General features: G+C 35.5%; 1 long non-coding RNA gene across 1 annotated transcript; it reads right to left on the bottom strand.

Annotated features, from left to right (window-relative positions):
* Positions 1-29,838: 29,838 nt before the first annotated feature.
* Positions 29,839-70,051, bottom strand: LOC146443137 (uncharacterized). The gene is made up of 4 exons (XR_014855942.1): positions 69,921-70,051; positions 36,804-36,910; positions 35,217-35,340; positions 29,839-30,063 (listed from the first exon to the last, which is right to left on the bottom strand). It is a non-coding gene; the product is annotated as an uncharacterized LOC146443137 (long non-coding RNA).
* Positions 70,052-72,089: the final 2,038 nt, after the last annotated feature.

Raw genomic sequence — 72,089 nt, 5'->3', positions numbered from 1 at the left:
ATGTCTTCTCATACTATAAGTAGTTACCACTCACATGTTGATATTACCACCAGTGCCTACTGCCTCTGGGATTGTTATTAAATGGCAAAGGTTTCCATTTAAAATGCCATCCCAACAATGCCTCACATCTCTATTATTCACTCTGCAGCCCAAACAGTCCTCCAGAGCAGGGCTGCTTTCCACAGATCACCTGCTGATGTGAACTGAGGAGCTGCCTGCTTGTTTGGCCATGACTGATAGCTCTACACCACCCTGAACAACACAGTAATTGTTTCACAGAGTTGCTTAATGACACATATAGGAATCAGCAAATTTCATTAAACCCGCACAAGTTATGTGTGTCTCCAGGGAGAAGAGGAAGGAAGAATTAATTCCAACCCTCTTTCTCCCAGGAGATCTTAAAGAATTTTAGCTTTCTTGATAACAACAGGGTCATAAGGAGTTTCAAGAGTTTTCCAGCTATTATATGCAATCAGATAAAAGCCAGGATGACAAGCTTATTGAACAACACCTTTTATTGCAATTTACAGAGAAAATCTGGAAAGGATGAGGATGTTGACTATCTTATAGAAGACAAAGTATAAGACTCATCTTTGAGCATGCCTTCCCAGTATTTCTGAACAAATTGTTTTCTTTCAGTTACCAAAGAAAAATTTTTTTTAAACTTCCAGCTGCAATGAAATACGTCTGTTTCACTGGGTGAGTACACCCTTGCATGGGTGTTTCAGAGACTTCCCGTGACACAGTGTGCTGGCATTACAGCATCAGGAATTGTGGGAGGCAATGCCTTTGAACTTCCTTCTCTCGTTTGACCCTGAACACCTGCATCCTGGATGGTATCTCTCCAAGTTCGTCATGACAGTTCAATAGGAAATGGTGATCATAACAGATTCACTGAAGTCCTGCACACCAAAAGGAAATAAGGGCAGGTCTCACATGAGCAATAGCTCTTTATGCTGTGCTCTTCAAAAAAGAATAATGTACTTCTGTGAGTAAAAGAACTTATATAATCGGTGTGAGTTTAACACAAAGCAGCGTACCATCTCTGTTAGCTTTTCTTTTGGCAAACACTGGCAGTTTGCTTTAAGAATAAAGCTACATGTAACTATAGATTTCACTTTTATATATATTATATATAACTATTCACTTTTTTTGAATTAAGGCATATATAACTTTAAAGGTAAAGTCCTTTATGCTTCATGTGAAACATGCCATTAACTGCAGAATTATTTATCATCTAGATCTGATTCTAGTTTCTTTTTTTCTGAATTTGGAAAGTGCATGTAAGATTTCTAAGGCTGATAAAAGGAAATTGCACAGGTAGTTAAACTATCCCATTGGAGCAGGAAGTGAGCATGAAGAGGTCAAGGAGAAAATACAGGACAGATGGATAATAGCACCGACTTTCGCCCAAGGGGGCAAATATAAATTTGGATGTATGCGCTGAGTGAGCTGGAGAGACAGAACATTTGTCTACCCTGGCAGTCTGAAATTTGCTAGTAAAGTAACCACATGTCTGGCCAGGGAAACTTCAAGGTGAATGAGACAGTAAATGACACCTGCCAAGATCTTCAATCATCCTCCTGAGGTTCAAAGTTCCACCGCAGTGGTTTGATACTTTGCTTTCAGGGACTGGGCTGCACTGATCAGGGCTGCCCTTGTATGTTACAAATGTCTAATGCTTTTTGAATATTATAGGATACTTTTGGTTCATGAAACAATAATTCACTCTACAAATGTTATAAAATGATCAAAACTTTAAAACAAGATAAAAACAATTTCAGGATGTTTTCTGATAAAGGACATTAGAAAAAGCATGAATAGTTGTTTCATAAATAATGAACTAAGAAACAGAAAATGTCCCTACTTCTTCTTAACTGCAAGTTACCTATCTTGTACTCAATCTCTTAAATTTTAACATTATTAAAAATATTAATATTGGCAAAACACCCCAAGAAAACCAGTGTCCTTTTGAACTTGTTATTAAAAAGCTCACTATTTTAAAAAGTGTAAATACCTTGCTTGAAGACAATAAAATAATAATGAGCAGTTGTATTTCTTTTGTTCTGACCAGAATCTTCAGTTATATAAATACAGAAATTATAGAAATGCCTGAAGCTTCTCAGGCATGGAGCTCTGTTTTAATTTTATTTCCAGTCCAACCTTAGCTCACTGAGAAAAGTCTTTGCAGACCTTTGTGTGTTAATCATAACCCTCTAGAAGCATTACCTGTGTCCAGGGCAGTCTAAGCACAAAAGAAATACAATAGAAAAGTGGATGTCAATGTTAAATTAGATTATATGGCTGAATTAATCCTTTGTTTTCTTGTTGCCAAATGGGCAAGATTCTACTTTCCCCACCTTTCCAATGTTTCCATACTTAAACTATTCATATTTCTATATTCTTAATAATGGATATGCACTGCACTCAAAACACTGAAATTTGTCTTAGTAACTTATATTTTATTGTTATGGTTATTCCTTGCATTTAATGGATTTACAATAAAATGAGCCAAAAGCACTTTTCAAAGTTCCAGCCAAAGGATTACATAGCTTCAGTCTCATGCACACTCTGAGAAGAGATTAAAAAGGGATGTTCATAAGATGAGGTAATTCCCCCCACAATGGTAACCCTTAATTAAGAAAGGGGTAACAATGAACTTGCTAGTTTGCACAGAATAGTCCAAAGGAAGTTTGAGATATTCCCCAGGTCTAAAGGAAGTTGAGATATTACTGAGGAAATTGAAAAGTTACTGTGCTTGCTCCTGCTCTGCAGGGTGTGCATGGATCTCCCAAGGGTTACTCAGAATTCACACAGAAGGCTGGGCTGTTACACTGGATTAAGTACTGGGACATGGCCTGACTGAAAACTGGATGGAATTTAGGTGTTCAGATCAAGGGAGGCAAATATCTCAGAGGTCTGAGTAGGATAAGGGAGGATTTTTCTGAACTACTCCCCTGAATACTGCTTTCTTCAATTCCTTGCTGAGAGTCTCTCCTATGAAAGTCATTGAAAACAATTTGAATATAAGCTGGTTTGCTTTCTTAATTATTTTAGTCATTCTTTTATTGAATTTACCTAATTTTAGGATTATTTTTGAAAAACTGTAGCCATTGGGAAAAATATTGTTTAAAGATATTTTCTGCTTCTCTCTTTACAGAGCTTCAATCCAGCTTCCCTCAGGTTTCTTCCTCTGCAGTTCATGGCATTCTAAACACCTGGTTCTGGAAGGGAAAAACCTAACTGAGAGAAAAAAACCCTGCAGGGAAGCCATGGAAAGCTGAAAAGTCCTTGACCTATTGTAAGCTCTGCTCAGCAACAGCCAAAACATCAGTGTGGTATCAGCATTGTTCTCATCCTAAATCCAAACCACAGCACTGTGTCAGACACTATGAATAAAATTAACTCTGTCTCAGACGAAAACAGGACACTTCAACTCTCTGTGATGAATCAGGGAAGGTCTCAGAAATTCAACCAATGTGCTCCTGGAGTTTTACCTGTGACAAATTTCTTTGGCCTCCCAATCCCTATGAATCTCTCTGAGCAAGTAAACCAGCAATCTTTAGTCAAGGAATTTATCTTTTTCTTTTATACCACAGATATATTATCATTTATTTACATCACCAGTATTAATAGGAGTTTTGTCGCTACCTTGCAGATATTATTTTTTTAATTTATTGTTTCTTTCAGACTGTGATTTCCAAGCACTTCTCAGAGAAGAGTGCTTCTACAAGCTCTCTATGAACTCTCCCATTCTTTCTCCAGTTTTATAAGGTCTTATATTTTCCACATATATTGATGTATTTCATTAACACTGCTTGGTTTATATCCCACAAATTAAAAATTACCAAAAAATGTTCAGGATAGACCTTTGAATAATAGAGTGGAAAAATTTGCATAATCTCAATAGCCAGACTCTTCAAATATTCTCAAAAATTCCACATTCTGTGATAAATTCAAATGCAGATAGTCACTATGAACCATTATTAAAAAGCCTGCTCTGATTAAAAAAATACATCTATAGTCTGTGGCACATTCTTATTGTATTACAGTAATTAAAATAGTAATGGAATACTGATTAAACTTGCAAAAATGAAAGACTGCCATAACACAGAAGCTGAAGTGAAAGGCTAGTCACGAAGAGCATAAAGCTAATAGAAGTTATATTGCAATTACAAGTGGAAAATAAATTCCAAAAGAATTATCAATGTGATTTACATCTAATTAGCAGCAGAGGTCATCTTGCTGCTCGAACTGGCAAGATAAAAGGCAAGTATGCCTCTATACTATGGGAGTTAAACCAAGTAAAATGCTTTTTAAAAACTAGAGGTTTTCAAGGATTATAATTTATGTCTTTTATTTGTGAACTTCCAAACATGGCAGGTGTTTCCTGGAAACACACACCAGCTACAGGCACCAGACGTAGAAGAATAAACATAAAAATGTAATGTGTTCAAAGTTTCATTGTTTGTAAACACTGAGAAATTACTACCAGGGTTTGCAGGGGTTTTGGCCATTTTATAGCCAAACATGGACTGTCAAGTGTGATTTGTCCATTAAATGTTTTAAGTGTTAAGAAATTTGCAAAGAACCCATCTGGAATCAATAACTACACCTCTTGAACAAAAAAGAATTATTTTTTTTTTCTGTTATCAACAGTTAATGCATTGCTAAGATTTGAAATTACTACTTGTTTTTACACTTTTTTATTATTATCTTTAGAGAAAATTCCACCCAATATGAACATGATGCTTCCAACAATTAATATCTTGCTGTCTGTAAGTCTACATCAGTCTATCTATCTATGTTTCCATCCACATGCTTTCAGACACCAAGGGAGAGAAATTATAGAAATAAAGATTTTTGCTTTGGGATATTACCTCACAGAGCCCTGGAACCACAGCAGGAACTGGGGCTGAGGAAGCCTGGAAGTCATCAACTCTGGGCTCTCCAGTAGGATCCCAGTAGGATCAGGTGACTCCCACCCTCATCCAGTTGAGTTTAGAATTTCTCTTAGGAGACACATGCACACATGACTTTCTGCTGACCAAATCCAACTGGACTTTTGATGTTGCTTGAACCAAATAAATCCATCCTACCTTAGCCTTCTCTCCCCTGGTAGCTCACTCATTCCCTCCTGCTCTGTGTTTACAGCCCTCCAACATTCACCACCTCTGCTCCAGCAGAGCAATCTCTGCTCTGGCACCTGGAGCACCTCCTCGCCCTCCTTCTGCACAGAGCCAGGTCTGCAGGGCTGTTTCTCTCATATATCCTATCTCCTCTCTCTGGTTCTAACTGCTGTGTTGCTATTTGGGTTTTGGTTTTTTTCCTCCTTATGTTGTCCCAGAGGTTCTGTCTCCATTGCTGATGGGCTCAGCCTTGGCCAGCAGCAGATCTGCCTTGAGCCCTCTGGCACTGACTCCCTCAAACAGGGGGAAAGCTTCTGGCAGCTTCTCACAGAAGCCATCCCTGTAGCCCCCCATCCTGCCCTGCTAAACCTTGCCATACAAACCCAATGCAAATGGATTTGTCACATGAATCTCAAAATATTCTTGTTTGTCAAAACACTTGATTACATTTTTCAATTAAAAAAACCACAGCTACTTTCTATTCTCTAGATTCATAAAAGAGGTCAAGCAATATATAAAAATTATCTTTTAGAGTATTTGAGAAAAAAAGCTTTAAAAAAGCCCCATGAGAAACACTGAAATCCTAATTCTCTTAAGGGTGTTCTCTAAATCCTAAATTCTGCAGTAACATTTCCCCCAAAAACTCAGTTAAATTGTTTGCATGTTAATATCAAATGCATTTGACCTTAGCCATCGGTACTCTTTAGTGTACAAACCTGCATACTGCTTCTCTCTATTCAGTATAAGCAGCCTCACTAAAACTTTTGGGGCACTGCCTAATATGTAGCTGGAAGAGCAAAATGTGGGAAATAAGTTCTGTACAACAACACAGACAAGAGAACATATGCTTACTTTGTTGCTGCATGTCTAATAGAGGGAATCCTGTCAGATACACATAAAATACTTTGAGGTATGAGAGACATCTAATTGTAATTAGTCTGAAATTTCATGGAGTATGGTAAATGACAGGTATGAAGATTGAGGTACCTAAGTCAAGACTTAAAGAGCTTGTGTGTTAAAATTAGAGCAAAAAGTAAAGTATATCAATACACCATAATTTTGGTTTTACTGTTTTACCTCTTGATTTTCACTGCTTCTCAATAGTCACAGTTTCCCTACAAATATTCAGTATAATATATTTAATCAGTAGCTATTTTGCCACTTTAAATGTAAAAGGCTAATGTGTTTTCTTGAATTTCTTGTTTCTCATACATTTTTTTCACATGCACATACAATTCATGAAATATTCATACTGTATCTGACACATCCACAAGAAGAACAGAATCCTACCATATGTTTAAAATACATTATAATACTAAAGGTCATGAAAAGTTGTCAGTTTTTTAATACTGTCACTTTTTTAAATGTGTGCAGTACATTTCACCAGACATATAACATATGTGGTATATGGAAAATTTACATTGTTTCCTTATGGGTATCTCTGCACTCAACAATCTTCAAAAAGATGACTCAAACGACTTAAATGTAATAGATTAGGATCATTTTACAGACTGGCTGGTAGCATTAGGAACTGGAGCAGACGCAAATGGACTGCTCCATAAAGTGGCTGAAATTACAGCTGCTATAACTTATAATGGGACCCCAGGAATCTCAGTGAACCATTTCGTCCATGAAGGCCAAACGCTGCAAGTCATTTTGTATCTTTATCTTTTTAGACAAGCAGGAAGAGAAACAAGATAAGGACTAATGTGGTATGGAAGCCAAAATCTCACCGCATTTCAAAGTGTCACCCCTCAAAAATAAAAATATATCAAAGACAAAAAGCTGAAATATTTTCGGTTCTGTGCTAGAGGAGATCCTTGCACCTCCATGAGAACCAAGGTTCAAATGTGACTCTGCAGTCCTGACTTCAGTCCTATGGAGGCAAGTTCTTGTTTGGGAAGGGCACCAGACCAGAGCCACTAACACCCTTGGCCACCATCATTTTATGGTTTCTCTGGAGCACCACTGCCCTCTTCTGGGACTCACCCACTGCAGGGCTGTGCAGCATTGAGGGTATTGGCCCCATAAATTGACTTCATTCCATATTCTCCTTTAGAGACTATTACTTGGAAATGTCTTGCTCCTTTTGGATTCCAGTGTAAGTAACTGTCTGATTAGAACCAGCTATTTCTATAGTCTCTAGCTCTATTTTCCCTAAATTGCCTCATTATCAACTGCTTAATTGTGTAATTGATTTCAAATACTTCAAATTACCACTCTTGCTTGTTTAATGTTTAATTACCTTACTTGTTGCAGAGCTGATTGCCCTCACAGTTAGTCATTTATTCCCTAATAAATTTCTTAGTTGCCTATTTTCTTCAACCTGCTGTATTCTATCTTCTAATGCCAAGTCCCTGTCCTCCTTCTGTACTTAACAACTTCCTCTACTGCATTCCCAAGTGTTATTTTTTACCTTTTTTGTTTTTTCACCACTGTAATTCTCATCTTTGCTTGCTCCACTGAAAATATTTTGCTAGCTCTCAAATTTACTTTTTCGCTGTCTGAGAATAATTTGTTGTGACCTCTGTAGCATTCTTTAAGCAACTCTTTCATTGTTAACTCATTATTGACTTTGATGACCTTCCCAGAACCTCCCTACTCTCATTATACAGTCTCAAGAGATTATGCTCTTGGCAAATTTTCTTCTTGTCTCCATTAGATTAGGTGCTTCTATCTCTTTTCCAGGATCTAATGATCAGGGGATTTCTGAATGCCAGACTATAAGAAAGGTTTGACAACTAAAAAAATTTGTTATACAATTTTTTTATGAGCTGACAAAGTTTGGCCAAATTTTACATTTCCTTGGCAATAATGAGTTGCAACAGCAAAACCTATTTGCTTTGTGTGTTACATGGATTTTAGAAATCTACAAAAAAAAAAAAAAGCATTTCAACAAAGTTTTTACAGGAAGCTAAAAGCCAAAATAATCTAAAATGGAAGATTCTCTCATAGCTCTATAATTACTAAAATACAAACCAGAGTCAATGATCAGTTTTCTTCAAAAATGGATAAAAATTTCTGCATGGAAGTTCGCATCTTTCCTTGTGTTTTGCATATATTCAGAATGTAACTGTAGAAAGAAGCAACTGCTGAGATGGTAAAGTTTACTGATTATACTAAATTATTCAAGGCAGTAAAGACAAAAGTCTGTGGAGCAGAACTGCATGAGACCCTTACTAGAGAAAGTGACTGAACATTAGAATGGCAGACAAAATTCATTGCAGATGGATGCACCAATTCATTAGTGGTGCACATGAGAAAAACAATTCTGACCTTGCTAATAAAGTAATGGTCTCTTTTCCCCCCCAGAGGCAATATCTTAGAAGTATGATATGTATTTTCATGAAAATAAGTTCTCTATGATCAGAAGTAGGTAAAAAATATTGAAGTTGTTAGGGAAGAGAGAGAGAATAGCCAATGCTCAGTGTAAAGTTCCCTCCTTCTGGAAAGACAGAAAAACTAGAAAGGTTAGGAGAAGGTTTGATAGAAAGAAGAATTAAATAAAATTAAATATAAGATGTAAGACAAAACCCAGCATGATAGAAGTCTATAGAAAAAGGGATGAGGAATTCTGGAGTCACTCACCATTGCGTTAAAATATACATAAAATGTCTTTTGATGTAAGACAATTTCTGGCTAAAGAAGTCCCTCATATAAAACTTGCTTAAAGCTGTGTGACTATTCTGGAGAAATATTGTATTTTTTCTATGTTACTGTGTTCTTCTGTAGGCACCTCTGAATTAACTATTACTGAAGATAGGTACTGGCCTAGAGGGATTTAATCTAACATGATTTTACTTCTACTTACATTTTGATATGCTTCCTCATCCTATATTATAATTAGAGTTGTAATTTTTGAATTTAAATTTCATAGATTCATTAGTAATATATTCCCATTTTTTTCCGATCTTTTTTTTTTTCCTTCTTTTCATTTTCTGTTTAGGTTAGGAACACAATTTGCAAGAAAAAGCATAAAAATACTTCATACTTTTATATTTGGCTACATTTTGTGATCACTTCCTTTTGTGAGGCTAATCAAGGGCAGGATTCAGTAAATACCAGACAAAAGTAGCTCTGCAGAATGTTTCTTTTTTCTTTGAGATACCTAGGTTGAATTTTAGGACGTAGCTCCAGCCCTAAGGTGTTTGTGCTCTTGATTTTGAAAGAGTGTGTAGAACCCACAGCTACTACTGAAGTCAATCACTGCAGTGGGAACTTAGGACTTCTCCAAGTATGTCACTGGGTATTACTGATTTAGCAGGGAGAGGCTGGTCTGAGATACCAGTTCTAATAATTTTCTCTGGAGTTAATCTTCACTATTCAGCCATTTTTTAAAATGTTCACTTTTCAGAGTTTCTTTGCAAAACATACACTAAATATTTAATTCTGCTCAGCAGTTCATTGGCATTTTCTTTAAACAAAGAATTCTGAGCTCCAGCTAAATTGTATAAATAATCATCAAAATGCAAAAGTAATTTTCAAGATTCTTTCATTATTACCTGATGATGCCAATACAGTTTAGGAAAAAAGAACCAAAAGAGATTAGAATAAACTCTGTCCTTTACAATACAAGCCTGCAGTATTTCTGCTGGTCTCAACTTGGATGTAAAACAGACCAAAATTTTGCCAATTAATTTAATGATAATACTATAGCAAAGAATTCAGAAAAGCTTCACATTTCAGCACAGCTCGGTACAAATGGATGGATAAGGTTTATGTTGATTATGAAAGAAATGGTTTTAAGAACCATACCTTAGACCACGTTTCTGAGTACATGGGAACTCTACCTCCCATTTCCCTCCTCCTCAAATCACTTACAAGTTTGTATTTCACCTCCTTTTTAATGGAAAAATGCTTTAAATAAACCTGAGTTTAAAAACCCAGTAAGATTTATATACCAGGACATTAAAAAGAGACATATTTATTCTATTTAAAATTGTAATTACTAGCAAATTGTCTGGAAACATAAAAACAAATATGAATAATTATGCAGGTACAATAATTCATTTTAGTTTCCCTGTCCAAGGAAACTCTGAGAATATGTAGCCATTTTTTCTACCCATTTATCCAGTCAGCAGCCAGAAGATGCTCTGTCCTGTGTGACATTGCTCTCCCCAGCTGTAGACTCAGCAAAGTTCACTGTAATGACTTTGGCTTTCTAAGACACATACTATTTCTGATTAGTGAATCTATTTCTGAGCTGGTCTGGAGCCAGCTGAGAGATAAGGACAATCTTTAAGCCTGATCCATAATGGGAGTTATGGTTTAAAATTTGCCTGTTAGGTGAGTTTCCTCCATTGTTCCCAGGGGAAGAAGCAGTCACAGATGGTGGTTCCAATCAGAAGACTTGTCCCTACCAAGGTCCCATGGATATCTTGTCACCCAGGAAGAATTGGTTGTGTATTAAAATCATCTCAAAATAAAAAAGCTTCAGAGAAGTATCTTAAAAATATTTTAGCTTACAGATGCATTCTCTGAGGCATGTTCTGATACTGAGATAATCAAAATTATCCTACTTCAAGCACTCTTATTCCTCTATGAGGGAGGAAGGTAATTTCTAGAATAAACTGTGTGCAAAAATCAAGTGCTGGCACACATATTAAAAGACAGAAGGAACCATTTTGACATCACTCAGGAAGATTTAAGAAATCTTTATGCTCAATAGTTAAACACCCCACCCTGATCATTGCAATTATTATCTGGAATCCCTTAGGGGAAATAATTTAACAGTAGAAGATTTCATTCAGTTAATATGTATTTGTGAACACAAATTGGAACCAGGAGAAAATCAGTACTTTAGTTTTGACAATATATATGAAATTAAAAGGGTTCTCAGTTTAGGATCTCTTTGAACTGAAATGTGCATTTTGTTTTGCAAAGTCCATTCTGTCTTCATCGGAGTAAAAAGATGAAAACAAACCTAGTAACACAAATGTGTAAAATGTAATTTCCTCTGCACCTGTAGATGAAACTGGTGTGGAATTATGGCAACAGTTTTAGGCCCTGTCTGATACACCTGGTCACAGGTAAGACAGCTGCCTGATCTGCCCCAGGTCCCCAGGTGGAGACAATCACTGCTTCCCCATGGGGAGCCTGAATTACTGATGTCCTGCTTTGTGACTTCACTAGTTGCTCATTTTAGGGAGGATTGAATCAGGCTGTGATGTCTTTCATATACAGAAATAATTAACTTATATGTAGGAGGTGAGAACTATTTCACAAATTCCCCTGTCTCATGTACCATGTCAGGAAGTCCATTGTAATGATAATTTTGACTGTTTCTAGTGGTAAAAATACTTAGCTAGTATAGTGTTTAACTACCCCACATACTTAAATGGATCTTTATTTTAGTTAGAAGTTTCTTACTGTGTTTCCTTGATTTTGTACTTTCAAGAAAAGGAAATTGGATTTTTGAAAGTACTTATATGCTTTACTCATCTCAATATCTGACACTCAAAAATCAAAATAATAAAAGAATTTCTATTTTTTCCCATCCTGTTCAAGGGATTATTCTTTTCTTTCACTTTCCAGGCACAAGCCAAAGTCATCTCAAAGAAAGTGGCTATGAACAAAGCCACTGGATGATGAAAAGTAATTTTCCACAGTAAATGCTGAATCATCACATAGCTCTGTTGAAGTTCAGAATTAATTGGCAAAGTATGCCTAAGTGCATGAAACTTGGGGAAAGCATCTATGCAATTATATCTATTTAGTACTACAAATACATATTTAGTTACTTTGAAAAGTAAATCAATTTAATCTAATCAGCGCAACTAATAATAATATTAATCTAAATTTGAGATGATGAGTAGAGTAGCACTTTTTTGGTTTGGTTTTGGGATTTTTTTATGCACTGGAAATGTTTAAAGAGTTATGCAAGCGTGGTTTTTTTGCCTCTGCACAAATCTTTATACTGGGATAAATACCATGGGTTCATTGTGACTGCTCATGCACAAAATGACATTTTGTAAGATGAAGACTTGGCAAAGAATGTTTTCAGCCTTTCCTTACCTGCATGGGTTTACTAAGTGATTTACAAAAATCCTTCACCATTGCTGCCAGCCAGTGTCCTTTTGTTTGTGATGATAAGTGAGGCTTTTTTTCAAGATCAAATAAAAAAGAAACATGTTACTTAATAAGAAAAGTCAAAGTTTTCTGAAAGCCATTGGGCAATACACAAAAAGCATTTCCATCTGGGAAAAAGATAATTTCAGCTGATTATTAAGAGATTAACTCAATCTTGGAATTAAGGTTAAATTAATTTTAAATGCTAATTGTCTTTAATGTAGCATCATTTTGCTTCTCTTCATGAATTTTCATTGGTAAATGGTAAGTTATGTACTTGGTATCATTTAATAATGAAAAGCTTATGTGCTTTTCAGAAAAACCTCTGTCTCTCATGCTCATTATAAGTAAACTAAAATATTTAGAATGTGGCATCAGCCTTTTCCAATTAATTCTGGATCTTCATGCTCTGGCAAATTTTATCCCTTTACTATTCTGTATAATATGTATTTATTTTTTCTTTAATTTTCTGATTATAATATCCTATATATTTTCTTTCCTTCTTTCTTTTTTATGCATCTCTTTTTTTCTTATCCTTATACACTGCTTCCTCCTAGCTTACAGGGAGCCTAAAGTTTCATACCTTGTGCACCTGAAAAACACTGCCTGTAGTTGAGATCAATCTCCTTTTTATTCAGGTTCCATCTCAGCTTCCTCTACACCTACATTTTCTGTGTCCTTCCACAGAGCCCACAATGTTCCCTTCTCCCCTTCACTCATTCCACGCTTTTTCCTCTTCTTGCATCCTTACAGGTTGGGAATAGATGAATCTCTCTGATGATGTGTGCAGATAAATCTTGGCAGACAGTTGGTGAAACAATAGATGGTCATCTCAGCATTTTCTTGCAACCAAGAGCCCTGCATGGGGCAGTGGGATGTTTGTCTCCATGACTGGTGTTCTCTGAGGTTTTGTGGAATGGTCTTATCACACAGCATCTCCACAGGTGTGGCTTCCAGAGACCTAAAAGAAACAGGGAAAAGAACACCAAAACTTTGTGTGTTGTAAATTTTGTGTGTTACTTCTGGTTAAGAGTCACCATTTGGTCTCTTTCAAAGCCTTCCCAGTCTCTTCCTTTCCTACCATGCCATCCTAATTAATGGTGAGAAGGCCTGAGTTAAAGTAAGGAGGTGGATCTGGGTGTCTGTAAGAGGAGAGGAATCATGGAGCTCATGAGCCTGAAGAGGAAGGGTGATAAAAGCTGACAGATTAGCACCCCTTGTCACTCGTTAGGAAGATATTAAAAAGCAAGGCAAGTGCTTTCCTCTCTTGCTGTTCCTTATCTCTAGGAGCCCTCCCTGGAAATAATTAGAAGGCTCCTGCACTGCTCTCCTTAACAGTGTCCTTTAAAAATACAAATTATTCTCAAATTATACTAGATTCTCAGGGGGCTCCTACCCTTGGTAAGGAATTTGGTGTCATTCATTTTTTGCACTTCATTGTTTTCTCCCTCACGTCTCTCATCTTTTGCTTTTCATCTATAAGTTCTTGGCTTTGGGTTTACAGGACAGCAAGCACACTTGGGTCCTCATCTCTGAGTAGCAACAAAGCCTAAAATAAGAGTTTACTCTTTCGGTACCAGAGAATTTAGAAATGGCAATAGAAATATGTAAAGTGCTAAAAATATAATAAATCTAAAACAAACTTGGTGGTTGAAAATAACAGTATCATATAAAAACAATACATACAAGTAGAAGATAATAATGGGCTTTATGGAAATGCAGTTTTGCAAATAGAAATAGTGTAGTTATGCCACTGTTAAGATAGAAACCAGCTGGAGCTTCCTGAAAAGCAGTTCAACACATTTCTAGGCATAATGTTGTTTCATAAAGCTCTTAGTATTCCTCAACATGTCAGTAGCTCCAGAAACACAATAAAATGGAATACACTCAGAGGTAATGCACCCAGCACAAAATTACATTCCCAAGCTTCAAGTAGTTCTGTATATACATAAAGTGAGCTACAAATGAAACATTGGTTCAGCTTTATAAGAGTACATAAAAAAAATTGTTACTTAAAAGGCAAAATGGTCTAGAAAGCTTTACTGCCACCATAATTTATTATAGAATTAATCTATTATGTGTTTGCACCAGGTCAGGCCACTAAAGGAAACCTGTGTCTTATCGAAATCAGATTGAGAAGTACAAATCGAGAATCCCTAATGGAGCACTAAGCACACTTCAAACAGCCAGCCATATGGACTGTGTTACAGCCTGGGGATGGTTTCTTTTGAGCCATAAACTTCGGCAGCACAGTGTGGAAGACTCTTTATTTGATATAGGGTCTTCAAGAACAATGATGCATTTGAAAAAATAAGTTAATGCTTGGCTCTGAAGTCAAGGATTCAGACCTCCTCCTGAAGACACCTCCTTCCTATTTCCTTCCTAAAACCTATCCTTTTAAATTAGGTCTATTTCAAAATAGCTCTTGCAGATAATGCACTAAGCTTCTGAAGTTAAAGTGCTTAAAGAGGAAAGCCTGTCTAATCATAGCATGTGTGACCAGAGATATCATATTATCAGTCAATACCCACAAGAAATTCGTGAGGGGGCAGGTTCATTCCCTGCATGTGCACAAGGAGCACTGCTTGAAGGTCTGATTCCATGATTAATATGCTTATGGACTGTTTTGACTTTTATCCATCCACAAAACTTAACCTTCATTGTAAACCAGAGTGTTCAGAGCAGAGAAATCATTTTTCTGTGGAATCATGTCAGAGCAGTGTGTACTTGTCCTAGTAAGCCACCAGCATCACATTCTGGTAGCTAGAAAAAAAATTCCTACCTCTGACATAGATTTCTGTAGGAAGTTAAGCAAATTGCTTTCATTTATAGATATACTGTCACTGAAAGGTCACGTGGGGTTTGACAAATTACCTGGATAAATGCAGTTCCCTATTGATTTCCTATCTTGTGTTCTGTGTATGCACCTGGAAATCTTGCACTCAGTTTTTATTTTTCCTTGTGCTATGTCTAGAAACTGAAGACAGTATTTTCTTTCTTCAGCCTCTTGACTACATAATTTATAAATTTTTCAACACAGCAATTGTCTCCAGCTAAGATAGAAAAATAGATCCTATTATTATATTATATATATTTCTAGATGTATTTCTATATATAATGCATTTTATTATTTTCATTATATTATTCTATTTTTCCCTGTCACATAAAATTTTACAAAGTAATTTTTACAGATAATTTTTTTTCATATCATTGAAACTTATCTTTTGAAATTTTTATAATTTTCTTTAAGTAATAACTTTGTAATAGTTTTTCTTTCTGTACAAGCAACTAGTTGGCAAAATTATTTTTGACATTATATTGAGATTAGAAATTGTTTATTGTATTTATTCTGTATTTATATTATAAAGTAAACTAAGAGGCATACAAAATTTGAAGTTTTTCTAATGCTCAAGCTCATGACCTCCATAGTTTTAGCCACAGTTTTTATACTGAATGAGATAAAGAACAGGTATGTTTTAATATGAAATTCACTGTCATAAACTAATTACTTGGCCAACATATGTCTTTATTTAAAATATTATCCAAAAATTCAACCAGGAAGGTCATCTTTGAAAAAAATAAAAAAGGACTTTAGCACTACATTAATTTCTCTTCATCATGTTGTTATCTTGCACTCAGTTTTTAAGAGAAGCGTTTACAATATGGTCACTGATAGTTTTGATTTGCACTGGTTAAACAGATTTCTCCAGAAATTTCACTATTTAAAGAATATAATGTATACTAGTTAAGCAGTGGGATAGGGTGGTGAAAATTACATTTGAGTTATGTGCACTCATTACAAAGACTGATGCAGCTGCACTACTCACTCAGTAGTGCAGCTGAGAGGAAAACCCACTGCCACTTGGAATTCTCAGCCCAATGCCTTTCTGTAAAGAAAAGGAACCAAGTGAGGTGTCTTAAACAGTCATAAAAATCCCACTTGGACCCTCTGTGTTTAGAAGACCTTCTAGAATAATAACACATAATTAAAAGCATTTTACTTATAGCTGGTGTATCATATACTGCATCCCTCTGTTATACTTGTTCTCAGAAAAGTTTAAAAAATCTGCATGTTGGTACAATGATAGTGCCTTCCAGCATTTTCTTGAAGTCTAAATCAAAAGATAATGAATATAAAAATGTACTCACACTGTATGAAACTGTCATTAATTTTCATCCAGTATATTTTAATCAATATGTTCAAGCTGACATTTAAATTTATTTTCTACTTTTTAAAATATTGGCTTTCCCAGTAAAGAAAAGAGTTTTGTCTTGGGGAGTAGAACAAAGAGGGAAAAAAAGAAAAAGAGACACACATTGTAAAATTGTCAGGTGGCAGACAAACAACAATTAATATTTCCTGCTGTTTTCTACTCTTGAATTTCTTGAATTTCTACTATTTGTACAATGAGCAGTTAAGAAGAGGAAAGCAAAAAAAAAACCCAAATCTGAGTGAAAGAGTTTATTCCCATTATAGTCAGTCTATTGTTTGAGACTAAACTCTGGGTACAAATGCAGTTCTACTAATTTTTTAAAATATTCTTATAGAACAATATTATTTAGATTATGTCTAAAGTGTTTTCTCTGATATGTGCATTCCTCTGTTTATGTTTATGTTATGGTAAAACTATTCTATACAAAGAGACAAGGATATTTTAGAAAGCAAGCAACACAATTTCATGCACCTTCTATATTGAGATAAAGTACATGACAAATAGTTGAAAAATTATGTATGCTGAAATAGGGACTAGACTAATGTGAACCTCCTGTGTCATTTCATTAGTGCCTTAACATCTGACCCACCCCACTGCAGCTCTCATCAAGCCATCAGCGACTCAGTGGACCATAGTAAGTGGTTTTGTAAGGAGTCAAAAGTTGTGCTGGCATGGCATGTGAACATCCATGGTTCAGAGTTTTAAATCCAGCAAGTTGCCCATTTCCATGAGGTGCTGAACACAGATCCCTGCTATCGATTGCACAGTGACTACAGAGCCTCAGCTTAGACCATCTGCAACCAAATGAGACAGAGACTAAGTTTCACTGGAAATCTGTCTCTGATTAGTGTCCATCTACAAAAATATCACTCTTTCGTGTTTTTAACCCCTTTTTTTTTTTTGGTGACTGATTGGTTTGATTTAAAAACTAACATGTCACTGCTGTTACAGTAACAATGAGAAATCACTGACAAAATTTTCCCTATGATTAACCTGAACTCAAGTATAGTTTGTTGCAAAGTTAGAATTTCATTCTGGCATAATGAGATGGCAAGAAGTGGCATATCCATAGCATCATAATGGATTTAAATTCAACATAGCATTAGTCTGCATGTTGAGATCATGGAACAGTTTACACAGTGTTTACAGGTTTGGATTCCATCCTCTAAATTGGTGCTGCAATGGTGCCAAAGCTTTTGGAATATACCAAATCAAAACAGGGATTGCAGATTTTTTCTTTCCAAGGCACATTTTTTGAGAAGCTATTTCATCACATAATCCAGAGTGGGAATTACTCTGCCAATGAAGGGGAGTAACAACATAAAAGAAACTAGGCTAACACTATTAAGGAATGGAAAATGTCCAGGGTACAGCAGGTATTTTTCTAGAAAGCTTAACACTCCCAGGATAAGCTATATGCACCCCCTCATTGCTATGAAAATGCTTGCTGTTCTTTGTTCCTACCTGGCACCCTACAGAGTAAAGGATATCAACATTCTCTGTATTTTGCCCATTTGTTAAATATTTAGGGTAAACCCAGTTGTTAAAATACATACATATTCATATACATGTACATGTACATATACATATGCATATTTGTTGATTGAAGGTTTTACAAACTCAATAAACTCATATCTTTACAGGATGGATCTTCCCAGAGAAAACTGTCCTATTATACAAGAGTATTAAACTTGGGGAAGACAAAGGCCTAAGTAGGATGATGGGTTTCCTTTCCTCCCTCCCTTTCCTCTAGTCAGCCAGGCAATGCATTTTCCAAAGACACCAGTGCCTCAGGAATGTTATGTTTTTTCATTTCAGTGGGGATGAGGGGTTTTCACCTTTATTTATAGTTGTCATTTTTATGCTTTAAACCTCACAAGCTTTCTCTGACTGTGGAGTCATTCATATATCCTGAAAGAATTTCAGATAATTTACTGTTGTTGGACAGAGTTTTCCCCACAATGGCGTGAAGAATTACATGCTCTACTCCTCTTTTATTGCTTGTGGGCCAAATCCTGCCCTCATTTACACCACTGGAATAATAAATAACCTCCTTTGAGAGCATTAATGTGTGGTTTTTTCATTGTTTGAGGAGAAAGAATGAGTTTCCCAATGTCAGTTTAAAGGCTTTGAAAGGTTACTGCTCTGCTAACCTGTGAGTGCAGAACATCAAGTGGTTTTAACGTAAAGAATAAAAGATGTCTATTGAGAGAACACTAACAAAAACAATGTCTCACATTGAAACTAGCATTTCCTTAAGGTTATCTTTCAATTTTGGAGAAAAACAGACAAAAATTATAACAGGAGAAAAAAAAGGTTTTAGAGTGGTTAGCAGTACCAGCTGCTGCTCTGTGATTTTGCATCGTAACAAACAACACCTCAATTAAGGCCATTAACCCATATTGTGAATCCTCCCTAAACAATCTGCAAGTGATGACAACCTCAAAACCTCATGTCTCAGAGACAGCTTAGAGCTATGGGCTGCAAGGGAGGTGTTCTCTGCCCACCACTGTGGGTTTAGGTATCCCTCTGCCTCTATCACCCCAGCTGTATCAGGCCAAGGGATGTCCCAGCAGCAGCTCCTGGTGCTTCTGCAAGGAAGAAGGCAAGGGAGAGAGATGTGGGCATAGATAGTGTGGAGCTCCCAAGTGCTCCCAGAGCCTTTTTCTCGGTGGAAGTTAAGTCATGTCTCAATGCAAGGGTGAAAAGGCAACTCTGACTTACTAAAGAAGAGGGAAAATGTATGGAAATGGGGAAAAAGGAAGTACCCTTGAAAGCTGAAGGGATTTTACAGTGGCCTATAGTTCAAAATGGAAAGGGAGTTGAGGGGAAGTGATACAAGGAGTCTCTGATTTATGCAGTGAAGTGAACCTACAGCTCTAGAATAGATGACACTTCAATAGAAAAATTGGTTTGTGGACCACAGGGCTGTGTTCCCTCCCAGTCACAGCTACATGAATCAATTCCCTGTCCCATTCATCATCCTGAAGTACTACAGTTGCAATGACAGCAGTAGTTCATGCTGAAAAATAGCTTTACAGGAGATTCTACTTTACTTTTGCATAAAATGTGATTTAACAGGTGTAAAGAGTAAGAAAATTACCATTCTCTAGGCAATCTTCATTGTAAAATATAACTTTGAGGGCCAGAAATCCTCATTTCAGCTCCCACCAAGTAAAAGTCACTTTCACAGGAAGGTACTTAAGGCTCAGCTGGTATAAGTAGCAATAAGCCTTATTGGCAGGTGAGGATTCCTTATCCCCTGGGTCACAGATGTGATTAATCCTTAAGCAAAGTTCTTTTGCGCAGCTCTATTAACTTTTAATGCACTAAGTATGCAGCAAGTAGCAATAATATTATAGTGTCTTATTTGAAAGAAATGGTGTCTAAATATAAATAGCAACTACTAGCTATTAATGCACAAGTACCTATCTTTGGGTATGAGGACAGCCTGGACAGAGCATGAGGAGAAGCCACTCCATAGTCTAAGAAATAAATGGAACCATGAGATATAAACAAGTATGGGAAACAAGCTGCCAAGCTAAGTTGTTTTGACAGCATTTTGGGTATAAATACTAGGGAAATATGATGCATAAATACTTTATAAAAGCACATGTTGAAAACAAAACCCTTTTTCTAAATGAGTTTATTTTCACAAATGCTTTCACCAAGCAGGAAAGGTTTTCCATTGCAAATTAGGATCCACAATACTTAAGAAAGAAGGAAAAAATAACATTTTCAGATCTATGTGGCTAACCTTTCAAATCTGATGCACCAAAGAGTGGGTCTGCATGCAGTGAATATGAAACAAAGCATCTGGATGACATTCCTTCATAGCGCCAGCCTCTACTCAAACTTAATCCTTTAAAAACCTTAGCTCACTGTCTTGGGGGTTTAAAAACATTCACTACACTTTTATTCAAGGCTGTGCCAGAAGCTTAAAACAGAGGGTCAGGATTTTAATTTTTTTTTAATACTTTGAAAGGGACTTTTTTTTCCTTTTCCCTGAAAACAACTTAGAAAAAGGAAATAATCTCTGACTTACTAAATTTTCATTACTGTAAATAGTTGAATACATTTCATCTGCAATTTAAATTGGTTTGTGTAAAAACAAAGGCATTTTATTCTTTAAAAAGATACTATTTTGATTCACCTGTGAAGACTGCATATGGTGCAAACTGGCCAAAAGATCTATGGAATCTTCCCCTTCGGAGATACTCAGAATTCTGCTGGATGAAGGCCTGAGTGACCTCTTTAACTGGACCTTAACCCTGCTTTGAGTAGGGGCTTGGATTATATGACCTTCAGCCCAAGTTATTCTGTTTTATAACCACCTCTCCTGCTAAAATAGAAGGAAGAGAATTGGCAAGGAAAAAACCTGTGTCTATCTGAAGAAAAAGTACCTGCAGTCTGAATTTACAGGAATCTGTGTGACTTCGAGTCACACACCTTTTATGGAATGACAATAAATGTGAAATTGGGCTCCCAGGTAATCTTGTCATGCAGCAGGGAAGAAGTGTTTAGGGGGTGTTTCAGGCTGTGGTATGAACTCATACAGAACATGAGGGGCTTAGCAGTTCAGCACCTTCCATGGTTTTCCTCTTCTGCCTCTTGTTCACAGCTTTCACTCCTATGGGTAAAATTAATTTCTCAAATCTGCTTTCAACAACATAAATATTAACTCTATCTATCTATCTATCTATCTATCTATCTAAGCAAAGTAATATATTGTATTCCTAAGCTTCTCCAGGAAGAGTATGAAAATTCTTCACATTACATAGGCACTTTTTAATACATTTACTCTTGGCAAGGAGTTTGCTTAACTCTGGTAAATTATGAATCCACTCACATATACAAAGAAAGAGCAGCAAGAGAGGAAAAGGGAGCTGGATACCACCCCTCTAACTACATCTTTTCTTCTGCCACAAAGGTATGTGTAAGTGAATGCTTCACCTCAGACTCACAGCTGGCACTCACTAGCACCATATTCTCCATTTGCTGAAAGACCCTTGTAAGACCAGAGAGTAGGACTGAAGAAGCACTAAGCTTCAAAATTGCAATGTAAATTGAGGAGATTTAAATTTTTTAATTCCTTGCTGTCATGTATTTGGGAAAATTAGGCCATATACATCTCAAATTCTTCATTATATGTTAGCAAATTTTTTGACCTTTAATCTCTCCATCCTTACCCTTCTCATCTAAAACATACGCAAAACATCATTCTCTTGGCTCATAGATTGTCAAAGAAAATTAATGTTTGTGAAGCATTAAAAAGTGACAGGAATAACTATCCTACATGAATCCCTGGAAAAAGCTGTGTGCCTTTGCTAGGGAGAAGTGAAGATAATGAAGCAAAAATAGTTACAGTGCAGCTTTTAATTAAAGATCACTGCTCAGAGTTATATGGAAAAATAGTAGGTAACCATTTGGTCAAAGACTGTAACACTGCCTATGCAAAACAGGGACCCAATCAAAGTTGCAAAGACATCCTATTCTGCTTTGCATCTGCTTGGCTTTACATAGTTTTCCTTTCATAGTGTTTCTGAGTACACAGAAGAGAAAATCCCAAGTTTCAGTAGCAGTAGACCACACCAGGAATAGAGCCCACCTGAAGAAATTACAAGTAGAGCAGACCTGTGAAAAAACAAACCTCTGCAATAAGATGTAAACTATACTCTCAATATCCCTTCTTTAGAAGATCTGAGCAGCACAAAAGAATTAATGCTGCATGGAGACTTTTTAAAAAGAAATTAGACTGATGCAAAGTTTCTCATTAATGCTCTATTTTCAAGAGTAGCTTCTTTAACTTTCTTAGAATCTCAATGGCAACTAAATGTCCAAGTCCATACAGCAAGGAAAGGAATATTTAAATATTTTCAAATTAAACTGGGTAATTCCAATCTGATACCTGAGTCCCATTCTTAAGTTTTCAATAAGAATGGAAAATGAGAGGGGTGGCTTCTTGAGACAAGGGAAGAGGAGTTAATGCTGCAAAAATAACCTGTTTTGATCCAAATTTGAAGTTTATAATTTTATTGCCCTCAGTATTAACTCCGAATGGCCCAAAAGTATCTGATAGATATCAAATGCAGAGATGCACCTGATCAAATCTTTAACATCTTGATATTTACATAACATATAACTGATGGAAATTATATGATGGTACACCAGAAGAAAGAGAGAAGCTATTTCTTTGTATTACTTGATTTTTATGTCTTTTATTTCCTAAATTGAGTCACTGAAAAAAACTATGCAAATTATTTAGTAGGACAAAGTCAAGAATTTTATTCCGGCCCTACAGTGACAGAACAAAGAGCAACTATTTTAAACTGAGGAAGGTACATTTGGATGTGATATAAAGAAGAAATTTTTTTTACATTGAGGGGGCTGAGACACTGGAACAGGCTTCCCAAAGAAGTTGTGGATATTCAATCCCTGGAAGTGTTCAAGGTCAGGTTGGATGGGGCTTTGAACAGCCTGATCTAAGGAATGATGCCCTCACCCATGGCAAAGGAGTTGGACTATGTGATCATTGAAGGTCCCTTTTAACCCAAAGCACTTTATGATTCTACAAGTTTGTGAAATTGGCACTTTAAAACTGATTAAATAATGGCAAATAGTAAGCTAAACAATTTGAAAATTTAGGCCACACACTATCATACATGATAATGTAGATTCATTACATTGATTCATTTTTGGTGCTTCCTCTGTTGGTGTAGAAGTATCTGAGTGCAACCTTGATGCTTAAGGATTTTGAGAATTAGTGACGAAAAGAATCTGTGGTTTTCTAGGTGCTTGAAAGATTTTACAATCCCTGAAAAGACAGGCTTTTGTTTTAGATCTCTCTGTACATTTACAACTGTAACAGAAGAGTACTACAGGTTTGGGGAGTTAATTTTCTACTCATTTAACAAAAACTTTGGTAAGGTTAACCATGAAGCTCACAAGACTGTCCTGCATCTCATGTCTGATCCCAGCTTGTGTCTCTGTCTTTGGGTCCAGCCCAGGAGCACTGTGTAACACTGTTTCTGAAAAACACCAAAGTCTTAGTCCTAGTTCTATCCCTAAGCTTTTTCTAGCTTTAGAAAATGGAAAAGAGCAACAAGTAGGGTCTCTCTTCAGGACTTTCTGTAACAAGTTTCCAAGGACCTATAGCTTGTGGTTTTTAATTTCAAAAAATATCACTGTTTATAGAGAATTAATAAGCAAAAATTATACTTTTAATCAGATCAAGAACAATGGCAAAGACCTGCTATGGTGGTTCTGTAAAGACAGTTAAATAGTTAAGTAGTGTAAGAATAAAGTTTTAAAACAGAAATAAATTAAGTACAATAAAAGTTAAAAAAGTGAGATGGCAAAGGTCTTACTCCTTTTTTTAATACTATGAAATATGATTTATGGCAGCTTATATGTGTTTCATCTCATGAAAAAAGTGAAATAATAGAAAAGGATTTATCCAGTCAAAAAGTCTGCCCACACCATCTCCCACAGAAACTTTTGATTACAACGTACTGCCTTACCATTAATGCATACCATATAATACATTGAATGAAATGCCAGATTTCATTCCCTGTTTTTTTTCTTTAAAAACCACAAATGTTTAAAGTAAAATGTGCATAATGATTTGAGAATTCATTTCTGAGTGACAGATAAATGCTAGGAGGAAGTCTGACTTACAGTAATCAATCTTGTAACAGAAATATATTCAAACTGAAAGGGTATAACTAAGTGAGAAACTTGAGTCCATCTGAACACTCCATGAATTCCAAAGAGCACAGTCCTACTCATCTTATTATTTTTCTTCTTCTTAACCATTAGGCTGTACCAATTACTATTTGATAGGTTCCAGTAAAGCTTCAGCAATGAGTGGAAGTGTCACTTTTTAAAGTAAGTGTTTAGTCATATAATGTAGTAGAGTATTTAATGACTTAAGGAGCCTCAATTTCCCAAATATTCAAGGTTCAGCACGAACTTCATTGTCTAAGGGAAGTGCTGAATGTGGACCATCACTGAACACTAGAAAGGACTTTGATTTACGTCCCAACTTTGAAAATATTCTTCTAAAAGTGGAGCACCTAGATTGCCACATACCTAAAAACAGGATTAGACTATCACATCTTGAACATATTTTTGTTTTATAAAAGAGGCAATTCATCAAACTGCGGAACAATATACTCTGTGCAATGAAAGTGCTATTGAAACTCTTCCAAGTGAGAAAGCAAATATTTTATAGCAGAGGGGAACATTTTCAAAAGTGACTTTGCAGCTTGAATCAGGCGAATCACTTCAAGAACTTTTAGGCATCTTTGTGTTTGGTAGCATTTGAAATTGTTTCAGGCTCCTGAATCAGGAAAGGTCAGATTTATAAACACCAGTAGAGAGGCTGTTAATATATATTTAAACACTTGTGATATAGACATGTAGGTTTGAGATAGTCATTCCAGCTTGCCTTCAAATTAGCAGAGAACTGATAGGATGATGTTAGTACAGCACATACCTCCACATGACATTGACATCAAAATAGATCACATGAATTCCAGATTAACTCCTGCATATTTCTTTGCCTACACTGACTATAAGAAAACCTATTTATACGGCAAATTAAATTATCTGAAACCTGTTCTAGATTGCTAAAGGTGAAAATAAGGGTGTTAGTGGCATTTACAAAAGAAGCTAAGTACTTCATTCAAACTCACCTCCTTTACACCCAAAGAATTAAAGTACTATCAAAGTCAACTTGTCTTTGTCTGAAATGAATGGAATTTCAGTTACTCAGTAGCTTTCCAAAAGCTTACAGAACTTGTGAAGTCTGAAAACTTAGTCTTACCCCTATGCATAATCCCTTAGGTACATTTGAGAATATTCCACTTTCATGCTTGGCTTTAAATTTTCTAACTCCATCTCAGTGTAATAAGTAATATTAATATATCTTCTTCAATATGTTTTAGTCATCATGATAAGAGCCAATTTACTCAAATTTTGCAGGTTTCAAGCACATAAATTTTAAGTGAGTTACTCATTGCAATGCCTAAATTCTTTTAGTCAGGGAAAAACATAAAGTGTTTTTGAAAGCCTTTAGAGCTACATCATGTTCACCTAATTTATTGACCTAAACTGAGATAGGCAATTTTATGAAAACATTGAAATACCACTGCTTTCTAGAATTTAATAGCAGATATTATGAAAACATTGAAATACCACTGCTTTCTAGCATTTGCTTTACAAAGAATGGCAGTATGTTATTAAAAAAAAAAGAGCAGTTCTTTAGGTACCTAAAATGAGGGTGAAATTTATTCTCAGAGGGACTGCATCAAGCCTAAATAGGTTTGTTTTTCTACTCAAATTCTTTAAAAGAATGCTCCACCACACATATTTACAGAGATATTAAAGATGATGCATTGAAAAACATAGTGCTTTTAGAATAACAAAAACATCTCAGCAAAGTGCATCGCAAAACCTGGGATATGGCAAAACAGTACCAATTAACTAAAGGGAAATTGGACAAGACTAAGCATTTACAAAAATTTCATCTTGGAGTTTTAGGTGTTTGATTTTCTGTTTCAATTCAACTTCCATATTTGACTAGGACTTTCTGAAGGTAGAGTTTGAAAAAATATTTTGAAGTTCTCAGATGAATTGTACAACATGAATGAAGAGCATTGTTCTATCACCCATGATGTTGGGCAGCTGTATCACAGCTAATTATCATTGCCCAGCAATTTGGTATTTACCAAGGCAGCTGAATGATCCTGGGATCTTTCAACTCCTCTGTCTTATTCAGTAAAACAGCCCAGAATGTCAAAGGAAGAGCAAATTGCACTTTGACTTGAGGAAGCATGCCTTTCACCATAGCGTTAAATTCCAACCTGTCTTTAAAGGCAAAAGAAAAAAAAGTTGATGGAACATTCTTTAAAAGTAATATTCCCAGTAGAAATTTGGTAATAAATGCCTCTCCTTTCAGTATGGAAAGGGATGTATTCCACTCTTTGTTGGATGCCGTGCATCACAGCAGGAACAGCACATGGTAACAGAGCTGCAATGAGAGTCTTCTGCACATATGGAACCAGCAAATTAGGCCAACTTTTTTAATTGTAAAAAATGATTGAATCCCTTCCATTCCAATCTAATAGTCATTTTCCCTAACAGCAACCATTAATGACTTCCCTGACTAATGAAAATTAATTGCTAGCCCGCCTTGACAATTACATTGTGATCGATCAAGTTTAAAGGAGCTGCAAGGGTCATTTGCTGTAATTCTAATGCAATCCATTAAATCTGCAGCAGATGATAACCTTTAACTTTGTTGCGTATTAGGGAATACTAATGGCAACTCTAGATGTCACTGTTTATACAAGAGGAAATACATCATATTGTCTATTTTTCCTAATGTTCTTGAGGTGTTGCTGTTTCTCAGCTGACACAAAAATTCCTTTTGACATCAAAGTACAGCATCTCTATAATCTTATCAAGGTGCCATAAAGGCAGAGTTGCACAAATCCAAAAAGTACTCTGAGGATGCTCTTCCCCTTTCAGGGCAAGGTCCTGTGTGTTACACAAACTCTGAGCTGTAAAACTACTGACAAATTCGCTAAATCCTGAAGGAATGGGCTGTCAGAGAAGTACATCTAAAGCACTCGTGTTTTATTGGTCCTGCAGCAGCCATCAGCTGTGCTACAGCCCTGAATGAGATCCAGTGTCTCTTAGACAAAATGGAGTTGTAAAATAAGGTTCAAATTTGTGAAGAGTTATTGAAGGGGTTCATACTGAACAACAAATACAAATGGTACTAAAATACCGGAACTGCACTGTGCATTCTTGAATGCCTTTCCAGGCACATCATCCAAATATTTGCAGCACCTGCATGCTGAATTCGATTTTTTTGAAACAGGAATTCAAGGCAAATCACATTGGAACTAAAAGGAAAACATAGCAACAAAACCACCACAACAAAACCAACAAACAAAAAAAGCAAGATCTTTAAACAGAAGCTTTTATAGTTTTCTCAACTGATATGAGCTATCCTGTACAGGCATTTTTGTGAAAATTTTGATAAGTTTTCACAAGGTGAGAAAATAGTGATTAAAAAAGTGAATGGAAGAATTTTAATCTAATTTTAATCTGCTGCCTGTTTTTAATAATGAATTTAAGCTTCTATCAAGACCTGCCTTTTTATCATAAACACAGAGACACACACATGCAATCTCATCTCAACATCTCATTTCAGAAGTTGTGGAGGTGTTTTCAATAAAAAGCTTTTCATGGCAGGATCCAGTACATGTTTTTGCACAAATAGAAATGAGTATTTTTTAGGTTAATACATCAATCTGTGAGGAGGTTACTGAAAGGAATCATGAACTTAATATTTAATTCTTTAAATAAAATAGTCCAGGGTTATTTTATCTTTTGGGAGAGTTTATTCCACCATCTACTATTAGGAAGACTGATTGCTAACAAAAAGTCCATATTTTGAAACTGACAAAAGATTCACCCTTCTGCTTCTCTTCTTTACATCTAAGGTAATGACCCTACAATATGCACTGCAGAGATTCTCTATAGAGGATCTCACAGAACTCTACCAAAAATAAGCACAAGAATATGAAAGGATATACAGACTGACAAAAAAATTAAAGTCACAAATGATTCCACCTTGAAAGGTTAAACAAGTACTCTAAATACACACTATATTATGATATTATCTCTCAGGTTTTTTCTCAGTTTCTTCTAGGAAAGGAAGCAAACTTATTTCTCTGTAGAAATATTATTTCTCAAAGAAGCAAGACATATTTGTATAAAATTCTTACTCAGAATCCAGAAGAAAATTTCATATATTTTCTATACTGATGCAGCATCACACTAAGAGCCAGTGACCAGAAAGGAGTAGAACTTTTAAAGTGTACCTAAAAAGCTGTATTTAAAGCCTTTCCCATCCTACAAGAGGAGTTTTTAGATTTGCTGTGAGTGTGGCCAAAAGCATGCACTGAGACCAATATAAACCAGCAAGAATTCCATGAAAACCAATTAAGTTATTGTGAATTTATGGAGGTATAACCAAGATCAGATGTTAGTCTATGGAAATTATTTGAAACAATGCAGAGACATGAGCTCCTTCAGACTAGAGTAGTTTTAGTGTTTGGACAATGGACTGTGATCACTGGATTATGTTTGGGTGCAATAGGCTGTGCTGGACTACCAATGGTCTATAAAATTTTCCCCAAAGTGTCATCAAGGAAAAAACATACTCCAAAAGACAGAAGAAAGCTACACCATTGCCTGATCCAGCATGGCTAGATTAAGCACTGATAAAATATTTGACAGCCTCTCCAGACATTTCTGCTCCACTCACGCACTGTTTGGAGTGCAAAATATTTGGAAAATTTTCATGTCGTCTTCAATCTTTTTGGCAAATCTATCATTAGAAATAAGATGCATTTCATCTTAGCCATGTTTTTCCTGAGATTATTATAGCCAAAAGCTACTGCTGCACACTCATTATGGGAACTGTTCTGAAAATCTTCTTCCATTCAAAATTTTCATATTCACAATTACAATGTAAGAGTCAAAGCTTGCTGAAATCAATGAAATAGTTCTACAGGTCTTATTGACTTTTACCAAGACTAAGATATGAATAGAAGTTTAATATTTAGCCATGAAGGTATGTTATCATACATATGTATGATATATGTACCCCAAGCTTATGTGTGAAAGCATTTCCACTGATGTCAAAGGCTTTCATATTACCCAGATTATGACTGTGCTAATCTACTACATTGAATCAAAGACTTTCATGTCTACTCCTCAGACAAAACTTTCGCCTTTCAGTTAAATCTCAGCTCAAGTATATTTATGGATTCTGACATTTCCAACAGACCAGCACTCAAAAATTCAACCTCTGACTAGTTACGGTTCTGAAGCACTTTTAAAAACCATGGCATGTAAAGAAAATAGTCTCGTCTCATTCAGGAAAGGTGAAAAACATACCATTATCAAGTGTGACACTGCTGATGTGGAAAAAAATTAAGTATTGCAACAGGTTATTAAATTGTTAATGGCTACATTCTATTCTCAGGTTTGTGGTTTGATGCAGTCTGGGCAAAATGTCAAACTGTATCAACATTAACAGCTTCTGACAAGCTCAAGAGGGAAAAAAGAGCTGAATGAATAAGCTGTTCTGTAAATAAAGAGACATTGTAACCTTTAAAGTGAGACAGAATTTAATTAAGAAAATTAACACAGACTTCTGAGAGACTGCAATTTTCTGAATCTCATTCAGTTCTGTCAAGCAAAAGTTGTATTCCTTTATAATAAGAAACAGTAAGTGCCTACTTTCTCATCAAAAGTTAGTGATACCATCAAGAGGTAAAGGAAGAGGAATGAAGTTTGTGAATTTGACTTTTTACAATTATCCATTTTTAATTTATATAGCACTAGAGTCAGATTTGAGAAATGTGAGAAAAGATTAAATTTTGGAACTTTATTTTTTTAATCTTGGAAACAGCAATAGTAAACACATCAAAAAAATACTCGTTCCAATTAAAATTGGAAACCATGGGGTGAGAGGGTTTCACTATCTCCATTTCAAAGGTGAGGAAAATTAAATGCAGTCAGGAGTGTGAATCAATTGCCAGGGTAAAAACCTCTTTCAAGCGCTGCACCTGAAAAAAAAAAGAATTCTGATTTTAGATTCTGAACTTTATTAGCTTCTTAATCTCCATCTTAGAAAAACAAATGTGAATTTATGCATTTTAAAATTTTACTACTGAACCATTCTGCTCCTGATACATTTTGGGTGCTGAATAGGGGAGAAATGTTGACAATAAGGGTAGAAACTGGATTTTCACAGCCTTCAGTCTTTTAGTTCATCAATGAGGCTGCACTGACTACAGAGTGAACTTAGCCACATGTGGAGACACCCCTGAGAAATATGAGATGTCTCCAGTTAAGTGTCTAAATCAAGAACCGAATTCCACTCCAAATGATTATATGCACAATTTATAGGGTTTTTTGTGCACCATAGAAAAATTTAATCTTTTGTGCATTTCCATGTAGACTTCTAATTCATGTGGACAAGGACATAATCTCATTTTGAGAAGAACAGCTCAGCTGCCTCTGTCTCAGGAAGCTGACACTGTTCTCTGCTTCTAATTAATCTTATTCCGTCAGTTCATCCCAGCAGCTGGAAAGGGTTTTCCTTCCGAAGACTGAAGCAGCAAGGCTTCCCTAATGTGACAATACTGGATCCTTGCAGCTGGTAGGCAGTGATGGCACGTGTCACCCACACTCCAGCATCTCATTGACCCATCCAGCCTTGCCATGCAAGTATCTCCTCCTTCTCTTGAGAGCACCAAGCAGAAAAACTCTATTCCACACTTGGAGAACTGCTTCACCCCACAAAGCAGAAAAGGGTTACTGTAGGAACTACTTGTATCATTTATTCCTTGTGAGTCCATCTGCAGTTAATTTTAGTTCCTATTGAGCATCTTCTCATTATAGTGCAATATAAACATTAAGGAACAATGGGAATTTTGGCTCTGCAACTGCATTTCTGCAGAGACACTGAGACTGTTACATTTTTCATCTCCATAAGGCTGAGGCTGTTATTTCCAACACTGAATGCTTTGTTTGATAACATCTTAAAAATGTTATTGATCCTGAAGCTTTAATGTGGAACATTTGTTAGCTTAATGCTCTGCCATTCTCTCTGCTGTTCACAGAGATGTAACTGTTAAGGAGGGTCTCTATTACAGGTTTATCACAGTAATTTATTTGAAGACTGATGTTTCAAGAATGTGAGCAAGTCCTGTAGAATATACTAACCATGCTTCATTTGCTTTGATTGTTGACTCCTTTGTCCCATCACAGGATCAGAGCACAAATATGCAGCTGTTCTTTGAACTTTTCTATGTTCTGCACCACCATATTTATGGCAGCAGTAAAACACTGAGAATCAGCTGAGGGCTGGGCCAGCACACCCTTTTAAGAAGCAGGGTTTTTCCAATAGGCCCAAAGTATCATTTTCATAAGGGCACCATTGACCATTTGTCTTCTTTTTGGGGACAGTGTTGAGAACTTAGAGTTAGTTCTTCAATATAAAACAAATATATATTTTGGTGTTAGGATTTCTGCGAATGTAAACTTCAGACCCCATGTTGATTTCAGCTAAATTCTGAATGAGCAGTAATACTTCTTTCCAAAGTTTCACTGAATTTTCAATGCCAATCGTCAGTTCCAGTTGCTGGCAGGTAGAAACATAGACATGCCTACCAAGATTTTAACAGGAAATAAAGGGAAAGGGAATATCATTTTTTGTGTGTCTTCTTTTCTTTTCTGTTAGATTATTGGGTAGCTAATTTCAACTCTGATGATTAAAGAAGTTCACTAATATTCCTCTCCTCTTTTTTCATGACTCAAGAGTTTGTTTATCCAGCTGCTTTGAGTAAGAGTGCAGCCTGAAAAGGAAAATTTTCTGAGAGTGGTCCTGATCCACAGGGGGATGAAAGAAAATGCTTCAAAGCTGTTCTTTTTCCCCCCTCTTCTTTTCTTTCTTTCTTTTATCCTTTTTTTTCTCTCTCTCTTTTGAATGTTTGCTTGTTTCTCCACGTTGCTCTGACTTGCACTTACAAGGAAAAGCAGCATGAGATCCTGGATCTACAATACTTAATAGACCTCTTTGACCTCTTGGCCAAAGTTCTAAATGGGGATATGATGTGCTGAGACTGAATTTCTACCCTGAATTGGTAACAGTGTCACCTGTTTGCCATATATACACCACAACTTATTTTCTATGAAAAATTTGTTTTATGAGAGAGATATAATGACTTTTTTCTTGAAAATTAAATAGACTTTTCACAATATGTTGGGACTAAATACATCTTTATTAATGACTGCTCTGCAAATTCCTAAAGCTATTTTGAATCAAAAGAACTTCTCTGAATATTTCACCTTAAAATTATATTTTAACACGTGTTTTGTCCTAACTAGTTCAGCATTTTTCTTCAATACTGTTAATTTGTTTACAAATGTATTATTTCCTTCTCTTTCATAGATTGCTGCAAGTTGAAGTATCTATAAATTCTGTAGACTGTTGGCAGCCAGATTCTCCTTCTTTTTACTGAGTTGCAAATAAACAGAATTTATGATTAAATTGGGAAATATTTTCCAATGCAGATGAATAAGACAAAATCTCAAGTAATCCTCAATAATTTTGGACTTCAATAGACCATTGTACTGCTATGTCCATCTGTTCAGAATATTTTACACTTTATGGTCTAAAGCAAGATGCTCATACCCGTGAAAGCAAAAGAGCTTGTCAGGCATTAAGAGGTCAGCAATCTGCTGAGAAAGAAAAGCAGGATGTCAACGTCTTTAATAATGATCTTGAAGACCGTAGCATATTTGAAATGTGCTTTGTTAAATAAAAGGATGGCTTTCTAAATCATGACAACTACCAGCTGAAGAGTTCAGTAAGAAACCCACTGAAGTATGAGCCATGGCTGGTGCAAACTAGACACACACAGAGGGAAGAGTGGAATAACTTTTCCATCTTAGAAATTTTTCAAGTGATTTATTTGCTTCAAATGCAGGTACTGAAAAGCCATGATACAAGGTACCCTTGAGAAAATTAATAGGCATGGTCCTAGAGTGATATACATCTTTCTCTTCACTTTATATACAAAGGCACTGTTTTCTTCTGGTATTGAAATTTGTCTTTTTTATAAATTGTACACCAAAAAAAATCATGTTGTCAATAAATATTTTCTCTGACTATAATGGGTTTTATGAGTAGAAAAGCTTAAAAACACATTTACTATAATTCATTCTGTTTCTCTAGGAGTTACTTCACAGACCAAATAACTTGGTAATCAATTCTTCAGACTGTGTCTACTGCTCTCATTTAGATTCCTGAAAGATGCCTGTAAGAAACCTTGTTAATAAGGTTAATTGACAGAATGTTCAAAAGAGAAGCTATTTCACCATTCTCAATTGCTCAAAAGGCACCTAGAAGTCAAACTTTTCAGAGATTCCCTAACAGGAATGTACAAAGCAGACTTTTTTTCTGACGCAAAAACCTCAAACTAAGTTTCAGCCCAAGAATCTTTATAACTCCAGAAGATATGAGAATAAGAGAGACCCCAAGTTGACTTTTCCATCACAGATCATGCTGGCAGAGCAGAGAGTTTAAAATACAACCCACAAAACCCCTCAGCCTGTCCTTTAACATGTAATCTGAGCAAGCTTGACCAGGAGCCACCAAGAAACAGAGAACATGGGACATCATTTCATTGACTGAGGAGCCATTTCTGGCCTTGTGTAGTTTCCTTTGTGCTTCCTGAAGCATGTCAAGGCAGCAGATATTAGCTATAAATCCATTCAGATTGCTAATAGTTCAGATTCTGCAACAGGCATAGATCTGACAGAAGCAGCCCCTGAGCAGGTTTTATTTCTTAATGTCTCTAGCCACAGTCCAGGCTGGCTGAGCTCAGCTGGCATCCTGCATGCTGCAGGTTCTTGCCAAATGATCCACAGCTTTACTGCTTCTGGTGTTGGATCTTGGGCACAGAAATGGGGAACTGACAGCTCCACTGAGCATCAGAGAAATGACAGGCTGGAATGTGTTTACTTCTGTTAATAACAAAATATCCTGGATGTGTAAGTCCAAATGGACTTTTCAACACCCAGGCAGATGCCAAAATACTGATTCATAGATGGTAAGTGGATGCTAAATTATCATATCTCTGCTTAGAAATAGAACTTACAATTTGGCAACAAAAAGAAAAAAAGAAATCATCTATTTGGATAAATGCTGCCAGTGGAGCTCAGCTAAATTTCAAAATGCAAGATCATAGGATTTACAACTAACCATTGCAACTGCACCATTCCAAATTTTAAATAGCATTAATTCAATGTTTTGGTTATTACCTTGATTGGAAATGAAAGTCTATATTGTTGAAGAAAAAGTACAATAATGGAAAATTAAACTAATGTTCCCATTGGGGCAATATCTGTTGACTACTAATTCAGACCCAGTTTGGCTCCAGGCATCAGTGTTTGGACAGCACTGCCTGCATAGTGTCAGTCACACATTCAAAACAGAAAAGAAAGAAGAAAATTGGGTATGAAAATTGGCATGTTTAAGCCAGTGACTTGGAATGCTGAATTTTGGGTTGATGCAACACCAAATTGACTATTTTCAAGCCCAGAGAACACCTAACCAACAGACAGCTGTGAATGATTTGCTCTACCCTTAACCATTAAGTTCAACGTGGTGTGCCAAGAATCTGAATTATGAGGCAAAGGGAACAGGCTTCCAGTAATGATGTGTCACACACAAAAGAGAAGAAAAATAATGGCAAATCAATGATTATCTCCAGTCAAGGAGTTTTCAGTAACATAGGATGACAATTATTGGTGCATGAATTCAATCCAAACCCATGTGTTGGCCTTGCTTCAGCCTGCAAACTACAACCTACTTTATGGTAGAAGGCATCCTGCTGGAACAGAATATTTTACAATTTCTCAACTTCCATTTCCCATAAATTGTCTTTTCTAATTGATGCAATAATATACTTCACTTGCTGGCATGATTAGCTCAGCTACAGAGATGCTACTTACCCTTGCAAAAAAATCTGAAACAGTCATGAATGAATTAGGGTAAGATATTCTGATTTAAGAAGAATCAGAGGAAGCAGAGAGGTAATATTTAAGCTTATTTAAGTCTAAATTTTTAAAATATATTTTTCTTTCTGTGCTCTCCTGTCCTTTTAGCATGGCACTTTGACAATACTGTAATGAAATATTCTGGTCTTACCTGCAGCATTAAGCAAACCAAGAGCCATTTTCTGACCAATTGACTTTATTGTCTCTACACAGATTTCATAGTGTTGCTTGGGTAACGGAGCAGAAGAAAGATGCTGGGAAAGAACAGCAGGTATCTAGATAGAAAAGAATAAAAATTAACTGAATTATGCCTCTGTGGGGCATCAGACCTCAGTTGATACCAACCTACAGAACTGCACAATGGTTACTTGCCAGGAAGAAATGAACAATTTAATCAAGTAACAACTGAATTACAATTACAAAAACTACATTGTTGGTTCTGATGTAAAATCATGAGATTCTAGGAGACAATCTTGATTTTAAAAAATTTGTATGCTCAGAAAACTATTTAGATGAAGGATTACCCACAGTGGTTTGGAAATTCTGAAGAATTATTACGTAGCCAGAACCTGACTAAAAAAAAAAATAAAATTTGGTTTTAAAATTTAAAAATTAAAAATTTTTAAAAATAGCAGAAGTTCAAAAGAAGACACAAAACACATTTTCCATTTTTTTTAGGAAAAAGCAATGTTAATTTTGGACTATTTCTGAAGTACTCTTTCTCTTGCACAAATTGTGAGCTCCCATGAACTGCAATGAAATGAGATTAAGAGTTCAGGCAAGAAATTTCTAGAAGCAAAATACACTACACTCACATATTTCTAGCCTTAGTTTGGAGCTGCAAAAGGCTACAAAAATGCTATCTGCAGATATTGCAACAAACTTGTTTTAAAATTTACTTTTAAAACAGGGTTACTTTACCTATGGATATTACTTTTTACCCTAACAAGGCACATATCCCCCTGGATTATACACTTGCAACAAACTTAGCTGTCAAATTCTGTTCAATTATATACACTGAACTATTTTCCAGGCCTTACTTGCCTCATTTGTTTTGAAATTAAAAAATGAAAGCAATAATGCTTCAAAGAAATTCCTAATGTAATACTTCAAAAGCAGTATTTTTTTTTTCTCCTTCCTTTTTAAAATGAATCTTCATCAGAATCAAGGTTTTCCTGGAGAAAGTTCTATCTGTTCAATCATACTCTTTTCAATGAGCTTTGTGAAACAATAAGACTATTAATGATAATAATATTTTTTTAAGTAAACAATCTGTAAAGAAAATAATTTTATAGCTGAATGATTTATGCCACTTTAATTTTGTAAAAATGGAAATGTAAAAACTGAAGTTTGTAAAAATGGAAATGTAAAAATTGTAGTTTAGGACTACAATTAGAACTATTTCAGAGAAGAAGGGACAGAGTATTTTTTGTTGTTGTTGTTTCCATATGAAAACTTTCACAAAACATGTGTTCCATTTCTAAATTATTCATCTTTTTTCTTTCCAGATATACACAGGCTTATAGAGTAATAAATAAATTCCAGAGTAATTATTTTCCAGAAAGATTTTCTAAAGAATTTATTAATGGATTTAATGTGTTTGGATCTGCAAAGCAATAATATCAAAAAATGCTTCTGTCAAACTAGTTCACAAATATTCTAAATCCCTCCTCAGTTTCTCTACAGTTCATAACTGAGCAGTGTCACTGCAAATGCAAACCACCACCAACAATCCTACCTTTATACAGCATTTTTCATCTGGAGGGATTCTGAACAACTTTGCTTTTATTACTTCAATGCAAAGGTCATTCATTTCCAAATGACAGTTCCTTTAAATTCTCCTTCCTGTGATGCAAAGACACAGACATGAGAGATTCAGTGAGCTTTCAGGCTAAGCAATATTGCTCTACACTTTCCCTTTATGATTTGGGGTGATTTCCCTCCCCCACCCCCTGCCCAGCCATGAAAGGATGTAAAGTCAGGATTGTAGTGCTTAGTCCCTAGAGTCACATTTGATTAAAAATGCAGGAACTAATGTGCCATTGGCCTGCTATGGTCTTAGCATATAGTTTATTATCCAGTTTATAAGAAACATGTTATTCATATAAGTGGCATTATTAGAACCATAAATTATTGTATAAGCATAGATCTCTATTTGTAACTGCTGTGGCTTTCATTAGAAATGGCTAAAAAAGTACTCCAATCAGTTGTCCTAGGAATGATCTATATTAATGTCCATGTCTTCTGTCTGTCATCTGGAATTTTTTGGCTTTCTAGGGAAAATTAAGTACTATATGAAAAGGCAAGTGGAAATAAAGTACGAAAGGAAACTGTTCAGTTCATTTTTGGCATTCCAGTACAACTTGGAAAATTGGAGATTGATAAAGGCCTTAAAAAGAAAAAACTGCAAAGATATCTCAGTACCATCAAGTTTCACGTTCATTTTCAATCTTACAATTTTACTAATCTTAATAAGTGCTTAGGAGCATTTGTTGCCTTGTCAAAACTAGCATAAAAAAAAAAGGCAATCTTGCAATAGGGTGTTATTACACTCTATTATTTTGTGCTGTAACTACAGCTGTTTTGATAGGTCCATCCAGCTTTTTTGTTTGTTTTTTGGGGGTTTTTTTTGGTTCTTTTAGTGAGGGATGTTGAGGGATTGGGTAGGATCCCCTTTAAAGGTAAAAACAAAAGCAATGAAATATGAATGTGTTTAAGGTTAGGGTTAAGTTTCCAGTTCAGCCAACTGGAACTACACACCTAGAGTTTTAGATAATTTTAATGAATCCTGAATACACATATTTCAAATATATGCTATTTGTTTGAATTTTTTGCTGTCCTAGGCTTTCATACTCAGAGAAGGACTAAAAACCATATTGCAAACACAGTTGTATTGTGTAGCAAAAAGATCACTATAATCTTACCACTGCACCAATTTTTAAAATTATCTGTAGCATGATTAGAATCAGAAAAGATCATAGAGAAAAGCCATGCCTTCTCTCCAAAAGGCATCAATACCTTCAGCCAAGGCCAAAAGGGCAGAGCCTTGAAATCACACAGTGATATATTCCTATACCTACAGCATTTGTGTCAGAACAGGTGGGATAACCAAGCAGTGCTGAAACTTGCTGATGCCCTGGGAGTGCAGGAGCACTTCTGACCTCAACAGAAAAGATCCATTTTTTCAATGGATTATGAGTTCTCTTTCCTTTCTATCCCTGTAAACCAGACATTTAACGTCAATACAGATATTTTATACTCATCTTGTAGGAATCAAAAAGCAACTTTATTCCTAAAAATACATTAGTTTTGTTTTCTGGTTGACATAAGCAAAGTTGTTCTTTTAACACAAAATTAAGACCTTTTTCTCTGATTTTACATTGTTAAAGGGAGCAAGTGAATGGATAATGGAATTATATGCTGTTCATGTGTTTTTGTAGGACTGAAGCATGACAGAAGTGTTTCTGTTAACACCTCTGTCAGTGGCCTTACCTTCACTTCCCCTTATTGCCTTATCAGTGGAAGCTGTAAGGAACACCCAACAGAAGGTGGCAAAGCAGAATAAATTAAACACATTCATACATATTTCTCTTAAATTGATCTCATATGACACTAAGACAAGGAACTATTATCCTTCAGACATTATAATGCACATTTCCTGAGGTTCATCCATAAGATCACTGTGCGAGGGTTTTTCTGTCTTTCAGACACCAGCATGATGCCTGTGGAAGTCACAGACTCTCAGACACTTCAACAGCACTGGCTGACCATAGGATGTGCTGTGATGTTAATTCCTTTGCAAATGGATGGACTTGCTCTTTTGTGTAGACATAATGAAGTCTTGCATGCCACACAGTTATACAACCTCCAATAATTTTTCTTTAGAAAATACATGATACATACCACACTTTTGGGGGTTGCTTTTGATTTGTTGGTTTTTTCTTTTCAAATTCCCTGACAGTGAAGGAAGGGAAAGTTTTAAAGCACTTCTGAATGTGGAATGTGACCTTAGGATGTTAATTTAGTTATTAAATTAAGGACATTCTGGAATTCTTTTTTTATGCAGAGACTGAGTGACCCATAAAAGCTTTTATCTGTGTTCATCCATGTTCCCCACCAAACAGGCTGGTTCTATGCAAACTATTGAAATTTGTCCACAAGAAGTTCCAGCTTCTGATCATGCCTGGAAATCCTCTGAGTGGACAACTGACACCTTCCAAAATAATCTCAGGAAATATTCTAAGAGCTTGAAAATGGAGACTATCATGTTCAACTGTCTAAGAATGTTTCTGCATATTACCTAAATTATTACTATAACATAGCCAAACAAAGAATTCTTTTAGAAGAGACAACAGTAGAGGATTAGTAGACTAGACTGTGTTTTTCTTTTTTAAGCAACATACTTTTTCAGCCACTTAGAGAAATTTATAGGCACAGTTCTGTCACTAAAACTCCAGCAAAGTGGTTCCAACTCTGCACCAGCGTAGGTTACAACAGGATTGGATCCCAAGTTTTTCAAACATTTGACACAGGGCTTACTTTTATGAGGACCTATAAAAAAACCACGTAAAGTAAACTGTATCATCCCCTTCATCCCTGTGGGCAGATAAGATTAAGTCCACACGGATTTCTGCAGTGAAATTGTGGAGGAAGAGAGTATAAACTTTCAGGGTTGTGTCTCTAAATTTGAAAAAAAAATCGTTCTATATTATTTTCAAGGGTTTCACAGGAGGATTCATGAGCAAGAATGGAGCCTGTGTGTTGCCTGTTCTCCATGACATTGCTGTACAACTTTGTAACCATAAGAGGGAAAAAAGGGAATGTATGTAGGGCTGAGTTATAGCTTCTATACTGGAGGGAAAAAAATCAGTTTCAACTTTTTCTGCTGACATTTCTTCATAGTTGAAATACAGAGAGAAAAACAGGTTTCCTGTATTTCACGTAGACACCAAAGTCAGCAGACTTTCATACACAATCTGAATACCTCCCCAATAAGAGGAATTGATGCTGAAGTGCTAAAATAGGCTGCAAAAATACCAATTGCAAATTTAATACCTATGTGAGACCAGTTCTTTGAACTCTGAAGGCTCTGTCTGGGGTAACTCTTTTGAGCTGTTTACCTCAGCTCATCCATACAGGACATTCAGATGTTCGCTGAAGCACAAAACAGGACTGTGAGATAATTCATCTGCTGCACAGCATTTAGGGTACTTATCCTAGAGATGTGATATACAGTCCCCTGATTTAGAGAACATCCAAGTAGTTTACACAAAATGAAATAATTTAAACAGAAAAGACCTAAAACAGCTCAATCTCAGATATAAAACACAATGACTGAGAACATTCTCAGATTTAAAATTTCTGAAGCAGAGCAGGATGTTGAACCTATGTTCTTCCATAAGCATAGGGAAATGCCATGAATATGACTTATTTTGTAACATGGAAGTATTGTTATTTTGTGAGTGTTGTGTCAGTCCACCAACTATTTTTCTTTTGTAAAATATACTCAAAGGAGTTTCCTTTTTGTTTCAAATTAGATTTTTTTTTTTGGTCCAAGTACAGAATCTGAGCCAGAAGTTGTTTGGTTTGGTGATAGCAATGAAAAATTCACACTACTTCACTCCAGAAGGATTCCTTTTCAAGTTTTATGGATGTACTGGAAAAATAATTAAACACACAGCTCTGATGTGAACAAATATTTGACAATGGCATGGGAGTAGTCCATGTGGAGTGTGTTAGGATTCATAATACTAACAGCAGAAGCATGCCAGCTTTGTAGCAGTTGACTTTTTATGTGAGAGTGATTACAGCTGGAAGCATACTAAAAATTAACAACACATAACTACATAACATTAGCAGGAATTGCAGAACTGAACTGAGTCACAATAAAAACACAGAAGTTGTATTTCAGTATTACTTTAAGACTGTATAACCATATGTTTTTCTTGTTGAAATACAGTTTGGGTATATTTTAATGTTTTTATCAACATGACAAATCTATTTAAAAGTATGGCTGCTGTAGTATTTCTGTTGTGCAAAGCTCTTGTTCACATCCAGAAGTGAATTATGCCCACTGACATGCAGTGATCTATGCACTGGACATTCAGCGCATAAAGTCCACTCTTCATGTACCCTTCCCAGTCAGTCCTGCCTTATCAAGCTGAAAGACGCAGCAGGAAATTGAGTGAGAAAGAGAAATAAGAAGTGAGAGAAATGAGAGCACAAAGAAACAAAATCACTTTCTACTTTGCTGCTGTGAAGAGTAGGTGTGAAACTCATGCATGCTTCCCTGGAGCCTGAGTGCCCCTCAGCATCTGAATAACTTTACACAAGAGCAGAAGAGAAAACCAACAATATTACAACTACATTAGATCATTCTTCTTGGTAGATTTTTTGAATTCTTTTTTTTCCATAGAAGCACAGCTCTAAGGCATAGGAAACTTAGCAGTCCTGTCCATGGAGACCAAATTCAATAGATGTATTGAGCTTCTCTGCAGAAAACAGAGCAGCAACTCCCACACATCCTGCAGGAAAGTGAGTGAGATGTTGGCAAAGCCAGGTGAGGGGGCTTGTGAAAAGTAGTTTCTCTGACAAGTAGCAGAACTGTATGTGGGATAGGAAGGAACTTATCACCACCCATTTGTATCTTATTAAGTACCCTTTTTATCTTTTTTTTTTCCTTTGTTTTTTGAATGAAGACTTCTAGTAAACAGCATTACTTGTAGCAATCTAAAATTATCAATCCATGATTACATTACCATTATTCTGACAGATCACTTTGACAAGTGGTGTATTTCTGGAGTTGCTGGAACAGATAGGGAATGTGTAGGAGGCAAAGACTGAAAAAAAGAAACTGTTCAGAGGGGATTATGAAGGTTAATGCAAAGAATATGCTTGTAAGGGTATTAGAATTGGTGCACCAGATTCACAGCTCATTGAGGTCTCACAACATTCCTCTGTGCAGTGTCAGTGGGAACAAAGATACTGACATGAAAACCCAAAGCCCAGAGAAGAAAAGAAGTTTACTAATTATTTTCACTCTGGTGTCTAAGGTTCATTCTATAGGTAATAGTACAGTGAGGATACTTATGTTTTTCTTAGCATAGTGTTCTCTGAATGCTTAAGTTTCTTCTTGTGTATAATACTAAAATCATGTAATAATCAGTGTGCTTATAAAATATTCTGCTGATAACTTCTTCTCTATCACTGCTTTCAGATCTGGTGTTATTCTGTTTAGATCAGTGAGTGCCTTCTCTGTTTGAACTTAGTCCTACAAAACATTTTCCTACTTCAATTTCCATGCAGAAATTCAGTGTAACATCCTTCCATTTAATTCAGAATATGGTTTTGACCCTTTTATACAGTTGTGACTCCGTCAAGCTAATTTTAATTTAGACCAATTTCAACCACCTCTTATTAGGACAGAAGACCAAACTCCCATTTCCTTGGCTTTATGTTCTTTTCTGTGCACTTTTGCCATTCCTTACTAACAGCTTAATTTGCTGATAATAGTAATTTATAGGCAAGAATAACTATTTCACTGAACATTAATGAAGGAGATGACACAGGAGACTTAAGCATCTATTAGAGAGACACATTCCTAGAAAAATTAAAATCCCCCCTTAATTTACTATTATTATAACTCCTTCCATTTGTATCATTGAAATTAATTCCCAGGCAGTAATGTTTTACAGGCGTAGCATTGCTGTCTAAAATGATATCACCACACACATTTTTTCAATTTGGGTGGCAGACATGCTACTGGAGGTTTGGGGAAAGCCACACTGCCTGATATTAGTGCTTGTTTTCTATTCAACACAGCATGAAAGATCTGGCACGTGTTTTGTGCTTCTGACTTGATGCATATTTTCTGTATTTTCTGGAGTGTCTAAAACAAAAATAATAGTAAATTCAAGTGGTTTTCATCATGATCCTAAATCATTCACATGTGTGACTAAGTCTAGGTGCCACAGAGTTACACCTCATTTAGCTGTTGCTCATTCAGCAGGAGCTGAATCATTTTAAACTGGATTTCACAGAATCACAGAAGATGCTGAGTTGGAAGGTACCCATCAGGATCACTGAGTCCCACTCTTGCCCCTGTCCCTCTGCTTTCCCTCCTGGGGATGTTAAAGACCACCATCAAGTCTCCACTCATTTCCTCCAGGCTGAACAAACCAAGTGATCTCAGCTGCTCTTCCTAAAGCTTTTCCTCCAGACCCTTCACTATCCTCATGGCCCTCCTTTGGATGCTCTCTAATAGCTTAATTACCAACTTTACTGTGAAATTCTATATTAAAATATATTTAAAAGAGTTTCTTATTCCTTTCAGCAATTTCATTTCCTAATTTACTGTCTCAAATGAAACCAATTTAGTTAAGAGTTAAAACTTATGAAAAATATCTACATAAGGGACTTGAACCAATTTGAAAGAAATCTTTAAAAGCTGAGCTAGAAAAGAAGGACTCATTTAAATTCTAGTACCAGAGTCAGTCCCTTTGAAAGCAATAGCATGAGTGAGCAATTGGTAGTCAGTTAGGTTTATTTGACTTCACATGTTGTTTCCCAGGCTTCAGTAGTTAACAATTTGGCTTAAAAGCTTCATTACCTGGAGGATCACATCAATTTTCTCATTACTGAGCCTTCAGAACCAAGATGCAGCTCACAAGCAGTGAGGGAAATTCTCAAAGCTCTCCCTTACACTATCCAACTCACCAATCATTTTAGGGCCAATGCCTACTTAGCCATTAAAGTGAAATTTTTGTAAGCCCTTAGAGCAGTAATAGTAGAAAACTTATGTGTTCATAAGGGATTTTGAATATTAGAGAAATAAGGCTATATGGGAACTTTAACCCACTTGGTACTGATTTGAGGAAAAGGGAAATCAGGACTGTGTTCAGTATAAGACTTTAGTGAGTGTGTATCAGCAGATCAACTTTGAGCATAAGGAAAAGCAACATAAACCAATGAAGTTTGCATTATGTTGACTTTATGTAATCAGTAGTTAACTAAGAAGATGACAGGTCATGAACCAATATGGGAAAAATTGTGTTCCATTGATATTTATGTCTCTACAGAACAAAATAAAAGTTTTAAAAACCTACACCCTTAAGTTTCATCTTCTTTTTTAGCCCCTGCATTTTCAGGCAAGACTGGTTGTGAAAAGCCTACTTTTAGAGAGCATTCTGGAATTTACTGTAAAATTCTACATGGTTAGAATAACTTTTAATAGTTGAGTGCTTAGGCATCTATTCACCTTGTTATCTCATCAGCTAATTAAGCCACCTTCTAGGACCAAATGCTAAGCTGGACAGTAATGTGAGAAGCAGACACAGAAATTTATTAAAAAAGGATTTACAAAGAAAAGGAAAAATATCAGGTTTTTAACCTAAAAAGGGCCACAGAACCTGCCACTGTTTTTCCAATCTGACTAAATAGCACATCAGGGACAGCATTTCAGGCAAACAGTTTATCTGAAAGAGCAGTTCCCTGATTAAACCAGCAATGATAAATCACAGGGTATTCTCCAGTGCAATGCACTGTTTTAGCCATACAAAAATGAAAGAAAAGGATATGAAATGCTAGGCCTTAGAGACTCTATATGGTGAAAGGGAATTTTGAAGTCTACAGAGAATGGCTCATGTGTGAAAATATTTAATTTCTTTCTCCTTTTCTTTTGTTTTAATGATCTCAAGGTGGTTTGTGCTTTTCATAGTTTTAACCCACTCCCCAGAAGTAAGGAGTGATATTAGAGGAAAATTACTAGGTGTGATCTTTATTAAAGCTATACTATGACAACAACTTATTTTTATTAACTACATTTAATTTTTAATAACAATGTAAAATCTACAGTTTAATACCACCAGTATTATTAAACTAGGGAATACAGAATTTAAAACTGAAGAAGCGAGGTTATCTTAATTTGATCCTTCAAGTACTGTTTATTCATGTATGTATTTGTCAGTCTTTACCCTATATTTATTTGAATTGTTTTCTTATATAGTTATCTGTGGATTTCCTGTAGGTTTTTGTTTTTAGCAGGAAATTCACCTCATGTATTGCTCAGAATAGGCATCACCCAATTAGTAGTTACTTTTTTACAGTTAAACTTGTGTCTCTGGGCCTCACTAAAACACATCATCACCTCATGCACTATCTTTTACCTTGAAGGTAGAACTTTGTAGACCTTCTCTGGTGCAGGAATTTGGAGGTTATGAAGAGGCATGAAGCTGTTTTTAAAGGATACAGACAGATCTTCAGTGACCCAAGGAAAGAAAACATCCAACACTGGAATTTTGTCCTAAGAAGAACATAATGAGTGCACTGTGATGAGCAGGTCAACAAAAGGATGTTGTGCTTTCCCTTGGAGCCAAGACAGAAGATGCAATCACAAGATGGAATTACTCCAGTTTGCTTTGGAGGTAGTCAGGAAAAGGTCTTGCAGCTTAAAGTGGTCCTAAAAACATGATCATGGCTACAACTGATAGCACAATATGTGACTAATTGCAAAAGACTCTAGAGACCTCCAAGGGGATTGAAGGAAAAAAACATTAAAGCATTTCCCAGAGATTCATCCCATGTCATGAGCAGAAGCAGTCAAGGGTCAGAACAAGCTATAACCTCCTTGTACAGCAAAAGAAGGATGTGCCCTTGTTAGAGCTTCCTGGAATCAATCTTCCATGAATGGTATGGCTAAAATAGCCATGAGGGATAAACATAAGAAGAAAGGGAACTGGTGAAAAAATATACCTATACACCTATACAGTTAGAACTATACCATGAAATAAGGATCCTGCACCATCAAGCCTCAGATGGACATAAAGGAGAAACTATTTCATTTCTGTCAGGGTAATAAACAAGGGAAAATCGAATTTCTCATGGCTGAGATGAGTTTGACCTACTTCGAAATTACTGAATTTGGGTTTTAATGTCTCACTCGTTCCTAAATGAAATTATGCTACAAGATTCATATTACTGGAGTCTTTCCATTGATCATTATAACCTATATAGGAAGAAATCAGTGGGGAAAAAAGGAAAGGGAAGATAGAAGATGTCTAAAATAATTTTAACTGTTTCTAAGTTACCAGAATTATGAAACAAGTAAACTTTAGCAATTAGGAGTTACTGTGGTAATGAATAAAGCAGTAAATGTGTGGCTACAGATCACCAAATAACACTAAACAATGGGATAAGCAACCTTTTAAAAACCAATATATTGTGTAGGTTGAAGATGTAGTAATGTCAGGAATTTAAATTCTTATTGACATGTCAGAAGTCAAATGCAGGGAACCCTTCCACACTTTCAGGGTTTATAAAATTATAAATTTTAATCTGAAAAAAGAAGTGACAACCAATATACATTGTCTTCACATGGAAAGAAACATTAATCTCAGGGCAAAAATTAACAACTGGTGGAGTACAAGATATGAGAAGTCAATTATATCTGAAGCATCCCAACCTCCACCATATTTACAGTTCATTTAAATTTTATAAGCTAGCTTCATGAACATGATAACAATTATGAGCAAAGTCTATTGGGAGAAAGTAATTAAGTGTGACTTATAATTGGGAATTCCTAAAGTGCCAAAAATGTCAAAATTTCTGCTGAGGAAGAAAGCTTTGCTAGCTACAACAGACATGGAAGGAAGCTGAGAGCATCAGTTAATTAACTAATAATCATGATAGAAAAGAAGAGGACCTGACAGTCATAAATATATAGCAAAAAATAGGAAACACACATGATGATACATGTTGATAACTGATAGGCAGTATTACACATTTAAAATGTTAAAACAAACTAAATAGTTTTAAATTAAAATTATTGTCATAAAGTGAAAATTTTAATGTCAGCTTGTAGTTTTTAATCTTGAATACATACTATTTAACTTTTTTAATTATCACTTGAGGAAAGGCAACAGAAATATACTATTATAAAGATTTCTAATGACATAAAGATCAAGAGAATCAGTAGCAACAAAAAGACTATGTCCCATATGCAGAATAAACTCAGTTTCTTGGTAAACACACTGTGGGAAAATGATGTGTATTTCAACATTGCCAAGTGGAAAGAACGTAATTATGAACAAGGAATGTAAGTCATTCTTCAGGATTGGGAATTCTAAGGAATGAGAGAAATATTGAGTGACTTTGAGGTCAGCATGGATAATTACTTGAACATGAGTTTTCATTGTGGAATACAAAAGTCCTTGAAAGTTTTAGTAAGAAAATGCCAAGTATAAGTGAAGAGAGTATGCTACATCTGTACTGGCAATGAAGCCATAAGTGCTATATTATTGTGTCTAATTATGTGCTTAAAGAAAGATGAGGAAAAATTATAAATGGCTCAGAGAAGTCCAGGAATATGATTAAAGGACTGGAGAACATCTCTTACAGAAGAAAAAAAAAATAAATCAGAAGACTAGTTTCCAAAATTGAAAGTTAAGAAGTGACATGATCAGTGATTAAACATACTTTCCTGATGAAATCTGATAACAGAGAACTTCTCAACCAGAAAACATAAGGACAATAATCCCTTCTTATTATTCTTCCCAAACAACACCAGCATTTCTGTGGGATAATTCTGATTCCCGATGATACATATTTTAATGCCTCAAAATCCTTTCCTGAAGGTAACTTCTGGTCTCCACATGATTCTAATTCTCAGTCTCAGAATGAGAAAGAGCTGGGCAATTTTTGCTATAATTATCTGTTGAAAATTTTACCTTGAGGCCTGACAATGAGAAGTAGTTAAAATCAGGCTGCCTTCTAAGCATCTAAGAATGCACAATCCTGACCTGAGGTGTCACCTTCCAAACTGGCAAATTTTCCCTGGTTTTGATCCACATGAGCTCACTGAGTTTCTCAAAAGTGGAGCAGTGCTCTAAGCTCCATTTCATAGCTTCGCTCCTGTGAAAAGTTGTGCCTCTGCAGTTCATCCAGAGACACTAAGAAAGCAGTGGCTGGTGATATGCATACAAAACTGATTTTTCTACCTCTAACTCCTGTTCAAGCTATCACTAGACTTCCCTGATAATATATAGTTATTACCAGTTACTTCATTATATCCACATTGTGGTGTTTACAAACTCTGATTTCCTATTCAGAACTAAACAGTCTTCAATTCATAATTTATTTAGCCAAACAAAAAAAGAAATAATTAAAATAAAAGCAAAAGGTAAGCACCATGGACTATCCAGTTTCTGAATTACACAGAGAAGAAACTTAAAGCAACAGGAGAACCTTAGTGTAAAAAATGAGTTCTTTAAATTGTAGAGGAGAGATAAGTGATGTCTGAGTGGGATTTGGAGGTTCCTAGTCCCAAACAGAGAGCTGAGCCTCCAGCTTTAATCCTAGGCACTGGCACACAGTGCATAGAAGAAATTTCCATGTGCTACAGTTTATGTTCTAATCTAAACAGTGCAATATAAACTGGGGCATGTGTTATTTCACGGATGACACAGTTTTCAAGTTATGACAGTTTAGTAGTGTCCCAGGCTCTTGGTTCCCACACATTCCACGACTTTTTCATTTTCCAGAACTGTCGTCAAAAGCAGCTTCAGACTGCTGGAGAACACTGACAGAAAAGAGCAAAAGATATGTAATATATTTAGATAATAAATTGTGATGGATCTGTGTTATGACAATATCTGTTACTATGATGATAGGTCAGGATTGCAGTCAGGCAGTTTAGAGCAGTTTGTCTAAGAAAACAAAATTGTTCCCAGTAGATTTCTAAAGGCCATTACAAGCAATAGAGAAAATCTCTTTCCTCATCCTCTTCTCCAGCACTCTCTGCCTTCTGCCACAATGAATCAGAATGACTTACATTTTTTTTCCAAGTTAACTTTCTGCAAGCTCAGACGAATATTTTTTTCCAAATTATCTACCTACCCCAATATTGATATCAAGGTACTCTGTTCTTAGGATTTCTGGTGCTTTACTTGCTGCTTTTGCATTGGTTTGAAGCTAGTCAGCTAACTGCATTTTCAATACCAGCCACACTTACAACCTTCATTGTTTATACCCTGGTTGGATACCAAGAGAGACACAGAGATTTGCTTGGTACATGTTGCCCCTGTGCCTTCATGTATTACTTAATAGAGTTATCCTAGCTCACCTTCCAGAGATGAAATTACATCAGCCTCTATTTATAAAATGACAGTATGTGAATTTAGGTTATTCAATCATATACATTTAATTAGGGAAAAAAAAAACCCCATAAAAGAGCATAGGGAATACCTTTCACTCTAGGTTACAATCACTGTAAATAGCTCAAAATTTGTGGCAAGTGTCTTCTCTTCTAGGTTCAGGTCAATTAAAAAAAGGATAATGAATCTTTTGATACTAAAGCATGATGGGCTAATCTGTGGTTACACTTCATGTCATCACGCACTCTGTGTTTCTTAAAATATTACAGACACCTGAAATTTAGAAAAGTTGGATTCCTTTAAACTGTTATCCATAGGTAGATTTACTATCAAAGTTTGGGACCAGTAATTTGAATTTAGCTGAAATTTTCTGTTCCAGTCATCAACATCCAAAGCTTAACTGTGTCATCTTTCTTGGTTTTACAGAGATTGAAATGATTTTAATGGTAAACTGAGAAAGATAAGTTTTCTTTCTACCCTCTACCATGCACTTTTAAAAATGGCTTTGTTTCCGCAAAAATGTTTGAAGTACAGTGTCTTGTTTCAAAGAACATAAATAACTCAGAGAAAGTTACTGATCCCTTGCTTTCATCTTGCATGTCCTCTCCTGACACAGAGCAATGAAACCAATGGGGAAATGCATGCAAGTACATGTGTTAGCAAAATATCAGCTTTGTGCCTACACTCATTTACAATAATGAGGAAAGAGACACTGCTGCATCTGAACTCTGAGGTTACATTTTATTTCTGTAGGAGGAATGACAGTAGGAAAAAAAACTGTTTAATTATCCTTGCTAATATCTGCAGTGCAAAGGAATCTATGCTTCTAATTATGAGCTAAATCAAGGAAGGGTTTCATTTAATTCTTTTGTAGAAATGGCTGTACACTGGATCAGTCACCATCATGCCCACACCTTGGGCAAAATTCAACTGCCTCCACCCTTTCATGGCAGCAAACAACAGCACCCAGAGTGGCTATGTCTGACAGTTCTCAGGTTTCTCTGACAGTTCTCAGGTTCTGGATGTTGTTCCAATCTTGCAAGTTTTACATCATGTAAATAGTTCCAATCAATCAATACATTTAATCACTCTTCCTTAACTGAATAATCTTGAATTCAAGTCGTTGAGTAAAATCTATTTTTTATAAAACATATAATAGTGTCATATTTTATATAAATTAAAAAATTATATTTGTAGTCTGAATACATCATTTATGGTAATTTGGAAAATAATTAACCTTAAGCATCTTCTTATATTAATCATCAATATAAAATATCAGAAAAATATTAAATCAGAAAATAACAGCATCAGAAACCAGGATTCAGATCCATAGACTGTAGTAATCTGCTGCTATAATTCTTCAAAATATTAATGATTGACCTTGTGCTGGTGATAAAATCAGCATGTAGGAGTGCTGTTATTTCTCTGGGAAGTGACTGGGAATAGATGTCACACTGGTCAGTGTGGTGTGGAGACAGGAACTTCCCCAGCTCCACATAAGTCCCATTTTGTTGACTGTTAAAGGTAGATTTGCAAGGAATAAAGGCAGTGTCCATGTGGCTAATTTGCATTTAAACCAAGGCATTAAGCTGATTCATCAATGTCATTCCACAGATTTTCTATGAACTCTGTGAGGACTAAGCTAACCTGCAGCTGAAGCCAACATGATTCAGGAAGAGTAACCCCATAGTCTGGGCCAGCTTTGTTTTCCAGTAGAGTGACATTTGCCTTTAGGCAGGACAGCCTATGAATATAATTCACATAATCTTTGGGGAAAAAAAACCCGAAAAACTGATTTCAACACCAACCCTCCCCCTGCCCCCAAAAGAAAAACCCCAACAAATAAACAAAAAAAAATTCTATTTAATGAAAGGCATTACCACAAGTTACATGGTAACAGCTTTCTTCTGACAAAGCTTTTGGCCAGACAGAATATCGTCTACTGAAACCACAGAATCATTAAACTTCCCAGTTTGGCATGATTTTTGAGTTATATTTACAGTAGTTGTTCTTTTTCCATCTCCCTCTCACACTCTCTAAATCAACTAAGCACTGTTTTCTGTTCAAAGCCATAGAGAGGTCATGAAAGATGAAGAGGTTACATGTGGTGGAAAGAATCTCTTCATATATTCAAAAGACATATGCATGACAAGTTACAAAAGTAAATGTTAGTTATTTTCCTTAACGGTACACTATCTCAGCTCCTCTCTGCTGTAAACTACAGTCAGAGTAAATCATGAGCACTAATGAGAATACAGCAGAGTGAGGACTAAGAAACTTCAGGTTTTGGCTCCATTACTGACCATAAAGGCTCCCAAGGTGCTATCAGAAGATAAATTTAAAATTGCTAAAATAAGTTGGGACTCCCACCACACGTAAAAAAAGGCTGTGTTCCTGTATAATTATAGGATTACGACCTATTTCCCTGCTCAGGATCTGATCTGTAGGTTTGCTAAGCAGCTTCAGCTTATATTCCATTCCTGAGGGGGTTTAGTCTCATTCTAGAAAATTTCTTTAAAATAGTATAAAGAGAAAATAACCCAATATTTAATCTGCATTAAAATCAGAATTTATTACTATTCCATTACTTACTATTTTTTCAAGTAATCCAGCATGAATTATAAAATATCCTTTCAATGGCCAGTGTTTGAATAAATATATGCATCCTAAAGTTCCATAATTCAATTTTGCTATATTTTTATTGCTTTTTTGGAGTTTGAAACACCACTCTTTTTAAACAGCACATGATTATTCTCTTTCAACATTTCCAGTGTTCTCTCTTACACACATTGTAATTTGCATCATTTTTCAATTACATATATTTTACCCCATCAATCTTAATTACTAAAAATATTTAAATTATATGAGAACCTTCTAAGGTTTTAGGGGGATCAATGTTTTCATAACCTCTTTGGACATTACAGTTTCTTCTACAAACACCTGATAACCATCTGTGTTATAATTTGGAAAATAAGATGGTCTTATCTTCATTTTTTATGTCACTTTGTTTTGGTGAGGAGGGACTTTATTCACTTTCTTGCTTTTTTTAAACTTTTTCTAATCTGTCTTGGCTTGTTTTCTTATGTATAATTTCTTTTGCATGTAGTGAGCATAATGGCTAAGTCTTCTTTGGGTTCATCAGATGATAAGACATTAATTTTAACCCAAGATCCAACGCTATGAAAATCATATTATGGTGGGAAAGGATGAAGAATTATGAAAATGGTACAAGAGCATAAAACTATTTTACTTGTAATCTTGGATTCACTGATGTTATAATACGAATAGGCCTCAGTGATAACTACAAATTATTTTCAAAGAGGTCAAAGAATCAGTAAAATGTGCTGCTTTCTCAACACTCAGACTACAAACCACTTAAAAGATCTGATACAAAGAACAAACTGACAAACATAAAAAATTTAATTCAACTCCTCATCTTCATTTTCTCTTTTAGTTTTTCCTTCTTTTCCCATTTGTTTTTCCTGTGATATTCCTTCTTTTATTGGTGGCAAAAATCACCAGCTGCTTATCATCAAAATTATTAAGCTCATTATAATCTGAACATATTCTTTTGTGCCAACACAGCAACAGGATGGATAATCTTACATACTATCCCTGTAACTATAGATGGCTTGAATGAATTCTAACTACTTTGTAAGTAGGAATGAAAAGAAATCTACATTTGTTAGTTATTACTGCTTGGTTTTCTCAAATACTTTCTATTAATAAAAGTAAGCTACTAGTGATTGAGGTAATCAAAAATACTGGGGGATGGCAAATCTGCAGATGTAATGCTTTATTTGTGTTTTCAGTGTGGGTTATTGAGTAAAACTACTCTCTTTCAAACATTAAATTCTATTAATTTAAAACAATATAAACCACTGTACATTAAAATCTATTATCTAATGAAGTCCAGTGATGTGGTATGGCATTCAAAAGGCCAATTTCATAACTTCTACCACTTTTTCCATTGCTCGGCTGACCAGAAGGAGCTGTAAGAATAATAAAAAAACACACAAAAAATTCAAAACAAAACAAAGTGACTGCACAAAAACAAACTACAAAAGTCATAAAAAGCATTTCAAATGCATCTTTCCTCTTGTGAACCCTAACTTATCTCTGGATGTGGTTAAGGAAGATTTCACCTGTACTAATAGTACTATGCCTGTTGTCTATGGACATTACCTTAACAACCTCAATGAAGAGTTGATTTGTCAACCCAGGAAAACCAGAGGGAGCAAAGCACAATGCAGGAGCTCTCCACTCTGCTTTCTCCCCATGAGCCACATAAAAATTGTTGCTTGTGCCCATAAAAGGCAGAGCATCCTCCAAGTGTGGGCTCCTCCAGCAAAGCTCTTACTGCAGAAAGTAGGTCACTGTATACACACTGGGTGGAAGATAATTGTGGGCAACTGCAGCGGCATTGGACTTTGTTGAAAGCTTCTGCTCTTTCAGAATGCAAAACTGAAGCCAAAGCCTATAAACTGTTGGACATTTTGTGCAGATTAACCATCATTTTGTTTATTCTAGCTGTAATTAGACCACATTGCACGACATCATCACACAAGCCCACTTTATTACAACTGAAGATTACTTTTTAGGAGTTTTGCAAGCCTATCATAATTGTGGAGTGGTGCTACTTCCACAATATATTAAAGATTTATTGATGGTATGTGGATTTTTTTTATTGTTATTTTCTCGCAGAGCTATTTCCATATGATTTTCATATTGTGCAATAAACAAAATAGCTTCATCCCTGAAATAGCTCTATTATGGAAGTTTAAGTGTCAAATATCTTTCTATTGCTCAGGCAAATTTTAAAATATTCACCATCAGAGTCAAACTTTAGTTAACACAAAACCAGCAAACTAAACCTTTCATTCCTTAAGTGCTTTTCTTTATCTGTGAGACTAAAAAATGTCTTTTTAGCTGGCACCAGTGGCTTTGGGGAGTGTTTTGCTGCACATTTTTGCAAATGATTATTTCAGGTTTATTGGCCCCACAGCAGAGACTTCAGAAGACCACACAATTGGAATGATCATTTTTCTTTGCATTAGCAGAATACATTTAGAATGGCAGCAGCTAACCTGAGAGGAACCTGGACTAAAGAAATATGCTTAATGGAAAAAGATTCAACATTTAAGAGGAAGTATGTAGGAAAATCTTCAAAAGTAAAAAAAAAAAATCACAGTGAAAACCAATCAAATTGTGCTCCTTTTTACCTGTGTTTGGGTTTTGTTCTAATTAGGCTCCTGTTTCCCAGACTTTAATCATTTATAACTACATTCTATGGATAATGAAATTCATTATCTAATAGTTCATTAATAAAAAGCTCTCTAGATGCATTGAAACATGTTAATATATGAAAGTGATTTTCCTTGCCGTAATATTTGGAAAAATGTAAGTTTAAGCAAAGGACACATCCTCAACAAATATGGAAAATAGAATCTAGACACTCCTTCAGCACTTAAGACAAGCTTGCTGTTTTCTCTTGAATTGATGTGTACGTATGAAGTGATGTGATTTCTTTATTCTTTGAACAAATATATGAACAAGAGCTATTCCTTTAAAAGCTCATCTTTTTTTTATTTATCTTTTGGCAGCTCACTTCATAATCACATCATAAAGTAGCATTGAACTAGAGTTAGAAAAACTATTATATCATCTCTTTAATCCTCTTTCAAAGCTAGCATATGATACAGTTCTCCCACAGAGACTAGCACAGACAACTGTCTTTTGCAGAAATTATGTGAAAATATAGGAACATGGGTCAATCTCATCCATATTCATTGCCTTTTTAGGCACATCTTACACAAGGAATGAATTTGGAGCCATAAACAGTAGTTAAAAATAAATGCTTAAAATCCAGCCCCATATACTGTTTTCATTACATGTCTGAAAAATACGAAAACAGGGAATGAAAATGCAAAGCATATTGTCATAATCTGCAAGTAGCACTGTTTATTAATACAGTAGTTAAAACAGTTTAAATAAACTGTCAGCCAGCCAAGGACATCTTCTGTGAAAACATAAAAAACACATACCCTATTTTAAATAATAAAAAAATTATTTTATGGGTGCATTCTGTACCATGTCACACAAGATGGATTAACGAAAATCAAAAGTTAAAGAATTAAAATCACTGAATTATATGAGTTTGTCTGTCTGGAAGTCTCAGACACACAAAAAAAGGAAGTAAGCTAAATCTGGAAACCAAAGACTTTGTCAAGCCAGTGTTCAGCACCACAAAGACTGGATAATTTCCAGAGTGTATAAGCCTGTTTTGTGTGTTCTGAAGAGTCAGAAAAGTGTCTGAAAAAGCTTTCATACTTGCTCAGTTAAAGAGTTTTTTCCATGTTCAGAATAAACTAACCCTAGTATAATCACAGTCCTTTAACAAATAGATCACAAACATTCCTGCTGTAGTCATCTAAAAATAGTCCATAGTCTCTGAGTGATATCACTCCCTAGTGCAAGTCAGTTTGAAGATTTGGAGTAAAGACATCATATTACACACTAAATTGTGTAAGCAGCAGAACTTCCATCCACTACACATCGTAGTAATTAATTTTTTTATATAAGTAATTTTATGATGATTTCAATTCGATCACAGTGAGCTCCTAGAAATCTTTTCAAATGAGGACTGATCATCTCTGCAGAATAAAAGATACCTCTATTTTTATGTCAAACTCTTCCTTGCTCTCTGCTGAGACTGGGAAGATGATAGTAGCTTGTACTTCCATTTAGCTCCCATTTGCTTCCTTTTGAAGATCAGGAAAAGGGATTATGAAGGTCATATTGTCTGGATGATAGCTTTGAGTATTGACACTGATTAAATAAAAAACTCCTCCACAACAGAAACCTATGATTTCAATATCAGTCACTCAATTTATTAGCCCTCTTAGCCATAAGAATTCAAGAAACATTTAAAAAGCACAGCACAAGATTTTTTTAAACTTTAAAACAAATCTTTAATTTTGAGCAAGATTAACTCAGTTAATCACCTAATCACTCAGTTGCAACTCTGCAAAAACTCCATTTTTGTTATAGGAATTTATAGTTTCTTACTTATAGTTTGCTATTTCTTTAAAATAGTAATGGCATGCAATACCCATCCAGGCCATAGATAGGTATTTGATACAGATCTATCTGGCAAAAAATAATTGTACTAAAAAAAACCCAATCCCTAATACTCAAGGCATGTTGAAAGCTAAAATAAAAAAGAAATTTATCTTGTGATGCTATATTTTAAGACATGACCAGCATTAATATCACACAGTAAGATTTAATTGTCTGTTTCCTATAATTGGCAGCAGTTGAAGAAACAAAAGTGAGTTTGCAAATTTCTTTGATATTTTGTGTGCTTGGGACTGATCCATTTAGGATTATGAGAAAAATATGGCCAAATGAGAGCTAGTGTAATTCTTTTAACTTTAGGACCATGACTTTGGGTCATTAATGAATTTGAAACACATTTGAAACAGAAAAAGTTTTGTGTTTGTAATGAAATTATTTTTGTTCCTAGTTGCATAGCACTAATAACCTGTGATTATAAACTGAAGTAGCCATGAAAAAGGCCTTCCATATTTCTCAAACAAACAGCAAATTTATTCATTCCAAAAATTGAAGCTATTTCTAGCATTGGAAGACATAGTTAATCAAAATTCTGGAGTTCTTGCTTTAAATCCAGGAATTATAGCCTGATCTTTCTCCTCATGCAAAATATTAACCTTTGCCAAGTACATAAGATGATAATTAAAACCAGGTCTAAATCCTTTATCAATCAAGATTTCAAAGATGTTGCAGCAGACAGATGCTATTTCAAGCCAAGATGAAAGTGTCACATTATCACGATCACAATTCATGCAGTATATGACTCTGCAGCCACAGTTATACTGAGGGAAGATTTAAAAATTGTGGCTTTGTTTGAAAAAGGAGAACGAGCTCCCTGCTTGCAATTAGTAGGTGAAAAGCCAGGAGAAGAATTTCGCTGATACATACTTTGAAAAGTACCTTCCATCTGTGGCTGATAGGCTGGAAGTGAATCAAAGAGCCTCCAGAGGGAATGAACAGTGGTTGTGCTTGAAAAATGATCATGATACCTCAAGGGAATGAATCTCCTCCAAGTACTGTTTCAAACTGGGGTGGCCGATAGCAACAGAACCCCAAAAAAACAGGGTTGTACATGGTTTTTTGAGGGGATGGGGGAGGTCCCTGTGGTCTGTATGACCTTCTAATTTACACTGCAAATCAGGAGAAGATAAAGAGTGCCCTTCCACTTCAGAAATCCCTATTAAAAAACTGCATGTAGCTCATCAGTTTATGTCCTTTAAAATTAATAAATATCTCTTAATGCATTTAAATAGTGATGCCATATTCAAAGTCATTCCAGCCATGACATGGTCATTTAGCCACTGGATCCTCTGATTACTCAGTTTAGATTGGTGTACTTATTTCTCTTCAGCTTCTGTACTGATTTATTGCAGACTTTCAATACAGTTTAAATAAAATATGTCTATAAAAACAGATTTCAAAATTGTAGGGTAGATTCCTTAATTTGTCGTTATAGTTTGCCAGTCAATTCAAAAGTACATCATTAATTTGCTTAAATAATTTGTGGTTTCTTTCAAATTATGAGATAACAAAGACTTTGACTAGGTATTCTGAAAAATCCCTGAGCAATTTTTTAGTGTTTTAAAACATTGACAAAAATATTTACTGAAATTTAAAAATTTCTTTTATAAATTTTTAATTCCAGAAGGAATTAATGCCATGACTGTTTCTTAGTATTCAACCCTAATCACTCGTGTTTTGTAGGGAGAGGGAACATTTTTAACATTTACATTCCTAGAAGGACTTTCTTCTTTACCTAAATGTGATAACAATTTGCATGGATATCAAAGCTGCTACACACAGGTTGACATTATTCAGTACTCAGATAAGGTAAACCATTTATCACATTGTTGAGCTCTTCAGTCAGTCTACAGCTGAGCAAATTTCTTTGGCTTTCTTTTCCCAGGACAATTATTCTAGATATATTGCCTTCATGGGAGATGTTAACCAAAAGCACTGCTTTCTTTCAGCCTTGCCCTGAAAGTCCCTCTTGGCATATAAGAAATATGAAACACATTGTTTAGATTTCACCAAACCTAAATCACCACAAGAAGGATAGAAGGGGGCAACTCAAACATTGACTAGAAATTTCAGTTAGGAAAAGGCAAACCACCCAGGAGGGAAGCTTTCTTAAGATATTTTAAAATAATAAAGAACTAGTCTCTTATCAAATGCAATCCTTTCACCTTGCCAACATAACAAAGCATAAGAACAACAGCTGGCTCTTCAAATCTCTTAAAATTTGGGAGTTGTTGAATTCAGGCTTTCTAATCCTGTGTGTAGCTGCTGCCTACCTGTGAACTGGTTATTGGAAGGAGATGCAGAGGGACCACCCATCCAGAGTCTGTATCACCAAGCAAGGAAGTGCCAAGTTTAACTCTTAGGGGAATTTTTTACCCCCACTGCATATCCAATGCTTCCATCAACCTACAGGATTGAGTGACAAGAGATGTAATGTTTTGTAATGAGAGGCTAATTTTTCAGGAATTATACTTGTGGGGGGCAAAGGGGTTTCTATAGCAGAGCTGTGTCAATGAAAATGCCACAATGGTGATATCACATCCAGGTTGCTAAGATTACCACCTACTGATGTCCCAAAGGTGGAGACTTGGGAATGGAGTTCATAGATTTAGCCATGAGTTCATGTTACAGAATGCAACCATATGTTGGCACTTAGGTTGAAGAAGCAAAACTCTCAGCCATGGAAGGAACTGATAAGACAAAGTGGGAAAGACAGAGACAGAGATGTACAGATACAAGAATATCATCCTTAAATTTACATAAAGGTCGGGGGTAAGATTCATTGGATTTTTCTGACTAAAATAACTATTCACTTAAATATGTCGAAGCATCCATCAGCAGATATTCTACAGATTTTAATTTATAATTTATTATTCAGTAGCATAGTTTAACATGGGTGAGCAGAGGCTAGAAAATAAAGTGTAATTGCCTGTAATTGTTTTTACTATGAGATTTGTTTGCCTGGATTAAACATGTAGAAAATTATTTCTGATTAAAAATGCGTTGATGGTAAGTTAAATGCCATGAGTACTCTGGTTGCCTCAGGGTGGGAAGAATGACTCTATTCTCACACACAAAAGTACTTGACCCAGAGAACACATTCAAAAATTGGGGTCAAATGTGCACCAGCTGAGTTAATTTATAAAACCCTCATTTGTCAGATCGGAAAAAAAAAAACCCTCAAGAAAATGATGGAAGAAAAACCCCAAACTGATGAGATCCTAGACTTTTACAATAGCTTCAGGTGTAAACAACAGCTGCTAAAGCAAAGCATTTCACTATGTCTCAGTAACACAACTTCGAATGTGCTTTAAATCTCCTCAAGCTCAGCTGAATACTCCAGTGTAAAATTCATTACTGAAAACAATGTCAAGCTTTTGTTTCAGTCAATTCTCCCCTAAATGTTCCATGAACAGTTTTCTTATTTGGTGTTTGAGTTTAGGAAAAAGATCCATAAAAGATCTATAAAAGGTTCGGAAAGGTTAATTAATAGAACAATGCTGGCAACAGGGCAAATATAAAAAGAAAGAATGAGTTTATAAAGTATTTTTGATAGGTTTTGATTTTTTAAGGAAAGGAAACAGCAGAAAAGGTCACAGAATACTGAAAGGAAAGAGGGACTGGATAACCACAGTGACTCTTTTTCTGTCCTGTAGGGTAAGGGAGTCTTTATTCAAAATGGAAATATAATCATTAATTTGTTATCTTTACTGTATCGAAAAAAACCCATCAACTAGGACTCATGTTTGTCTTTTTACATATGTGCTTTAAGGCACAAGAGGACACTTCATGCAGGGCAATGAAATTCTCTTTGTACACCTGACCACATTTTTTCTTTATTTAACTGTCATTAAAAGCATTTTTTATTTATTTAACTTTAACTTTTATTTAACTTTCTGGAGCTAAGCATGAAGAAATCACTGGCTAAAAACTGAAAACATAGAGCTGAAATTCATGAGATGTGAGTTCATAACCTTTTCTAATGGTTGAAGGGAATAATACTTTTCTAAAATGACATGAATGCTGAGAATCCAACATCTTCTGGTGACAATTGCGTGCTTTGCTTGTGGAATTTATGTCAAATATTTAGCTAAATTCTTTGTGACTCTACCTTGTAACATTTTCCCATCTATACAATGAAGCTTACACAGACAGCAAAGCCCCCATATTATTTCCACACAGCATGCTACATACAGTAAGGGAAATGTTAAGTAAAAGAGCTTTATTGTTCCTTAATAGTGTGATAAAAATTGCACAAGCATCAGTAGGTGTAATTTTTTTATTGTGAAAAGAGAATACAACAGGGTCTGATTATTTTTCTTCTGTATTTTCTTACTGTCATAATCCAGTTGAGAAAACATGAAATCAGTGCATCTAGCATTTTAGACACTTTTAATCTAGCAAATTGAGGCAAAAAAATCCCAATCAATAATATAGGGTTCAAGACAGAGGAGCTAAATTCATGCAGTAGGTTTATAATTTAGTTCAGGCCATGTTTATATGGTCATATGTTTCTATATACACACATACACATATACATATATATATACATATATATATATATATACACACATACATACACCACAGCAGTTACTGACGTTACAGCTAGGTAACAGTTATACTGAAAATAACTATAAATATTTCAATCATGCATCCACATTCACTATGGACATAGGCTATTGCTCTCAATTTGAATATAGTTCTCATTTCTTGACCCTAATGAAATTTCGGGTTTTTTTCTGTTTTGGTGGGTGGAAATAGCAACGAAACTGAAACACAACAACATGCATTTCAGATTAGATGTGGGTAGTGTTGGCTTCACACTGCAATAACACAAAAAAATATACTCAAGAGGACTTGATTTTATGAAGATAACTATGCTATAACTCATGTCTGCTCCAAATTTTACACATTTCTCCTCTTTCTCAACATATTTATGATTTACAATGCACTATAACTCCCTTAGGATTAGTATACTTCCAAATCCATCAAGCTTGAGAGGTTAAATTTAATGCATTACTTCCAGACTTAGTGTGTTCAGCATTTAACTGGGATAAAGGAATAAGAGAAAAGGAAATATCATCAATGACATTGTACAAGCAATTGACCTATAGCCTGGTTAGGGGTGGGTGATACTGCCCTTCACCAAGCTATTGAATAATATCAGGGTCAGTACATTGATCAGGAAAAAATAGCATCAACAGAAAAATAGGCAATTTTGGAACAATGAGGGGTAACACAGGTATTACAACGGCAACAGAATATGAAAGTAAAAAAACCTAAACATCATATTTATGCTGCATTCCGGATTCCAGAGAGAGAAATAATTACTCTGTGTATCTGATTTTGGTGCATCTCATCAGAGATCTATTGGAAGAGTAGCTCTTTATGGAGGAAACCCAGGACTAGAGAAATATATCTCCACATTTAATATGTTGATATAGAGCAAGCTTCACATTCTTAACAGGACTAGTTTTAATTGCAAAAGTGATACAGTAAAAAAACAGCTGATGGGAAAGTAAAACTAGCAGTCTGTTTGTTCTACATTGATGGAACAACGTCCAAAAAAATTAACAAAATAAACACACAGGAAGGTACAGAGAGAGATAACGAAATTACTTACAAAATGGAATCACAGTGTACAAATGCCAGTTTTTTCTATTTCTAGGTAAATTATCAAGAATGTCTTTTGGAGAAACAGACTTTACATGGATATGAAACAAAATATCTTCCCTGTGCTCCAAATTTTACTATTAATCTATTCATAAACCTTGTTTTTACAGTCACTCTCAAGACTTTGAGTGGATCTGGGTAGTTTTCAAAGGCTTGTGTAGAGTAAGTTTCTGAAGAGACAGAAATTCCATGTGTATTTTTTTAAAAAGCAAAGAATTCAAACCTGGCATTTAGGATCCATGAAAAACTGAAAAATATGTTGCATAGAAAGAAATCCCCTAATCAAAAGGTGACCATCAATTAAAAGCATTGAAAAGTTTAAAATCAATTAAGGGTTCCAATCAGTGACTAAAGGGTCATCGTATGTCTATCAAAGAAACAAAGAAATATCACAGAAAAATATGTAAACTTTTAAATGACCTTTCCCTCTGTAGTCTCCCAGCTTGTGGCCATCATCAGTTTGGAGTATTTTTCACAGGGCTAAGGTTTGGTTATAACTATATTAGCTGAGAGTACTTCTGACAGGACAGTGAACTGCAGTCAACAGCCAGATGTAGCATCTCCTGGCTTTGTAAAGGCTGTTGTTGCCTTTTCTGACAGAAATCCATGACCACCAGCTAGAGTTCACAGCTTTTAGGAAGCTGTAGATGGTTCCAGACATAACTCATATTTTTATAATTTTTATTTATTTTTAAGGTGGGTTTGTCCAGCTTTTTTTCTAAATGTCTGGGTGAATGAGTATGTTTATGTGTGCATGCCTGTAAAAAATAAAACTTTCAATTTTCTTCCTACAGAGTCACCTGCATTTTTTTTATAAGAAATTGGGCTGAATTTCCCATTTTTTCTTTCTGCACTCTGAACTATAAACATCAACCTAAAGAAGGAGCTTCCTACAATCCTCCCATACAAAGTCTCCACCTTAGGAGGAATATTTTCATATTAGAATATTTAATACAATATATGACATTACCAACTAATGATCTATAATATTTGCTGCTGAAGGCACTTTGTCTAATGCAAATGAGAATAAAATCTTGACTTTTATCTGAGTTTAAATAATAGAAGGAAACTTCTGATCCCTATTAATTTTAATTAAGCAAGTGTAAGCAGAGGTGTCTATCTATATTTTATTTACCATGACAGTTTACCATGCTTGTACATGGTTGGACTCTATGACCTTAAAGGTCTTTTCCAACCTAAATGAATCTATGATTCTATACCTGACTCTTTGATTCTGAATTCAAATGATTTGCATGTTTAATGAAGTAATACTATGACACCTCATTACAAAATCAGGCCAAACCCTGATTCTGCTTCTTAGTGGAATTTATTCTCTCAGGTGCAGTGATCTGAGAAAGGAAAAAGCAGCAAGGTAATGTTTCTGATTATCATAAGAATGTGATTTTGTACTTTAACACTGAGAAGTTTGTATGTTGCTGTAATCTCAATTCATCATCATTAATTGACTCTGGGCAATTCATAACATTACAGAATTAAAATCCATTAATGACTCTGATACCAATTGTCAGAAGCACTTAGGCAAGTTAAATCTTCTGGATTTAACTGTGGGGGAATTGCCATTCCTTTTTATGGTGTTGCATAAATAACTGTAAAGTTTTAATACCTACCCAAATTTAATTTGCTTTTACTTCAAAACCATACCTTCCATTAACTCAACTAAAGTTGTGGATGTGTAAACACACCAGTGGTTTGCATCTACACTATCCAACTAAATATGTACTGTGATGAACTTTGGATTATTCCATCCTTAGATAAATGGATGCATGGACATTGAATGTGTGGATCAAAACTGCTGTAATCTCTGACCAAACCCAGAATTACACAGTAAAATTTATGCATCCCACATATGCTTTGTGGGAGGTTTGGGTGATAAACAACTGTTCGGAATTGTATTACTAGAAATTAAAATGAGGCCTTTCATTCTTGGGAAATGATATTATGGTACTTCCTCAACAGGAATTAAACAAATTGATGCTCAAATACAGCAAAGTGGTTGTACATCAATGCATTCTCTGTGCTACAATAGTCCCCATTTGCCAGCTAATCAGAACCGAGATTTTGATCTTGATATTCTCTCTCTACTGCAGAAAATAATTAATCTGTCATATGAACTTGAGTAGAGAGGTTAAATCTCAAGCTCATTCCATATGTTTGTTGCATATTCCAGAGGGAGTTGAGATAAGTAGCTTTTCAGCATATTACAGCCAGATTCCATTTCACCTAAGCCAGGTTTCTTTTGTGCTAAAATGAGAAAATCCACATCTATTTGCCCTGGTTGTCTCTAATTTTATCTGAATCTATTTTACTCTCATCATCCCTCTTCAATCAGTGCTCCCTAAGGCCAGAGCATATCAACACCACAAGGGCAGTGTCTTGCAAGGTCTGCAATTATCCAATGACTTGGTATGGCAGGCTAATCGCATTAAATTGCAGCTATATCCTTTCAACTGGATTCCCCAGCTCCAAATAATCAACATCACAGAGGGTAAGGTTCTCAGTCTTAATTCTCTCTGGGCAGTCAGAATGAGTCCTGTATCATTCTCACAGCACAGCATTTAGCATAACTCAGTGTTTGAAAACCATCACATTTTAAAATCAATGACTTTGATTCTTGGGCTTCTCATAAAAACAATACACTTCTTTCAGACTTAAATTTTAAGCTAATTACTATGATGACTTGCATAAGCTATAAAATGGCCATTAGAAAAAGGCTGCATTATCCAGAGATAAGCTTGCCAGCAAACACTTAAGGAATGAAAAGGAGAAAAAGGATTCATATAGCACCTGAGAAACTGTTTCCAACTATTATATATCTATGTATATATCTAATTGATATTTCGATCTCTAAAACATTTTTTAGTGTCTGTTGTTGTTAACTTCTCAAAATTTTCAATTACTATATAAAAGCAGGTTATTACAGAAAAAGAAAAAAATCCAATTATTAAAAATGCATAACTTAGACATTTAACACAAAATTAAAACAATGAATTTGAAATTTTTCTCAGAATACTCTGGTAATTTTAATAGCCAGCATATTTTCCAGGAAATACAAAATGAATACGTGGTAAATTAGGTTTCTTTACGTTGCTTTAGCAGTCCCAAACCATCTGCTTCACAAAATCATTCAGAACAACTTCTATGTATGTGGGATTAGTACTAAAAAAGTTCTGGATACATTATGAGCATATATAAAAAATTATACAAGTGAGTAGGTAACTATGGGCAAGCTGTTAAACAAAGTTTCAATTCATTTAGGCAAACTCCAATATACTAGAAATTTTGCAGCACACCTGTGAATTTTTAAATTAAAATTTTAAGAAATAAATCTATGCTAGAGCTAAAGTGATTGTGGTGGTGATATTAAATTATATATCTGAAACACTGCCACACATGAGCAAAGATTTTAGAATTTTCTCATCAAGAACATCCAGTGGTGGTGTAGAAGTTACAGGCATTTATTTTGGGATACTCTGAACCATTAGCTGAATGTCAGTCAGCAGTAAAAAGTTTAATATTGTCATTTAAGTGCTCACCAGACTACTGAAAAGAGTGAACATAACTTATGCCTTCAAAGATATAAGATGCCTTGAGGAAATATCATGTTTAAATCATTTCATAAAAAAAAAACAAAAAAAAAAACCTTCTTTCTTCCCCAAACCAATCTAAATTACTAAAAAGCACTACAATGGCACTGAAATATTTGTTTAACTGCTCAGATATCGGACCTTACAAATGTGCTTCCTAAACTGTTCAAAAACTTGTGCACAAAGTAAATCCATTCTGCATCATCAGCACTGAGCAGAAATCACAGGACAGTAGCATCATTTCTCTCCCAGCCAGACATGCAGAAAAAGGCAATGAGAGTTTTGTTCCTCTTTAGCAGGATGAGGTTTCATCACTGCTGTAGGGAATGAGCATACTCAGCTTCCTTTGGGCTTTATCCATCTCTGATAAATAAATGTACATTTCTTTTACAATAAGGGTGTTCTGCAGGTTTATGAGATTAGTTTTCTGAATGTACTCCAGCTGGTGATTAATTACTATATTAAGAAAAAGGGGGAAAGGGCAGAGAGGGAAGGGAGATGAGCCTAAAACAGGGCCTGGAAGAAAATAAAGAAAAGAGAACATGCTCCTGTATCATCTTTAGGTTCTTCAGGAGAGAAGTACCTTGATTTGGTGTTGTTTATACAACTATTTTCTTGTTTGTATCTTTTAAATCCAGAATACCTAAGGCACTAAACCATAGATCAGAACAATATAGTTTGTGTGTATAGATAGCAAATAAAAGACTCAGTGGGATGAGAAATAAAACAGTAGTACATATGATTTGATATTATTTTTTAGCAACACCTTAGTTTGTATGAGGGTAGGAAGGTCTAAAACTAGTTTAAAACAGAGGTGATTCACTATGACAAAAGATAGTTTCACATCACTCAAGCACACAAGCATCTTTGAGAAAAATGTCTTGTTGGCAATTGAATGTTATTGTGAATAATAGGACAATTAAATTAAAATATTTGTTATTCCCTTCTGGTAACTACTTTGCTACCTGGAAAACCTCTAAGTGATTCTCTCATTAGTCTTACTGTGAAAATGGAGATAAGGAAAATAAAAAACCCACACACCTGCATTCTGGAATTGAGCTGTCTGAAAAAATGAAGGGAAGAGCAAACAGCAGCTACAGAGAAACAGAACTGCTCTTCAATTATGTAATAAATTCAAAGAAAATTACAAGAGGATGATAGGTTGCACAACTGAGGAGGAAGAAATAAAACAAAAAACCAAGAAATAAAGACATTAGGTGACCATTTAGGCAGAGGTATGTTAACACCTTGGGAGGAGGAAGGAAGCATTAAGAATCATTCCACCCACTAGCATTTATTTCTCAAATTGAAGGTTTGGTGGTAAAGGAATTTAAAACATACATTAGCTCTTCACAGGAAGAATAGATCATGAATTACAACTGCCAGGAAAGCAGTGAAAGGAAACCAATATTTTTAGAGCTAACTTAAGGATTTATCTTATAGCTCAGATAATAAAGTATCTTACATTGCAATGAAATTAAGAATGTAGCTTTTGATTCCTCTTATTCAGGCTGATTAATATTGCCTCATTTAACTCTGTAGTAATATTGGGAATTGTCATTTATGCTATTACAATCAGACCAAATAAAAACAAAATAAAACTGCTATTTTTACCCAAGATGTGGACACAGAAACTGTCCTTCCTCAACAACTCGTTTTCACAATGTTGAAAAAAGTTTACACAATTTCACTATTAAAACAATTTTTTTATTATTTTTCTTTTGTAAAAGGAAAAATCTCTCTAATGGCTCACTGAATGGTAATGAAAAATAGGCACAAAAATAAATATTTTACTAAATTCTGTCTGTCACACTGACCCCCCACAACTGCTTCTAGTTGGCGTTTCTGCTGTAAGAGACAGAATTTAATGCATTACATTAATGAATGACAGAAATTTCCTTCCCTTCTCCCTCTTGCCCTGATTTTGTATTACCACATTTTTAGTCGTGCCTTTTCCATTATTTTTTTTTGTCTTTGAAAACCCCAACAGGGTTTGCTGAGAAAGCAAACTCTGCAACCCCACTTCGCTGTTCAGAAAGAATGAAGATTTGTAACATCTCAGCAAATAAAGATTCAGTATTTGGCTCAAGCTGTAGAGCTTTTATTTATGGGTTTTTTCTCGTTCTTAATGTGCTGAGCTTGCTACCTTGACTGGTGGCTGTCAAGCACAGGGGGATTCAGCATTGTAAATCAGGCCCAGAGAGAAAAGCAAGGGCTACTAGCTGGTGGATTGTATGAACAGAATTGTAGCTGCCTGAAACTCTTCAAAGGAGATTTTAAATTCAACCCCAGTTATGTGTTATCCCAGTACAGAAGAGTAAATTTCACCCTCAGGGAGTGTATACTAGCTCATATAGTAGTCTTATTGTGGAAAGTTCACTTCAGACTCAATTTACAGTATTCCCCTTCTCTCTTCTTGTCTCCTCTTCCTATCCTGAGGCCAACAAAAGGAAATCTGGTTTATATTTCTCAGCACAAGGTTTGTTTTCACCTCTGACACACACGGAACAATCCCTCCATGCAAGGGGCTGTTACAGCAGTGCCACACTTCTCGCCTCATGGACTAATCCCTCATGTCTTCTGCCCAGCTCACAACCAAATCAGCCACACCTCTCCTGATAAAAGCTTATCAATGGATTTTATTCAGGGAAATAATGATAAAACACACAAGATCATAATTCTTGACTTAAATGGAAGTTTATCTTCCCAGAATTATAAGGCACACTTTGTTAAAGTGGATGATTTCTGTTATCCATCTCTGTATAAGTGTCAGAAATCAAAGATAGAATAACTTTCTGTAAATGCTATGCTTCAGAATCATCTTTGCCTCAGCAGTAAAACTTTTAAAATGTAACAGCTGAATTAAGTGTACGCAAATGGAAATTAGCAGTGAAATAAGCTTCTAGAACTAATCAGTGACAGTATGTTAAAGGAAACTAAAAAGTGGTGATAAACCCTATGCAAAGTTCATTTTCAAAGGTGTTTGAGCCTGCAGAGGTGTGTTAATTGAAAAGTCACGTGTTTGGATCCTAATAGAATTTATCCTAAACTCCATAATTAAAGTGGTCTTTCACAGGCCTTTGCTACATGTTTGCTTTTCTTGGTATTCAAACACATTCATTAACCTCCATATGATTCTGCAGAATCACAAACCTGAGTTAATAAAACCTACATGTCACTAACAGTTCAAGATGAACCAAAAAATAGCACCTATTAAAAAACCATGCTTATCCTTAACCTCATAACTTCAGCCCAGCCATTCCAAATTTTGCTCATTTTATGTTGCCTTTTCAGGCATTGGGAGGCTCAAGTCCCATAAAGGTTTGTGCTCCTGCATAGCATTCTGCAAATGGGTTTGCAAAAGGCCTCTCCAAAATCATTCCTATATTTAAAGCTGTGCGTGGTAATGCAGTTGAGTTAAATATCATTGTTCTAAACACTATACAGGCAAATCCTTCTCAAGGGCATATAAGCCAAACAGACTAAACAGACAGTCTTGGAGGGGAATCAGAGGGATAGCAACCTGTATTTAGCTTATAACATTGCTACACTTCCACGTATGAAAGTTTGACTTGTTTTTGTAAGAATTTTTAAGCATTGGTCTAAAGCAGTCTGACTACTGTCAGCAAACATTGTTTGAAAGCAGAATCAAGATATTTCCAAGTTGCTAAAGCAGCTCCCTGGCACAGCTGGGAATAAGGCTGAATATTCTGGAGCCCTATTTATTAGTGAGCTCCCAGCTTTGAAAAATTACTTTTCTGGTGATAAGCACTGAAACAGAGCAAATGCCTTCTTGTAGGAGCAAAGCCTTTTTATAATATGAGACCTTCCACTGTTAGTGATATTAATCTTATCACAGTGTCTCCAATTCCATAGCATCTTTCCGTTACATCAGAATTCCATTTTCATCTCCCAGATGCTGACTATGCATAAAAGCAAGTCATCTTTTCCTGCATGTGGTGGGTTAACTCTGGCTAACACATTTCCATGTGGTTGCTTACTCACTTTCTCCCTCAGCAAGAGCAGGGAGAAAATGAAAGAGAAAGTCCATGAATTGAGAGAAAGATAGGAAGGTCACTTACCAGATACTATCAAGGCAAAGCAGATAGATTTGGAGAAAATTAACTTTATTGACAATTAAAGTAGATAGGTAATAAAAAGACAAACATAAACCAGTATCTTTTCTTCACCTTCCCCTAGTCTCCATTTCACTCCATTCATTCCTCTCAGTCCCTCTGAACAGCACAGGGTGAAGAGAAACAGGCATTATAGTCAGTACATAAAGCTTTCTCTCACCTGTTCTGCTTATCCACAGGCTGCAGCCCTTCAGGATATATCCAGCCACTGCTGTGTGAGGTTCTTCATGGACCATGATAGACACCTCCACCAATGCCACAGAGCACCCTCTCCTCTGATCCTAGTACCCCTCAGCAGCTTTTTTTTTTTTTTTTTTTCCCTTTCTTAAATATGTTTTCCCTGTTTGGCCAAGGGGCTCAGCTGTGCCCTGGTGGCTCCTTTGGAGCTGATTGGGATCAGCTGTCCCTGGTGTCTCAGAGAGACTGCAGGCCTGCAACCCTATTGATGCTAGCTTTGGGATGTGTGAATTTACTACAAATTAATGGAACAGTAGAAATAAATGTGTTCTTCTACCTAGTTACCACTTTGTACACTGCACAGTCAATGAGTTATGTTGGGATCAGTCAGATGGGTTGGTAGGTCAACATTTGATAACCACCTTTTCATTCTTCTTTTCTTGTATAAAAGCATTCAGAAGACCCCTCCCATCCCCCCCAAAAAAACCCTCAAGCTGACAAAAAAAATATCTCAACCAAATAAAAAATTCATGAACAAAAATCAGTTTCAAATGTGTGAAAATGTTGAGGATTTTCACCTGTTTAAACAGACATCTGCATACCAGCAACTGAAAACCTGGTAATGTTTTCAACAACTAAAACTTGCAATTGTACATCAGATGAAGACTGACTAGATGTAATGAATAAATTATTCAGAAAGCTAAGATGGAAATGACAAAGAAGATCACTCAAAGACTCAATATGATGTAATTTTCTTTCAACTATGTTTCAAAGTTTTAACAATGCAGTGTTAAAATGAGAACAATCTGATCCTACATGTGTTGAACTTTTTGAGATAATGAATTCAATCAATACAAATTGCAGTACTGAAGTGTTGACAAATGATCAGGTCATAAATTTGATGTAACTGAAAATACATCATGACAAAGCTGCAAACAGATAAAAGGCTTCATTTAATTGCATACATTAACTCCCAAATACTCTAATTCATGTTTCACTTCAGTAAGCCCTGACCTGATTTCATACTTCATATGAGAAATGTTGATTTTTCAGAAAAATTCCAACATTATCAAATGACTTCACCAAAACTAGATATGAAATATTTGAATGAATGACACCGTGTCTTGAATCAGTGACTATGTGTGTCTTCCAATATAAGTATTAAGAAAAGAGATGAAGTGTTTTTTCAAAACCTAACCTCTTTTATTATTATTTTTATTTTATTTTATTTTATGGTGGTTATGTTAATTTAGATAAAGCAGTGGAATAGATATTTGCCTTTGGTAAGTAGGCTTGAATAGATCATTAAGTCCTTCCAGGCATTGAATTTGCTAGGCTAGTCTAAATTAGAATTATGTCAGTTTTATATTTAAAGCTATCAAAAATAAAGAAGCACTGAAATGAACTGTGCTGCAAATGCTATTTTAAACAGCAGCCTGTCTGAATAATACTATTCATGTCAGGCAAGCAGAATTATGCCTATGAAACAAATACATGGTTTATTGTGTGTTTTCCCAAAACATTAATTAAAATAAAACTTTATTTTTTGTTTTTCATTTAAAAAAAACCTCAAAAAAGAGAGCTTCCACATTTCTCCATTGGATCCAGCAACTAGACCCAGAAATACCATAATCTCCCCAAATGCTTTATAATTATTGCTGCTATTTTACATTACACAGTTATCAAGGAGTGAGGGGAGAAAAGAGCAGAGATAAATGTTTAAGTAGAGGCAAGTGTCTAGGACTGCTTTTTCCCATGTCAGTGACCTTTTAGCTGTTCTGACATCACAAATCCCACAGTCCTTACTGCAGAGTACTCCACCCAGAATGGGACCCTGCAGAATGTCCCCATTGAGAACAACCCTTAAACGTCAGCACATTTCACAAGGATTTGGTCAGGAGGGCATCAGCCGCTTGTCTCAGTGCTGGATAAGGACACCAAACACCAAGCTATTATGGAGTAAAGTGGCTGGTTGATAGCATGTTTTAAAATAAACATCCTGGCCTGCACTTTCCAAACTTAATTGCAATTCTCTTTCCTCAGGAGAAATTTCCCTACTCCTATTTCCTGTATCCTGTAAAGCTTCATGACCAAGGGGGAAGGAATCAGGAATCAAGAATCAAGAATCAAGGCACATGATTCTGATGCTGTG

Source organism: Lichenostomus cassidix, chromosome 1Aa (assembly GCF_008360975.1).
Source record: "Lichenostomus cassidix isolate B80296 chromosome 1Aa, HeHo_3.0, whole genome shotgun sequence".
Taxonomy (NCBI): Eukaryota; Metazoa; Chordata; class Aves; order Passeriformes; family Meliphagidae; genus Lichenostomus; species Lichenostomus cassidix.
This window is presented reverse-complemented; position numbering and strand designations above follow the sequence as displayed.